Here is a 72,089-nt window from a genome sequence, read left to right on the forward strand (position 1 = left end):
TTGCAAGGAATAAGATGTGGTGGGTAAGACGCACTTGTGATAGGTATACATCCTGCAAGAGTGAGCAGTCTGAATAGTTGGCCTCTGAGCAGGGAGAATGATACTGTCTTCCAGACAAACTGGAAAGGAGAATAAACAGAGCATTCCTCTTCAGTAAAGTACGTCACTGTGCTGATTTTTCTTGTGTGTAAGAGTTTACCAAAGACAATCTGGAACCACTAAATGCTGCTTGCTCAACCAGTATCCTGTGACTATAACATCTAGCTCTTTGGAAGAAAGAAGGATGAAGAGTATTTTTAATTAACCGAAGTCCCTGTGAATAGCAGGCACACCAGTCAGTCTTGAAGGGAATCAATGAGGTTTAGCAAGTTTTAAGACTATAATTCAATTTTAAATTTTATGAGCATGCACATACTTTGTTTCCAGTTGTATCACAAAAGAGGTTTACTGAACTGTCACAATATTAGTGACTTCTCATTTTGTCAAAAGTCTCATAGGACATAAGTAACATCCTGGGAAAGTAGTAACTGCTTTTTCCTTTTTCTTTTTAAACACATTATTTGGCTCTTTGTCAAAATCAGTTCTGTGACTACTCGCTCTTTTTTTTTTTTTTTATGAGAGTAAACAAATGTTGGATACATAGACCTTGGAGGGAAAATCAAGGACAGATACTTCCAGGCCAATGGAACTGATTTTACAAAGATCTTAACACATGAGAAATTTCTGTAAATTTATTCCAGTGTCCCAGTGTGGGATTTCTCCTTCCTTAGCCATCAAACATCTTTTCTATTGTTAATACTCTTTAAAGATGCTTAATACATTGACCCTTGGCTAAATGAAAGAAGGCACTTTCTTATATATAACTGTAAAGGAGCCACCAACCAGGGCCTGGATTTCTCTAGGGTCAGGATAACAGGTGGAGCTATGAATACAGCTCTAGATTCTGGGCTCCCTATGGGTTGGCTAATTTGAATAATTTCAAGCTCCAGGGCATAGGATTTTTCCTAATTGTCTGGTACCTGGCCCTAGGGCAATTAGGGCTATTACATGAGGTGGGGGATGAGAATAAGAGAAGTGGTTGGGAAGTGGATTTAATATGGCCTGAAAACTAGGTCAATACAGATTAAAAAACAAATACCTATGTACAGCATTGTGCTTGGGCCTGGCAAGGTTTATGTTATAGAGATGTGTGGGAAGACATACTGCTATGAAAGAAGCTCCAGTATAAATCTGGTTCCTGGCAGGACCAAATTCCCATTTACACACAGATGTTTTGCAAATTGCACAATAAGAGTAACCTTGGACTCTGGTTCAAAAATTCTGCTTAAGTAATCTTTTTCTAATATAACATTTGCTTTTTCCCAGCTTTACTTACCTTAAAGCTTATTTGAGCCTGCTCTAGATTACTGGTGCCATTCCAAAGTTTCTAGAGGCTGTATGTCTCTCTGAAAACTTTATTAATTTCTTGTGAATGTTTATTTCTTTATTTCTTTAAAAAAAACAATTTTACTGTGATACAATGTAAATGTTATAAAATTTATATGATTTAAGTATATAACTTAACAATCTTTTAGTAAATTAAAAGAATTTTGTGTCTATTGCTGTAATCTATTTTTAGAGCATTCCCATCATCTCAGGAAGATACATGTATCCATTGCCATACATCCCTTTTCCAAGTCCCAACCCTAGGCAACTGCCAGTATACTTCTTTATTTTTTTTATTATTCTTTATTTTATTTATTTAGTTTTATGTGGTGCTGCAGATTGCACCCAGTGCCTCATGCATGGTAGGCAAGCGCTCAGCCACTGAGCTACAACCCCAGCCCTAGAGGCGTCTTATTCTTTTTTTTTTTTTAATTTATTTCTTACATACATGGCAATAGTGGAGTGCATTACATTCATAATTATCCATTCACAGCACAATTTTTCACAACTCTGTATAGAAAGTATGTTCACGCCAAATTATGCCATTATACATGAGCTCTCTTATTTTTTTTTTGCATTACAATTCTTAATATACCTTTATACCACAATTTATCATATCTCTGTTTGTATATAAGGTATGTTGACACCAAATTCACATCTTCATACATGTATTTTGTGTAATGATGACCCTCTCCTTCCACCATCCTTGCTATTCCCCTTGTCCCTTCCTTTCTCTCCCACCCCTATTCCCTATCTAGAGGTAATCTTCCTCCCATGCTCTCCCTTTCTACCCCACTTTGAGTCACCCCCGTTATATCAGAGAAAACATTTGGCATTTTTTGGGGAGCATTGGCTAACTTCACTTAGCATAATCTTCTCTAATGCCATCCATTTCCCTGCAAATACCATGATCTTATTATTTTTTAGTGCCTAAGTAATATTCCACTGTGTATAAATGCCACATTTTTTTTATCCATTCATCCACTGAAGGACATCTAGGTTGGCTCTACAGTTTAGCTATTGTGAATTCTTTTTTTTTCTACATATATTTGCCTTTTCTGGACATTTCATATAAATGGAATTTTACAATAAGTGGTCTTTGTATCTGTATTTTGTGTCAGGTTTGATTAAATCTAATGTTGAGATTCATCCATGTTGAAGCATTAATCAGTACTTTGTTCCTTTCCATTGATGAACATGTTTTCACTGCCTGGATATATCACATATTTTTTAATCTTTTGAGCAGTTGATAGACAGTTGGGTTGTTTCCAGTTTGGGGATTTTATGAGTGAAGCTGCTATGAATGTTTATGTACAAGTATGCTTCTGTGTGAACACTTGAGTAGGTACATAGAAGTAGAATTACTTAGACATATTTTACATGTATGTGCAACTTTTTAAGAAAGTACTGGACTATTTTTTCGGAGTAGCTGTGTTATTGACATCTTAGGCCAGAGGCTTGACTCTGGGAATCACCAGCTATTCAGGTCCAGTGACTTACCTCAAAAAAACATGCAGAAAAGGGCATGGTGAGGAGCAGGAAAGAAAATTATAATCAATATGGCTGTATTGGGATGGCAAAGTGAGATATATCATCTCAGCCCTGTCTCTGTAGAGGCAGTAGAGAGATCTAAAGTGTTACCTGTGGCACTAATGCTGGCCAGGAAGAAGGTAGGACACATAGCTCAATGCTCCAGAAATATTTGGAGTCAAATGGATAGGAAAATGGGTTTTATCCAAAGCCACCTCTGAAGGAAAATAGAAGAAACTTATTTTTTCAAAAATTCTATCTTTTCCCCAAAAATTCCACCAGAGAACTTCTAGAATAAATGAATTCAGCAAAATAGCAGGATATAAAAACAACAACCATAAATCAAAGACATTTCTGTGTATTAGTGACAAATCCTCAGAAAGGGAAATAAGGAAAAGTACCCCATTTACAACAGCCTCAAACAAACAAACAAACAAACAAACAAACAAAAAACCTTAGGAATCAACATAATGAAAGAGGTGAAAGACCTCTACAATGACAACTACAGAACGCTAAAGAAAGAAATCCCTTGTTCCTGGATAGGCAGAATTAACATTGTCAAAATACCATACTACCAAAAGCACTATACAGATTTAATGGAATCCCAGTCAAAACCCTAATGAAACAGAAAAAGCAGTCATAAAATTCATCTAGAAAAATAAGAGACTCAGAATAGCTAAAGCAATCTAGAAGAGTGAAGCAGGAAACATACAATACCATTCCTTAAACTGTACTACAGAACAATAGTAACAAAAAAGGCATGGTATTGGCACCAAAATGCACTGTAGACCAATGCTACTGAATAGAGGACACAGAGACAAACCCACATAATGACAGTTATTTTAGCCAAAGGCACCAAGAACATATATTGGAGAAAAGATAGCCTCTTTAACAAATGGTGCTGGGAAAACTGGAAATCCATATGCAATGAAATGAAAGTAAACCCCTATCTCCCACCATGCACAAAACTCAAAGTGGATCAAGTACCTAGGAATTAAACCAGAGACTCTGCACCTAATAGAAGAAAAAGTAGGTCCAAATCTCCATCATGTCAAATTAGGCCCCGACTTCTTTAATAAGACTATACGAGTGCAATAATTAAAATCAAAATCAATAAATGGGATGGATTCAAACTAAAAACCTTCTTCTCAGCAAAAGAAACAATCAGTGAGGTGAATAGAGAGCCTACTTCTTGAGAGCAAATTTCTACCACATGCACATAACAGCACTAATCTCTAGGATAGATAAAGAACTCAAAAACCTTAACACAGAAGAAAACAAACAAACAACAACAAAAAACAAATAGCCTAATCAATAAATGGGCCAAGGACCTGAATAGACACTTCTCAACAAATATATGAAAAAACGTTCAACATCTCTAGCAATTAGAGAAATGCAAATCAAAACTTCTCTAAGATATCATCTCACTCCAGTCAGAAAAACAGCTACTAAGAATACAGGCAACAATAAGTGTTGGTGAGGATGTGAGGAAAAAAGCACACTCATACATTGCTGGTGGGACTGCAAATTGGTGCAGCCAATATGGAAAGCAGTATGGAGATTCCTTGGAAAACTTGGAATGGAACCACCATTTAACCCAGCTATTCCACTCCTTGGTCTATACACAAAAGACTTAAACAGCATACTACAGGGACACAGCTACATCAATGTTTATATCAGCACAATTTACAATAGCTAAACCTGTGGAACCAACCTGTGTGCCTTTTAGTAGATGAATGAAAAATGAATGAAGAAAATGTGGTGCATATACACAAGAGAATATTATTCAGCATTAAAATAGAATAAAATCATGGCATTTGCAGGTAAATGGATGCAGTTGGAGAATATAATGCTAAGTGAAGTAAGCCAATCCTAAAAAACCAAATGCCAAATGTTTTCTCTGATATAAGGATGCTGATTCATAAGGATATTGGGTTGGGGAACATGGGAGGAATAGATGAACTTTATATAGGGCAAAGGGGAGAGAGGGCAAGTGTGGGGGCATGAAGGTAGGAAAGGAAGTGGAAAGAGAGGAACATCATTGAGTACATTTATGAAGACACAAATGGTGTGGCTCAATGTTATGTACAACCAGAGATATGAAAAATTGTGTTCTATATGTGTAATATGAATTGAAATGCATTTTGCTGTCATATATAACAAATTAGAATAAATTTAAAAAATAAAAAAAATTCCATCTTTTGAATCTCTTAGGGTGAGCAAAATTTTTAAAGGGGAAGAGACGGTAAAGTAAGACAAAAGATAGGAAATATACCTATGCAGATTTAGTTAGCCCTATGCTAGGCAGGACTGGGGAGGGGATAGTCTCCTCTCTCAGCTTCCATGATTCCTGTAAAGACAGGTGGGATGGGGTGGAGTTTGTACTCTGTCAGCCTTTGAAGTTACTCTCCATTTTAGGCGGGCGGGCACAAATTCAGTCTGTCTCTGGAACTTGAGGTTCAAATAGAGGAAGAATTGGGTGGTGCAGTCTGCATAATTAAGCCATCTTTGCCAAACTGTGGTTTAGTTGATTATTCTCTTCATTCTGGTTCTGTGAGGTGGCTCCAGAGGGGTCCTTATCACTTGAGGGGACAGTTTCCACTTGCTGCTAAGACTTGTCATTCAGACCTTTGATCCTGTAGGGGGCAATACCTGGAAACTTTTATGTACCACTCCAAGGATCCGAAACAGGATGCTACAAATCTTGCCTCAGAATTCAAGGGGGACAAGATAGGTTAGGTAAATTTAGGGATAATAAGCCTTGCATTACTAGATTTTTTAAAATTTAAATTTAATTTTTTTTTGGTAGTGAGGATTGAATCCAGGGGACTTAACCACAGAACCACATCCTCAGCCCTTTTTAATATTTTATTTAGAGATAGGGTCTCACTGAGTTACTTGGGGCCTGGCTAAATTGCTGAGACTTTGAACTCCATGGTCCTCAACCTCCCAAGCCGCTGGGATTATAGGAATGTACCCCTATGCTTTGCTCTTATACTAGATTTTAGATAAACACTCCTTGAATAATTAACATGCCTTAAATGATTAACATACCAAAGTGCAGAGCTGAGCAGTGTCACAAGGTTTAAGATAATGAAGACAGATATAAAGTAAAGGCAGAGTTACCAGCTTTATCCTGCCTTCAGTTACCTACAGGGCATCTGCAGGTCTAGGTAAAGAGCCAGTGCTGTCATCCAAGGCAGCCTAAGTTTCACTTATGATCCCTGCATCAATCTTATGAGGGTTCTCATGTTTTCATATCTTTACCAATACATATTGTCATCTGTCTTTTTAGCTTTTTTACGGGGATGTGTGAACAAATGTTGGTATTGCTAGTATGTTTGCAATGTATCTTTCCTGCAGATAACCTCAGAGTGAATCTTCTATATCTTGAGATGAAAATATTTCCCCCTATCTTGTTCCCCAGTTTTAAGCAAAGCCATTTGATTTCTTTTATTAGGACTAAGGAATCTGAGAAAGGGGATTGCTTCAGAACAGCTAAGTTCTACTTGTGGGACAACTGAGAAGGATTTCCCTATGAATTCCTTGGTCTAGCAAAAGGTAGACATAGACCATATTATTTGTGTTTCAAAATGTATTTTTTTTAAATGGGAAGGGAAATTGGTGTAATCAAATGAATTTTGGGTTGGAAGTTAGAATACTTGGGTTATTGTCTACATTCAGGTACTTTAAATACCTTAGGCATAGAATAAAACAGAAATGGTGAAATAATCAGAGAATTTTACCCCCCACACACACACAATTTTTTTTTTAAGTAGAACTCATTTACTTAGAGCCCCAACATATTGAGGATTTGCTATGGTGGAAATGGAATGCAAAGAGGACTCCTAAAATTTGGTTTTCTCTTGATGGCTATTTCCCTTTCTCATGATTTCACAATCAGATTCTTCAGGAATCTGCAGTGACGAAATCATTGACTATATCCTCCTTCCCCATTCAGTAACATGGAATGTATCAGTAAATCAGTTTTTGGTTCTAGGAAAAATTGCAGAGATTTCTGCCGGGTTTCTGTTCTCGTGACTAAAAGGCTCAGGGGTCGCTCTAGTTAAACTGGGCTGACTGGGCTGCATGAAATAACCCCACAAGAGACACAAATACCTTTTTCTTTGGGGTTGCAGTGATGGCTCCTCTGACCTTAAGGGTCCGCAGAAAGAGACAGAGCGAGAGCACACACTGACCCCTTTTATTGAGGAGAAGCTATTCAAATGAGGCAAGGGGTCAGGTTTCAGGGGGCTGAGTCTGTCTTCATGATGTCCACTGTCAGCAGGTTGACTGACACCTGGGTAGGCCACACCCAAGGGCACAGTAAGAGGAGGGGACACACACAAGGCACTTCCATGGAAGATTCTATCCTAAACAGGGCAAGGGGTTAGATTACGAAGGAACAGGTGAGCATAGCTTCACCCATGGGGCTGTAGCAAGACACACCCATTTCTGTGACTGAGCGCCTCAGCACCCAGCTGGGGAGTGTAACTCAGTCAGGTGTAAGGTTGGCCTCCCACAGATTTCACCACTGCTAGTAAACCGTGGGTATTCGGGAAGCTCTAGGCAGTTTATTAATAATATTTCACATAGAATTTATAAAGAATTTAAATGCTACTGGGAATCCAGAGTATTTTATAAGGCAGAAATCATACAATAAAGGGTGAAGAGATTTTAGCCCAACTTAGTTTGGGATAGAAATGTCTAGTTTTTGCAATAAAATCTCTCTGGAGGAGAGTATAGGAGAGACAGGAGAGAGATCTGAGCACTCATTCTGGATCCTGGACAACAGTATGTAATTGACCTGGAACCTAATAAGCACATAATAAGCAGTTGGTGAGTAAATGGGTTAACCCAGTCAATACTTATTGCATATCTTTATATTCTAGGCACTGTTTGTGGTTCTAGGTTTGGAGTCGTGAGTTGAAGATTCATAGTTTCTGCCCTTCATGCAATTGAGATTAAATCTAGTGGAAGATAACAACAACAACAAAGAAGCAGATCCATAGAGGTACAGTTCTGATAAACAGGAAAAAATGAAGCAGAGGAATGGAGACAGGAAATACCAGGCAAGGAGGGATTGCTCTTTTATATAGGGTGGTTTGGGGAAGTTGGTATTTGAATAGATTCCTCAGAGAAGCAGTGGAGAACAATCAAAGACAACAGGTATAAAGGCCTTGCTGGGAAAGAGTGTTGTGAGCATGTTCAAAGAACAGGAAAGAAGTCAATGTGGACTGAGTGAGGAGTGAGTGAGGAGGGAAATTGAAAACATGGAAATAGCAAGATGCCCGGTATTGCATCTTGAGCATTGGGTTTAACAATATAGTGGTCATGGGCAACGTTAATAAGAACAGTCTTAGTGAAGGTCAAGGGATGAAAATTGTATTTTGGCTTTTACTTTGAACTAGATGGAAAGCTTTTGAGGTCGGAAGCAAAGGTTTATGCAGAAAAAAGAAAAGAAACGATCTGATTTACTCTTGACAAGGGGTTCTAAAGGAATAATAATTTTTAAAAAAGCAGAGCATTTAGTGTAGAAATTAAGGGGAAGAATGATAGTATTCTAGACCACGGTAGTAGGAGTAAATTTAGAAAGGGGTGGTCATTGTATTATAGATATATTTTGAAGATAAATTCAATACTGATAGAGATTATGTTGGGTGAGAGAGAGAGAGAGGACACAAATATGATGGTTTTAAGACTTTTGTCTTAAAAAAAAGCAGCTAAAAGAATGGAGTTGGCATCACTGGAGATGAGGAAACTATGGAAAGGACAGGCTTTGAAGGAGAGCTGGATAGGCAATATCTGCAGTTTGATAAACATCCATGTGCCTTTGTCAGATAAGAAGTTGACTATGTGAATCGGAAATTCTTACAAGCCATTCAGGCAAGCACTAGAGCTTTTGGAGTTACCAGTACCTAGATGGGATTTAAAACCAGAGCAGGAGATTACTTAAGGAGTAGAGAGAAAATAATAGATTGGAGTATTGAGTTCTGGAGTACTCCAGTGTTGAGAATTTAGAAAGATGAAGAATATCCTTCGAAGGAAAATGAGAAAGGGAAGAGAGAACAGTATCTTTAAAAACTAAGGGAAGACAGTGTTTTGAGAAGGAGGGAGTGATTATTGGTGGCAAGTACTTCTTATACTAACCTATCTAAGAATAATACAGAAAACTGACCAGCCATAGATGACCTTGGTAAGAGACATCAGGGGGCAAAAAAAAATTTTCTAACTAACTACTTGACACTATACAAATAACATTATCTACAGAGATGTGATGTTTATATTCTTTTAGAGTGACTATAATGAATGTAATTCTGTACTTAAGAAATTGCTGTTTAATTGGGAGACATTACATAAGCATTCATATGATTGAATGCTACCATAGAAATAGTTACAAAGTACAACAAAAAAACATTTTTGTTTTGTGTTTGTTTATTATTTTGAATTTGTTGATTTAAAAAAAATTTATAGTTGTAGATGGACAGCATACTTTTATTTTATTTGCTTATTTTTTAATGCAGTGCTAAGGATCGAACTCAGTATTTCACTCATGCTAGGCAAGCACTCTGCCACTGAACTTGTTGATTTTTAACCTATTTAGTATATTTTGATTCATTGCAGTCGTTATTTCTGCATTGTTTAAATGTCATTGTTTTCTAGCCAGTAGGACCCCCTTCAAGTTTTTTTCCTATGTCTTCATATAACCTTAATCATTGTCGTTTCCTTGTTCTCAGGTATTAAAACAGGTTCCAGACCTATCTTGTACATTTCTTGTCCCAGAGCTGGAATCCTCCATTCTCCAAGGGGGCCTGATTCTTTCCAATGGCTAATGTTATTTAGAAACCAAACTTTGGGGAAGTTAAGGTATATCTTGCTACCATGTTGGCCATTTGTCTTAGGTCTTTTTAATGGACAAAAGTAGAAAATACATATTTTTCAGAGAAAACACTTTGTGGATTCATATTGATATTTTCAAATTCAATATAGGATGACAGAGTTTTTACTTTTTTTAAAAAAAATTTTAGTTGCAGATAGATACCATACCTTTATTTATTTTTAGGTGGTGCTGAGGATCGAACCCAGTGCCTCACACATACTAAGCAAGTGCTCTACCACTAACTGAGCCACAATTCCAGCCCTTACTTAACTTGTTTAATACCTATACTGATGAAAATTCTTGGTTTCTAGTGATATCCACAGTAGGAAATTAAGAATCCAAGTTGTAAAGTAGAGCTAAAAGGGCCTTCTTTCTACAAGTCACTGTGAAGTTTAGGCTTCTGGGGCACCCTAGGGAGCCCAGCCCTGTTTGGCATGCAAAAGGAGACAGTGCTCTGAGTGTGGCCAATAAGAACAAGAATTTTAAATGACTTAAGTCCAGATCAATATGAGCTTCTTCATGTGATTTAGATGCGAATGCATTCTTATGCAAGTATAATTGTAAAATCTCATGGATTACCTCAAAAGAAAGAGCCTTGATTTGAATTAATGGAAACTAGGGGACATTTACTACTTATCCTTTATTGGGGATTTTATAGGATTTTCAAGAGGTATTTTTATTTCAGAAAGCCAGATTGAAAAACATGCTGTAACCTGTTAGATAAAGGAGGCTGCTGCTGGGGGGAAGGAATGGGGGTTTTAGTTTCCAATCCAGTGTTGAGTTTTAAAAATGCTCTCTGGAGTTGGAGATGGGGAGTCTGTTTATATGTGAGTGTTTGTATGTGTTAGGCTAGAAATAGGGTGGAATAGATGGTTAGAAAAACTTCCCTCAATGCTCAACTTACAAGTAATGTGATGTAAGTACATGATTATATGTAGACCCTGGCGAGAGGTTGTATACAGTTAATAGTTGGGTGAGGTCAGTTTATTCATATTTGCACATGACCGAAGGGACTGATTTTTGCATACCCACCACTTATCAGCTCCATTTCTGCACTACATATTTATTAGCAATCTTTCAGTAGGAATGAAAGCATGCTATATTCTGATTCTGTTTTCTCCTTTTGATAATTCCCCTCACCCCAGCTTTTTCAAACCTTTCCTTTCATATTTTTTTAAAATATCTTTTTGGTTGTAGATGGATACAATACTTTTATTTTATTTATTTTTATGTGGTACCGAGGATCAAACCCAGTGCCTCATACTTGCTAGGCAATCACTCTACCACTGAGCTACAATTCTAGCCCTTTCCTTTCATATTTTTAAAGAACATTCTTTTACTGCTATTTCTTATTTTTTCTCTTAGATTTGAGTATTATACTTCTTGTATTTTCTTTACTTTTTAAACTATGAAGTATAGCTTATACAGAGAAGGGCAAAATATATATACTTAAACTATTTTAAAAGTTTAATCATATAAAATGTTATAATATATTAATATAATTATATTTTATACTAATGTACTTGTTAATATGCAAAATAGCTACATAAATCATTGTGTATGATTTTATTGCTTTTCCTTACTTTGGGCACAGTTTCTTAGGAAACATAATATTTGGAAAGATACACTAGAAATCCTTCTGATTTATAATTCTTTAAGTAATAGAGTTAAATATTGCATCTGGATTATTTCCTGGAAGCACTTTTTCAGAGATGCTATATTTTGGAGTGAACATTTAAGAAAAGAATTTCAGGCTATCCCCCTGTATTGTCCGTGTATGGTCATTTGTGTTAGAGGTAGTTTATTGTGACACAGTGGTGAGTTCTTTGGTTGAGACCATCAGGATCTGTTTGTTAGCAGTTGCTGTTGTGAGCTGAAAGCCTGTGACTTGTCTGGGTGTGTTGAGGATATCCTCTGCTCTGGGCTGTGCACATGCTATCTTCTGCCCTGGGAGGAACTTCTCTGCTCTTGTCCTCCTCTCTGGCTAACTTATTCACTCTGACTTTAGCTTAAACGTGACTCACCTTGGGAAACCTCTTCTAGGTGGCATAGATTCTAGGTACCACTGTGCTATTCCTGTCAGAGTTCTTACCACACTCCGTGTTGTATGATTAATTTTTGCTCTGCTCATGGGAATAAATGGACATTGTCACCTAATCGCAGAAGTTAATGGCTTTCTCCTCAACTTTTTTTTTTTGGGGGGGGAGGTCAGGGAGGGGTTGTGGTGGGAGTATTAGGCATTGAATCCAAGGGCACTTTAAAACTGAGTTATATCCCCAGGCCTTTTATTTTTTATTTTGAGACAAGGCCTTGCTAAGTTGCTGAGACTAGTATTGAACTTGAAATCCTCTTTGCCTCAGCCTCCTGAATTCCTGGGATTATAGGCATATGCCACCATGCCTAACTTAAAAAAATAATTTTTCAAGTATTAGCTGTAATATCACTAAACAAAACTCACTTTCCGGTACCCATAATTGTTTTTTCTTCTGATTTTGCCAAAAATTTTAAACTTTCAGGAATTAATTTAGTAAAGCATTTTTAATTGACTTGGTTATTGTATTGAACATATCATGGTTTTAAAATCTTCTTTAGGGTTTGCTTGGATAATAAATCTTTAATTAACATTTCTTAATGCCTCTATATTGCTTATTTGGTAAAATAATCTGCTTATACTTTTCTCAACTCAAAAGAATCAGACACTTAGCATCATTATAATTAATAAACACCATTGTGATTAAAAAGCAGGAAAAATAATCTAGCCTGGATGGAAATGTGACCACATGCCCCACTCCACCACTATTCTATTTTCAAAGTTACTTTTTTAATATTTATTAATCAGATATACAAACACACCCTTAGTTCAGTGCAATGAAGCTCATCATGAATAAATAGCATCCTCCTGGCTCACCAGCATTGGCTGTCATGAATTCCACACCTTGAAAATGATAACTTTCTTTTTTTTTCTTTGCTTTTTCATGCTTTCCTTTCCATATTTTAAAATGACATGCTTTTACTACTATTTCTTAATTCTTCAATTATAGGTTAGCTTTTGTACTTTCTATGTTTTGTTTATTTTTTAAATTGTGAAATGCAGATAAAGAAAAGGGCATGAGATACATATACTCAAATAAAATATATGCAGCACATACATATACATATATATACTTGAAATAATTATAAAAGTTCAAGTATGATATAAAATATGTTGTATGATATATTAGCATAATAATGCTTTATACTATTGTGAATATCTATATGTAAAATAATTATATAAATAAATAATGTAATAAGTAATCATTATTACTTATAAGAATACTTCTCCAAGGCCTAAAGATCTTCATGCATCTCTTCCAAGTCCCCACATTCCCTTGTTTCCCAAGAATGGCAATTAGCCTTGTTTGCAGGATAATTTCCTTGCTTTCCCTTATGGATTTTTATCAACTATAATTATTCCCATAAAATATAGGTCAATTTTGCCACATTTTGAACTTCATATTGGTGGAGTCATACTGAAATACAGCAGTTCTCAGTGGGAGTGCTTCCTCTCAGGAGGTGTCTGACAATGTCTGGAAACATTTTGATTTCCACAACGTGGGAGGATGCTTTTGGAATCCAGCAGTTAGGGGCCAAAGATGTGGCTAAATATCCTACAACGTACAGGACCATCCCTACAACAAACAATTTTCTGGCCCAAAATGTCAGTAGCTCTGAGGTCTACTAGTAACCCATTGAAGAACTTGCCACTGTATGAAATACTGTAGAGCATTCCACCAAATTTGTTATCTGTTTTTCTGGCTGAAACAAACAATGTTTCTGTGAACATTTTAGTATCTATGTGCTGGTTGCATCAGCAGTTTGTCTACAAATAGAATTGTTTGGTCTTAGGTGAAGCATATCTTCATCTTCCCTGGATTAGTTCCCAAATATTTTCCAAAATGGGTGTTAGAATATTTACTAGGGAAAAACAGATTTAGTTGTTTTGCCCCATTCCCATCAAGCACACTTTTCCTTCCAATTTATATGCATCATAGTTTTGGTTAAAATAATCTTATTTAGCATAGATATGAAACATATCCAAGTCATATAGCTATGAACATATCCATCTATTTATCTATTTATATATGTGTGTGTATGTATATATATTATACAGCTACATATTCCCACGAATATGATCCAATGTACCAGGCAATGTCTGTTCTGTTTTCCTCTTAGAGATAGACTTCCTCTGCTTTTCTGCTCCTAGCCAGACTGACAGTCTCATAGGCTAAAGAGAACTTTCCCCTGTCGTCTTGGGAACTGATTTTGATTCTTTCCTCCACTGGCCTCCCCTGTTTCCTGGATTCCTTAACTTCTTTCCTTGTGTGCTGAAGCACACTTTGGTAGAGTAATTTCACATTCTAATTTCCTCAATTTTGACCTTTGAAAAACTTTTTTTATTGTGTTTAAATTTGCTGCCCCAAGCACATTTTAAGGTTTTAAGCAGCTTCTTGATTCTGGAGTGCTTCTTTTTGTTCATTCAGCATCGGGTTTTGCTTTTTGTTTCTTATTGCTCTGAGAAAATTAATGATAGTTTTGTTGATTTTTTTTTCTTTTGCTCCGGCACTTTTTCTGTTTCCTCAATCTCCCCACTTTTTTCCCCCTGTTTGTTTCAGCTTCTGTCTTCCATTTCAAAGTTTCCTAAAATGTCTCTTGGCTTTTACCTACTTATTTATCTTTAAAAATATGGCATTAAGGGACAAATTGGAAATTCTATGTATGTGGATGGAATGGGACAGGGCATAACTCATTTTGGTGAAAATTCCCCTTATCCTTGGTGTTGACATCTGTAGGATTTTTTTTCCCCTTGGATTTTTCATGTCCTTGGAACAGAATCTTCATTTTCTTGCCTTGGACATACAAGGCTACTAATCATTGATAGTATGGATCAGAGCTGGAGATCTCACTGTCTAGGAGTCAGGTCTTTGCTGATTGCCTGGTTCCAGTAAGGGGCCACATTTCTACCTTCTGCTCTCCTTGCTGGGACCAAGTCCAATCATACATAATCTTATCTGGAAATAAAAAAACCACTTGTCTTTTTTTTTTTTTTTTTAGTATATGTTAAACTTTTAATTAAGTCCTTTTATTTTTGACCCCACTTCAGTCTGGTGTGTTCAAAGATGTCTGCTGCATCTGGTTCCTGAGTGCATTCTGGATCCTGGAACATGTTAGCCTACCTCACAGGTGGACACCTAGTAGAGGGAAGCGGAAGCCAGAATAGCTGTCCCTTATCTATCTGGTTGTCCTCGTACAGAATTTGGCTAGCATTTCTGCTTGGCTGGTGTCTTCTCTTTCATCCCTGTCCTTGTAAGTTTATACCTTTTACTTTTTTCCCTCATTTTAGTGGAGTTATAGCAGGTGAATAAAAAAATGTTTAATCCACTGTCTTTACAGAAGTTAATTCTTCTCTAGCACTAAGGTGACACACGCATTCATGCCACATGTGTACCGCACAATCTGCTCCAGGTAAGGTCCCCATTGTTTGTCTAGTCACCACCTTCCAACGACACGTTTCTGTTACCATTGTACTCAGATTCTCAGCCAACATCTTTGATTTGCTTCTCCTTCCCCCTTGGCTTTAATGACACTGTGCTTCTTTGTTCCTTCTAGTCTCTTCTGAACTCTTCTCTGTCCATTCCTTTTGCATTTGTGATCTACAATCTTTTATTCACTATCTGTTCTTTTTTTTCTATTCTTTCTAGCTTTTCTTTGAGCCTCTCTCTTGGATTTTGGAATACTTGCATATACATAATACAATATCTTGGATTTAGGGCCCAAGTTCAAGCAGGAGACCTGTTTATGTTTCATTTATACCTCATACACATAACTTGAAGATCATTTTATGGTAGCATAGATAGTAGTATACTTGATGGTCTGAGTTTTGACTGCAACCTGTTACATGAGATCAAGTATGGAGTTTTCCATTTGTGGAATGATGTCAGTGCCCCCAAAGTTTTGGATTTTGGAGCATTTTGGATTTCAAATTTTCTAATGAGAGATGCTTAATCTGTAATAATTTCATTCTGCTTTGCATTAGCAAACACTAAAATAAGCTTTGGAAATGAAATGGATAATCCTCAAATATAGTTTCAGTCTTTCCCATTTGTTTATGGTACAATAATGGTTAAAGAGTAAAATGCTCCCAAATTAGCAACCAGAGAAAGACAGACATTAAGAGGCCATGGCAACTACCATCCAGATAATCGACCTTGGGAACTTCAATGTCTATCTGTACATTTGGCTCTTCACACAATGAAACATACCAACAACGTAGTCTAAAGACTAGAAATGTAGCATTTTAATCACTTTCATATTTCTTTGATAATTGTATGTTTAACATAAATAATGTCCACTGTTACATCTCTATTTCCTTTAAATACTTATTCAATATCTAATGAATTAATGCCTGCACAGTGAAAGATAAGCTATTTTTTTAAACAAATTTTATTGGTTTTGTTTACATAATAAGGAAACAGCAACTACAATAGTTGCCACTTTAAGTGACCACAGTGGGGGAAAAACAAAATATATAATTATTTTACATGGTTATATTACAATTTTATAAAGTTAGCTACAACATACCCATGTTCTGCTATAAACTGCATTCCTTTGGCCATGTGTAAGCTGTTAATATTAAAAGGTGTCTGAAATTATACCCATGTTAGCAGTGAGTAATAAGGAAGAAAACAGGTTAAAATCACTTGCAAATCTCTTAGCTATAAGATCCATGTTAACACCATTTTTGTTGTTATATTAAATAGCTCTTTGTACTAGGAAATTTGCTTTAAAGTCAGAGTAGCACTTTTCTATTTTAGTTTTCATCATGCAAAGAAATCATGATTGTTTGTAACCACCCTTTATCAGTATGTCAAAATTTTGAACAAATTTTTTTGAAAAGCTACTGAATATCATTTTATTACAAATAGTGCATAAGTCTTCTTAGTTTCAGCTTTAAGACTAGGCAAGATGATACAAATCGGGATTCTGCATAGAGAAGGAACAGCATTGGAGTGTAAACGAGAAGGGTATTAGGATATAAAATCTCAGTAAATGGTAATAAAATGATCTAAAATTGAAACAGGAAAAAAAGATCTATTCATAAACTGTGAAGACAATTAAATGGCCCAACGTTGATTTAAAGTTGAAAATCTGAAATGTCTTTTATGATGACAGGCATTTGAAAAAGTGATTGAGAAGAAATTAATAAACAAATTTGCAAAGATAATCCATGTGGCATTGAACTAATTATTTAATTATTGCCCCCTCTTTTTTTTGCCACATTATTGAGTTTCAGCTTATTGTATTGTCACATTGGATTCTGGCAGAAAACAACATTCCTAGCTTATTTCCAACATGTGGCCTGACTTCCTAAAAGAAATAAATTGGAAATTCTGTTATATTTTAAGACAGAAAGCTCTTGGGCCCAATTTGTTCCTGAAGTCGCTCTGAGAACACTGAACTGTGTTCTGCTGGAACAGAATCAGGACCTTTCGCATTGATGTGACGGGGCCATGACGAACTCCAGGCTCAGAATGGGAGAATCGGTCCCCATGGGTTTCCTCCCGCCCCATCTCATTTCCTCTCTTTGCCATTTTCTCTTGTACATACTTTCAAACGCATCTCATTCCAAATTAATCTAAGGCACTTTGCTGCAGAGATTAAAAAATTAGATCAGAATGCACAAAGTGAAGGTTTTTTTACGCTCCTAAAAAGAAGTTTTGCCTTCTGGTGATAGAAAATCACCACGTCAAGAACACCTTTCTGTTGGTTATTAAAAAAAAAAAAAAAAAATTTAAAAGTTAGTAATAAGCCTCACAGGTAGCTGTTAAATTGGTTAATTTGTATGATTTTAGAAAATAGTATTCTAAGTATACTTAGAGCTAGAGATCATTTTGACTACAGCAAGGAGGGAGGGTGCGCCTTGCTCTATTGCTGTGTGGACACTGCGCCAGGCAATTCACATTTTGTCCGTTTTGGGGTCACTGGAATCTCCATCATAAAGCTATGAACACAGGGGCCTGCCCCTTGTTTAATCATCTACATGTAGTGTGTGTAGTTAAGTATTTACAGATGACAAAAGTAAACAAATAAACTACCATACCGAAGGAAGAATAGGCAGTAATCCTGAAAAAAACTGTAGGTGGCATTTTCTTTGTAGATCATGTGATAGGGAGATTTTAAAGTCTTCTGTGACAACAGTTCAAGCCTTCTCTTTCTTTCCTGACATTGATTTCATTTCAATGCAAAGAACTGACCCTTGATCTCTCTCTCTCTCTGATACTCTCTCCTGATCTCCTAAATGTTTCTATCATGCAAAAAATAAACTAGCTAAACTCTTTTCATTTTGCATTCACTTACAGTTTGACCACAGATGTGATGCCATTCATTGAAAAGTTGCTTATTAAAGGACTTTTAAAATATTCAAATTGAGCAATTGAAACTTTACTTAAAAATATGTCTTACATAATAAGTGGCACATTTTTCCTTTATTCAGACGAATCTGATTTAAAAATAAACCTCTTTACCAGGAATTATGAGTGAGCTCATTTTGAAATCTAAGGTGTGTATGTATACACTAGAAACGATTAGTAAGAACTACCTTGAAGTGCTAACTGTAAAAAAATAAGTGCTTTCACCATGAGGCTTTCCTTAATTCTCACTGGTTTTCTTCTCATATTGTAAACAGCTCATAAAATGTCAGGTGTAACGATGAGTGTTAAAATAACCCTGCTTACATTTTTACATAGTTTTGTACCAACATACAGATTTTTGTTTTGTTTTGGCAAATGATTCATTTTGTTATAATGACGTCTGTCCAAAATCAAGAAAATAAGATTAAGTGAATATTCGTTCTTTCAAGATGAGCTGTATTTATTACTGGAACGGAAGTTGTCATATCCATGATCATTGGCTTTGAACTTTAAGCACGACTGCTTTTCCTCCAAGGACTGTTTTTCTTCAAATGACTGGCACCAGCAGCACAAGCATGACTACAAAACAAAGCAGCTTGTCATATGTGCACATGACTCTCTGTCCCCATTCTTCCTGCTCTCTAGGGTTGGACTTTCTCTGCAGAACTGGGAGTTCTAGGGCCCTTTATTTCCATGCTCTTTTAATTCCCCCTTAATGAGATATAATTATATTAGTGGACTCTTATAAAATTTTTCACTAAAAAATATAAAGGAAAAAAACTATATAATCAAAATTCCTCATCAAAAGAAAACTACTCTTAATTCTTGATATATACTCTTGATGACTTGATAAACACAGTATTTGATAAATGTAGAATTTAAAACCTTTTTAACCCTTACAAACAGAAATATTATCATATACACGACTGGATGCCGGCAGGTGTTTATGAGTGTGTATTTGTTTTAATGAGATTGTACTATATGTGTACTCCCTAACCTGCTTTTTCTTACTTGACAGTATTATAAACATCTTTCTAAATCAATGAATTTACTATTACTTTGTTATTTTTCAACTGCATATCCTCAAACACCATTTCTTTGTTTTTTAATATTTATTTTTTAGTTGTAGTTGGACATAATACCTTTATTTTATTTATTTATTTTTATGTAGTGCTGAGGATTGAACCCAGGGCCTCATGTGAGCTAGGTGAGTGCTTTTCCGCTGAGTCACAACCCCAGCCCCCTCAAACACCTTTTCAATGTTGTTACACAATAAAGCTAAGAAGTTGCAAGCGTCTCAGTTGTATTAATTTAGTTTTGTTTTCCTTGGACTTTTTAAAAAATCCAAAACTTTGTTCATTCTGTTTGTTTTCTGAGAAACTATATGTATAAGAAATTGTGTCGACTGGGCATGGTGGTGCACGCCAGTAATCCCAGTGGCTCGGGAGGCTAAGGAGGAGGGATTGCAAGTTCAAAGCCAGGTTTAGCAATTTAGTGAGGCCTAAGCAATTTAGCAAGAACTTATCTCGAAATAAAAAATGAAAAATAAATAAAAAGGGATGAGGATGTGGCTCAGTAGTTACGCTGAGGAGAAAGAAAGAAAGGAATTGGGAGATTGGGAGGTTCACTCTTTTCTGTTCTGTATAATGAGGGAGTTGAGAAAAGTTCTTTTTCAGATCTAAAATCTGAGTGGCCAAAGAGTTTTATAGACTGCTTGATTGTTTACAAGAAAGCCAAATATTTGGCTTCCCAAAATGAAATACCAGGGACAATGGATCATGCCCATCCAAGAGGAGGGCATTTTTGATTATTGTTTAAGGAGTGAATGGATGAGTGGATGGATGTTATAGTGCCAGCAGCTACATGAGGAACAATGAGACACCCCAAAGGAGCAGCACATCTCTGTTGTATAAAACTAGGGAAAAGAAGAGTTGGAACTTGATTCCGATTTCTTTGTTTGACTTGCTATTCTCATAGCTCATATAAAAAAGTGACTAACATATCATAATATGAATTATGTCTAAATAGTCCAAAATCTACCAAGAATAGAAGAATGGTACATTTACTCATATTCAGCTTTTATGTATTATGTGACACCTGTCCCACATCAATGAGTGTGACTTTTATTAATTTTCTGAGCGATTCCATGAGAATAACTGGCTTTGACAACAGGGAGTGTAGCTGGCTAGGATTCAGAGGCAAGAAACTGACTCTGGTGACTTATAAGCCAAATTCATATTTTAAAAATCACCCTTGATGTAATGCAAGGGAAAACTAAAGAACAATTTGCTAGATGTCTCCAGATAGAAATATTGATGGTTTCAAAGGGTTATACTTAATGTCATATTACAAAGAGCTTTTTCTTTTGAAATAGTCTCTTACCTTAAAGCAGTTTTTGAATCTTTTGCTCACCAAGTACAGAGCGATGGGATTAATGCAGGAATTCAAGGAGGCCATGTTGATGCCAATGTAATCCAACACCAATAAAAAGCTGCAAACAGACAAAAACCCACAACATGTCTATGAAAGATGCTGCTCTGAGTATGTGTTCACTGTAGACTTTTGTGTTTTTGTGAGGGGAAAAAAAATATTGCCTAGATCCAGTGGTTCTGAATTTGTCACTAATTTGCTAGTAACAATCGCTGTCCCTTGCCTCTGTCACTCGTTGGGTCTCTCATCTCCACTGCCCTTCCCCATGGTCCCTTCCCATGCCCAACTTTCCTTTTTTAAAATACAACTTCATTGGGAAGTGCTGAGGATGGCCGAAAAGAGAGCATTTCCAAGTGTCAGGGAGAATCAGCTCTGACACTGTCAAGTCTTGCCACTCCCTCATGGCTCATCGCTCATCATGCTGTGTCTGTGTGTTCCCAGGGTTGTCCCAGGCCCCCTTAACTCCTCCCCCTCAAACAGGAGTGTAAAATTGGGAGTCTTAATTGCTCCCTATGGACTAAAAAAGTGGTATTTTGTGTGCCTATGAAAGGGATCGATGAAAACACTCCTGCGTGGCATTTGTTTACAAAATGATTTCCATTCCACCTTTCGTACCTCAAAAGTTCGCATCTGTTGGGATCATTCTGATCGTAAATAGTGAGCTTCAAGATCCTGCTGAGGTGAAGGGGAAGCCAACAGAGGGCAAAAACAAGGACCAGGCAAAACACTGTTTTGGCCACTTCTCGTCTCTGAAATAAAACCAGTCAGACCCTTAAACATGAGCCTTTTATATATACAGCATACACTCTTCCCAAACAGCATATTTGATATCCCTCAACTAAAAATTTAGAACATTGATACTTCTTTTGAATAGTTAATATCAATTAGAACTAAAATGATGAAGGATTCATCTTTCAAAAGTAATGGTTTCTCTTCTTTTAGATCATATAGACTACTTCTAAATAGATAAAATAACAATATTCCTTATAATAAAAAAATACCTGAAGGAAGAAAATGGTTACGCTCTCTGGCATGTAATTTTAGTTTATTCTCATCAAAATCAGTTTTCATCTCTCTAGTGGTAATGACAGCCACAAGCCATCCAACCTGGGCACCTTCTTACCTGCTTTAGGTGGTCATTCAATGCGATTTGCATGCCGCTCTTCTTTCTCAACATTTCACAGGTCATCAGGGTGTAAAACAGTGCAGTGATGGCCAGTGGCAAGCAGAAGTAGAAACTGAAGAGCCACCAATCTTTAGCTGTCTTGTAAAACTATGGGGAAGTGGGAATTTTCTATGGTTAATATTCTTCTTTAAAAATATATATATATACACCAAAAGTTAAACCTAAAAAGTAATTCATCAAGGGGTGATTATCTCCTAAAGTAGATCCATTTTATAAATGCTATATAGAATCTCTGAGTCCACAAATAATTAAGTAATATATTAAATGAAGCTTTTCTGAACAATATTTCGGTTCTTTGGAAACAGTTCTGTGTGATTATGCATAAAATTTAAACAGCTGGACCAAATTTGAAATAAATGGTGATTCAGTTTCATCTTTACATAGATTATTATAAGAGTATTATTTGTGTGAAATATTATACCTGAATGTGTAATGATATCCTAGAATTTAGGGGAAGTTTTCACTTTTTATTGTGTTTAATGGGAAAAACAGACATGAAAAGGTCTATATTAACCATTTCGGTAATAAAATGTATAAATCAAAGCTCTCAAAAACTCAAAGTGCTTATGAAATGTTTTTACTCTTGTTCTTTTTCTGCTCTGTTATCTTTTTTAAAAAATACTATTACTCCACATATATCTGTGTTGGAGAATATCTTATATAACTGATACAGCACTTTCCCCTCTTTTTACTAATAAATAAGCAATAATCTTATTCTCAATTTCACATTATGTCCTTTTAAAATTATTTTATTTACTATGATATACACAGTTGGATAAATTTTATATAGTATTATTGTATGTAAAATAGAAAATAATCTTTGGCTATGGTTAGATGAGCCCCTTTGCATATTCTCTTAATCCATTCTGTTGAATAGGGTCTTTATATTTAGGATCTGTCTTTTAGAGACTGGTGTCATCAATCTTTTCCTATTTCCCAATCAATCATTCTTTAAACTGGGTGTGGTGGTACATCCCTATAATCCCAGTACTCCGGAGGCAGAAGGATCACAATCCCAGGCCAAGCCTGGGCAACTTAGTGAGACCTTGTCTTAAAATAAAAAATAGAAATGGCAAAAGGGCTCTGAATCTTTAGCTCCATCGAAGAAAGCGTAGGCCCTGGGTTCAATCCCCAGGACTGAAAACTACAACTACAAAGCATTCTTCAAAAGTGGCCAAGATGAAAAATTCTTTGCAAAGGTAGCTTCCCTTTAGTATCAAAGACAGAGAGCAGGTTTGCTGTTCATAACACACCCATATCAGGCATCTTCTTTTGGAACATTTGCAGAATCATCCATTCCTCCAATGCTTATGCAGATATGTAAAGTGGTCAGTCCTTGTATGGTTTTAAGTAGAAACACCATAAACTCATATCAATTCTCATGTGGACTTGGTTTATTTGTATCTCTGAGATTTAGGGTGTTCTGGGAAAGTACTGATCTCAATTCTTGCACTTGGGTCATTAGTCAATGTTAACCCACAGTACTAGGATCTATACTCTTAATTAATGCCCAGGACAGTCATAAATCAATAACTGCTCAAGGAAGGGGAACTGGGGAAAAATATCCATACATTTTATAAGGCCAGAGCAGAAAGTGGGGGTGGAGTAAAATTTACCTGCATGAAGGTTGTTTTCTGAATGGGATGAAGCAAGCAGATTCGCAGACGACTCCCTTTGTAGTCCATTGTGATCAGATCAAAACCTATGGCTTCGGGGATAGCCAGAACCACAGAGATCACCCAAATTAAAACAATTTCTACTGCTGTCCATTTTGGAACTCCTATTCCTTTAATTCGGCTCCAAGAAGCAACAGCTCGATATCTGAAGATGAAAATGGAATTGTTTTTCAAGCTGGTTGGTTTTGTGGAATTACATAGTTTATTGTCTAAGTAACTAAGCCAACAGTATTATGGTGTTTAGGATAAACCTGACTTAAAAATGAATTCCTACCTGTCAATACTTAGAGCACAGAGACTCAGCACAGTGATTCCCACGGAGGCTTTCTGTATGAAAGGCACCAGCTTACACATCTCAGCTCCAAATGGCCAGTCCTCTGCCAGCAGCTGCATGGGGGAAACATGGAGCTCTGTTAGGGAGGCTTTCACAGGACTCCCTCTGAACTACATTACTTAGTGCAGAGTAATTAACATGCAAGAGGAAGATAAGACATCTCAGCGCTCATTCTTTTTCTCACGGACTATGCCTTTGAAAAGCACTCGTGTTTGATATATGGAAGGGGAGAATGTGTGGGGAATAATAAAATGCAGCCAGCTTATGAGAATTCATCATGCATACACAGTCGCTTGGTCTGAATCCCCTCTGCAAGGCCAACTGGGGGCCCTTACTTAAGTTTCCCTTAGAAAATTGAAACAGCATATTGTCATAGAGTGTCAAAGCTCAGGTTATGGCCAATTAAAATACAGGTTAATTAAGAATAATGATAAATTTTCTTAAGTTGAGGAGGCTAGAATACCCCCATGGAAACGTACTCTGGAGAATAGTGTGTTCATTCATGCACTTGTTCATTACCAGTGACTACTCACCGAGTATTCACACTGTTTCTTGACACATCGGGCACAATCCTACCTACTTCAGGGAGTTTGCTCTAAATCTTTCCTTATCCTGGAAGGCTTTTTCCCCATAGATCCACTTGGCTAAATCACATGCCACCCTTGCCCTGCTTTTAGGACCTGCCCTTTTCAATGTGACTGACCCTCACTACACTATTATAGTAACCAGCTGGGCCTCCCCACATCCCTTACCTACTCCACTTTTTTTTTCATCCGTAGCACTTCCCAGCTCTTACTACATATCACATTTGCCTATATGTTTCTTTAGTTTTTTTCTGATTCCCTAGAGTCTAAGACAGAACATCAGTTCCATAATTGCCTAGAATAGTACCCGACACACAGCAGACGCGCAGTAAATATCCTTGCCTCTAAAATCTGTAGGCACAGCAATACAATGAATGAAAAGACATAGTTTTTGCTTGTGTGTGTTTCTCTTTATTCTAACTGTAGACTATGTAACCTTCTATTATTAAATGTGGTTATTTTCTTTCTTAGGATATGGGTGTGTCCCTCGCTAACAATTGAATCACTTTAGGTAAACATCTGGACGGAATATTCACGAGGTTTTGAAAATAAAGGAAAATATTTCAAATCTATGAGGTTTCTTTTTTTTTTTTTTTTAAAAAAAAAGGTTTTCTAAAATAACCTTCTGAAAGTGAAAACTGTTTTGAAACACAATTGGTTGTTTCTGTCTTTTCAACAGTTAGGAAAACTCAACTGTGTTTGTCAATCAAGGTTGATTGCTCTTTAACTGGAATGGCCAAAGGCTAATATGCATGTCTAATTATGAATATGGCTTGAAGGTGGAATACAGGATTAGTTTCATTTCTAAATGAGACAGGAAAGATTACACAAATACATGGGACAGATGTTGGAGGACTTACCACATATGTGCTTACTGTAGGCCCGGACAACCTGCAGGGCCAGGCCGGTTAACACAAGGCAATAAAGAGAGCCAGGTGTAAGCATGCCATCAGTATCAGGAAGGCAACAGGGCAACAGGGAGTGGTGGAGTCTGGGGTAATCCAGGTCAGAAAGGAGCGACTCTAATAGACAAGCTCTAATAGGTCCCTCTTTTCTAAGGACCCACCAATACAAAAATCTATTGATTTTTCAAAAGAAGCCGGAAGTTGTTAATTTTTATATGAAATTTCACAATTAATAAAAGCTGTCAACTAATTCCTAATTTAAACTAATATGAAACACTGTTACACACTGTTGTATTAACAAAATAGAACCGTGGGCCAGACTATTTTCCATCTTATGACTTTTAGATTAAGCAGTTGACTCATAACTCTGCTTAATTCACTCAACTAATATTTATTGAGTACTCACTATGAGCCAAAGAGCATTTGGAATAGAGGATACATATCAGTGATTAAGGCAAACCCCCTGCTTAGTCTAGGGAGGGTGGCAGACAAAAAAACCAAATACTTGATATGGTGTTACACAGAAGCTGTCATATCAAGAGGGTGGTGGTGGGATTTGAGGTGCTTTATTGATAGGCTTCCTAGTAAGGTCTCTTGGAGGAGATACCATCTGAGTAGGGACTTGACCAAAATCAGAGAGCAACACATGCAAAGGGTGTGCTAGACAGCAGACAGAGCATGTGCAAAGGCCCTGGGGATAAAACAAGACTGATGGACTGAAGTGGAAGCAAGAAGGTTCTCAAGGCTGAAACAGAGTGACCCAGGCCAAGTATATAAGAAATAAAGTTAGAGAGAGAAAAGGAGTTGTATTTTTTTTTTAAACTGAGGATTGAGAACAGGAGTGCTTTACCCTAAGCTATAACCCTAGTCCTTTTTCATTTTGAGACAGGGTCTCTCTAAGTTGCTGAAGCTGGCCTCAATCTTTACAATCCTCCTGCCTTAGCCTCCTGAGTTGCTGGAGGCCTATACCACTACATCCAACCCTGAATGCTTTTTCGAGGAAATTCATGATAATGTTCAGAGTAGGGAAATAGCATTATACATTATTTCCCCTTTTTAAATGGTCACTGTGACTGCTTAGTATAGAAAAAAATGTAGAGTCAAAAAAGAAGCATCGGTGACAGGCTGGACCATGTGGTGCCTTTTTAACTGAGCCCCCCAAGTGAAATTAATAGAAGGTTTTCTTTCTTAAGAGGCTTGGTCCATTCTCCCTCCCTAGTTAATGAATCCCCAAATCATATTCATGTGCCACACCAGGCAGAGCATATTCCTCTTTTCCTCAGCTGATCAGACCTTGAACACATACTCTCTGTTCCCATTCTTATCAATTATCAATTATCATTGACAAGCTTGGTATCTTTACTGCAGAAGAATGAGCTAACAGGGTCACAGAGTGATTTTATAAACTTGATTTGCCAAACTATAGATTGCTTATCGGTTCACCAGACGTCCACTAGAGTGAAGAAAACTACACACCCTGGTTTTATTGAAACTTGTGAAAGTACCAGTTTCTGCCTTTTGTGCTCTTTTCCCTTGTAGAACCCACAATTATACTTGCTGGGGGAAGGTGGATCTGACTTTCCCTCCATCTTTTTGATTGATACCTTCTCAATTAAACTTTCTCTACCCCAAACTCTGGTGTTTGATGTTTGGTGCTTGCTCTACATTGTGCACATGAATATGATTTGAGGGTTCACTGACAAGTTTGTTGAACCAGCCAGGAGTGTTGTACCCATGGTGAACTGACCCTAATACTATGGATATCTGGAGAACCCCTGAAGAGCCAAGGTACTGTTTGTCCAGGGGATTTCTCCAGACTGTCTTCTGTAACAACCAGTCACTTTTGGTGCACAACCACTTGAAGCAGAGAAACTCATGAGTTTCATAACTTTTGTCCCTTTTTCTTTTCTTTAAAAAAAAATTTTTTTTGTGGTGCTGGGGATGGAATATGAGGCCTTCTGCATGCTACACCCCCAGCCCTTGGTTTCAATTTGGAACAGTTGAGTGAGTTGCCTTGGGACGTGTGGTGACAAAATTCTTTCTTTCCATTTTTATTCAATTTCTTGGATTTCATGTATAAGGATCCCCTGGGAAAATTTAATAGAGGAACCCTTGCTTAATAGGCTTTAGGCTTAGGAGAAAAATGGCCCATAAATAGGAGCCGAAGTCATTATACCGCCTGACAATTAGAAGTCTTTTGTAAGAGAGAAGGCAGATGGGAAGGCTTCCTGTTACTTTATCAAAGTGGACCTGCTTGGTGCAGATGTAAAATCATCATTCAGCAGGCAAAAAAAAACCAAAAAACTTAAGCTTGTTGTTGCTGATACAGAATGGGAGAAAGATAGAGAAAAATCTTTAAATGTTTTAAGTCCACAAATGGCTCTGCTACCACAAGCTCCTCAACTGGTGGTTGCAGACACTCCATCCCCTAATGGGAGCATAGAGTAGCAGAGAAATTATTCAGAAGGGAGGAAAAGTCTATAACGGTTTTCTCTCCTCTACCCATCAGGGCACATAATTTGGCCTAACCCACACCTAAGGCTGGGGATGTAACTCAGTGGTAGGGAACTTGCATGTGTGAGGTCCTGGGTTCCATCCCTAGCAACACACACACACACACACACACACACACACACACACACACGGATTAAGAAGCCCACGCTCTCCCTCCCTTAGATTTAACATGATTTTTCCTTATATCACTAGAGGAGCCTTAACTACAAATGACAGGGAGGATCAAATTAATCTTACCTATAAAAGAAGGAAACTTATTCTGAAATTAACACATGCCTATCTCCTGATTTAAAAAACCATACGATTGTAACTGGCTATAACAGGGGAAACCTTTTTCGTAGCCTTTGGAATGTCACTTTGGCAACATGAACTTAAAGCACAGCTTTCTATCAATGCCAGAATGCCTAGCAAAACTGAATGGACAGGTAACTTTTCTCAAAAGATGGGCTAGAAATAGCTGTTTCATCTAAACATGCCTGATATTGATAACTGGCTGGATAACCAATTTTTGCTACAGAATAACTGAAGACTCCTTGGAGGTACCAGAAGGTACCTTGAATTGGGTATGAAAGAGGAAGTATGGGTGAACAGGAAGTCAGAATGTTCCTGGATCACACACATATCTGGGTGTTCCTAAAGAAAGACCATGAAATAACTAATTTCAAATATATCCCTTACAAAAGAGGAAAATGTAATGAGGTTATTTCTGATGGCCTTTTTAAGTTAAGGTCTAATATGATCATGCCATTCCCCATATAATATGCCTAGCCTTCCAGTGAAATGGCCAAATTCTGAAGAATGCCTGTAGAGGCTCTCAGGGCCTAAAATCACATGGTGCAGAATCTATACTCAGTTGTTCCCAACCCTTGCACTCTCTTGGTTCACTGTACTAGGCTGAAAGGATACCTTTTTCTACATCCCACTAGAAGAAAACTCTCAAGAGATATTGGTCTTTGAATGGCAAATCCCAAACCCCATGCCAAACAAAAAATTTGTTAGGCTGTGCTTCCACAAGGGTTTAAGAACTCTCCCACAATCTTTAGGGAAATACTAGCCAGAGACCTAAGGAATCGTCAGCTAAAAGAAAGGATCCTCCCATAATATGTAGCTGACATTTGGTTGTAAGTAAGAACAAGGCAGCTTTAATGGAAAATGTTGTTCAGATCTTAAATTTCCTGGCTGAGAGGGAATATACAATTTCCAAGAAAAAGACCAAAGAGACTGTTAAAACTTAGAATTTGAGCTCCTAAAGAAATTAGCTCCACAATTAAAGCCCCACTACCTATTAACAACTGTGTGGTTTTCTGGGGATGGTCAGATTTTGTCCTATCTGGATTCCTGACTCAATGTTCATTGTCAAATTTCTTTCTGGGCTTTAAAGGGAGGACACCAAGAATCCTTACAATGGTCTGAGGGATGACAATCTGCTTTCTACCAGATAAAGTATAAACTGCTTGTTGGTTTAGCTCTGGGTTTCTCCAATTTAAGAAAGACTTTGAACCTTTTTGTACATGAAAAGCAGGGACCGAGACTTGGGGTACTAAATCGCAGTCTTGGTCCTTCTCACCACTCTTAGCTTACTTGTCAGAGCAATTGGATCAAAACTGCAAGAGGATGGCCTCCTTGCCTCTTGGCAGTAGCAGCAACTTGTGATGTTCTCCAGGAAGCTGAAATGTTCACTCTGGGCCATGCAGCACCATGAACCCCATCCATCTACCCACCCACAGCCCACATGGTGTCCTTCCACTGTGAGAATAAAAAGAGGTCATTGACTGACTTGAGGTTGATGGGGAGGATATCAAGTCATCCTGTTAGACAGCCCTAATAAAAAATTAAAAGTGGTTTCCACCCTAAATCCTGCCACTTTATTGCCCATTGGCTTTGATGATTATGTTCAGTAACTGAATAAATGTTTTCCATTGGACGAGACCTGACCAACAAACCACTGGGAACATCAGACATAGGCTTTTCACTGACAGTACCTTTCATGGATCAAGAATAGTGCCAGATCCAATGTGTCACTGTCACCTTTCAAGAGACCACTGAAGCAAAGGCCCTACCCTCTGGCACCTTAGCACAGAAGGTTGAATTCATTGCCCTCAGAAGAGCTCTACACTTGTGTATAAATAAGGTGGTCAATATTTATACCAACTCCAGTTGTGCATGCTCCGTGGTTCCTATTCAAGGGGTGTTCTGGAAGGAAGAAGACCTGCTCACCTTAAGTAATAAGGATATCAAACACACTTCAGAAATTTTGGCTCTATTATAAGATATTAATGAACCAAATAAAACAGTCATCATAATTCGTTGCCTGGGACACCAATGGCTGAAGAAAACCCACTAGCTGACCAGCTTGCTAAAAAGGCTGCACCAATCTTGAGTTGTGAGGATCTTTTGACCCTACCAGTGTCACAAACTGATTTCAACAATACCAGCTCCATTTTGCCCTTTGAGACTTAAAAAGACATAAGAGTGGGTGTCTGAGATGTCTTTCTCTTGTGCCAGAGGCTATACTAAAAGACCTCTTAAGATAATTCCACTGGAGTACCCATTCCAGTGGAATAACACCCTGCAGTGGGTCCAGAGATACCAGACAGGCCCCAACATACAGAGTCCTGTCCAACGAGATTGCTCAACAATGTTCAGTCTATGCCAAAAGTACCTCAAAGACTCAGCCTCAAACTTGTGAAAGGGAATTCAACACTAAGGGTGAAGTCTTGGTGAACACTGGCCAACAGAGTACCCGTGATGCAAGGGCTTCTAGAAATTTTAAATATCAGTTCATTTTCTCCCCTACATAAAAGGCTTCTGAAATAACTAAAGCCTTATCAAAAGAAATAATTTCTAGATATGTACCATTTATGTCTGTACAAAGTGATAATGGGGCTTCCTTTGTGGCTAAAATAACTCAAGTATTCAGTCTTGGGCCTCAACTTGGAAAATACACGCTTCATGGACATCACAATCTACCAGAAAGATGGAGAAGATGAATCTCACTTTAAAAAGAGCCACTGTAAAAATGTGCAAAGAGACCAACTTGACTAAGGTGTTGCCTATTGCTTTGCTTTGAGTAAAGGTGGCATCTAGAAGCAGACTTTGGTTCGTCCCATATGAATTAATATGTGGGAGACTAGTCCAGGCCCCCCACCAGAGGGAGACTTGACTCTAGAAGGGGAATCACAATCATTGGTTATTTAGAAACCTTAAATGAGGTCTTGACTTCTATTCATGAGTTTGTTTCCAACAGGTTGTTGTTCCCCACAATTGTACCTCTCTACCAGTTCAAGGCTAGAGACTGAGTCTTTCTCAAATCCTGGAAAGAAGAATGATCTGAGGACCAACTTTCTGTCAAGTGCTACAGACCCTACCTGGGATATATCACACCCAACTCAAGCTAGCCATACCCTAGTCTGACTCCAAAGAACCCAAAGACCAGGGGACAAAGAGCTTGATCACAGACTTAAACCTTCTCTTTAAAATAACTGCTTTTAAAACTAACTGGCCCAAATCTTTAAAAAACAAATGCCAAATGACTCCTTTGATTTAAGGGGAGTAACCAAGAACAGTGTAGGGACGAAGAGCTTGAGAAGAAGATTAACATTAAACAGGGATGAGAGGTGGGAGGGAAAGGGAGTGAGAAGGGAAATCGCATGGAAATGGAAGCCGATCCTTAGGGTTATACAAAATTACATATAAGAGGAAAGGAGGGGTAAGACAAGATAATACAAGTGGAAGAAATGATTTACAGTAGAGGGGGTAGAGAGAGAAAAGGGGAGGGGAGGGGAGGGGAGGGGGGGGAGGGGGGATAGTAGAGAATAGGATAGACAGCAGAATACATCAGACACTAGAAAGGCAATATGTCAATCAATGGAAGGGTAACTGATGTGATACAGCAATCTGTATACGGGGTAAAATTGGGAGTTCATAACCCACTTGAATCAAACTGTGAAATATGATATATTAAGAACTATGTAATGTTTTGAACGACCAATAATAAAAAAAATAAAAAAAATAAAGTATATGGAGTATATTGTAGATTTAAAAAAAAAACTAACTGGCCAAGACAAAATGTGATTTCACGTGTATTATTACTGGCATTATTTTCCTTAGCTACATTTTTGTCATTTCCTTGGGAACTAGCCAATATGATTTCTATTTATATTATTGTTTTCCTCACCCTTGTTCATATAGAAAAATAACTCTTATGATCAGGATCTCTCAAACTCTATAAGGCAGGACATTTAACTGATTATTGGATATATTTCTGAAATCCCTCTTGGTTTATGACCATAATAACAACCCCTTGGCTTTACTTAACTTTCCATGGTTACTAACTTTACTGTGAGATATCATAAAAGACCCTCCAAAGTGATATATAGAGCCTCGGTGACAATCCAAGATCACATGTACCACCTCTCCTGGAATTTTCTTAATCTCTCCATGCTAAAACTTGAGTTTTGTCAAATACCCTGAAGTTATGACCTATTCTGAGCTTTTCAGTACTACCAAAATTAACAGACCACTCAGACATCCTCTTAACCAGTAACAGTTTAGCTAAATTCTGTGTAAGAGAAAACCCTGATTACTAGGCTCCTGTCTCTTGTAACTACCTTGATCAAGTCTGCCAACAAAATAACCACACTCTTCCTCTTTGACCTATGGAGGGCTCAATATTCAGGATGCTCTGAGTCCATACTCCTCCTACAATATATTTTTAAGAGTCTATTCAAAAACTCCAGACTCTTATCTTGATTTTCAATAAATAAAACACCAATCAGAAGTTCAAAACCCAGTGGTTACAGATGCATGGTTTGATCTAGTCTAGGAAGCCTTGCCCTGAGACTCAGAGCTCAATTTTTAAAAATTATTGTGGATTTTACACTCTCTGACAGGATACCTATTTGTCTGTGGGGACTCTTTGAAGAAGTAAATACATGATTGGAATTGGGAGGAGGAGGGTTGTCTACTGGGATATCTGGTCACCTGTCTTTTTATCCACTGGTTCCAAGAAATTAAGCACTTGACCAACTCTCTAAAATCAACAAATGGGACTTACTCAAACTGAAAAGTTTTTTCTCAGCAAAAGAAACAATAAGAGAGATAAACAGGGAGCCTACATCCTGGGAACAAATCTTTACTCCACACACTTCAGATAGAGCCCTAATAACCAGAATATACAAAGAACTCAAAAAATTAGACAATAAGATAACAAATAACCCAATCAATAAATGGGCCAAGGACCTGAACAGACACTTCTCAGAGGAGGACATACAATCAATCAATAAGTACATGAAAAAATGCTCACCATCGCTAGCATTCAGAGAAATGCAAATCAAAACTACCCTAAGATACCATCTCACCCCAGTAAGACTGGCAGCCATTAGAAAGTCAAACAACAATAAGTGCTGGAGAGGATGCGGGGAAAAGGGCACTCTTGTTCATTGCTGGTGGGACTGCAAATTGGTGCAGCCAATTTGGAAAGCAGTATGGAGATTTCTTGGAAAGCTGGGAATGGAACCACCATTTGACCCAGCTATTCCCCTTCTCGGTCTATTCCCCAAAGACCTAATAAGAGCATGCTACAGGGACACTGCTACATCGATGTTCATAGCAGCACAATTCACGATAGCAAGATTGTGGAATCAGCCTAGATGCCCTTCAATAGATGAATGGATAAAAAAAATGTGGCATTTATACACAATGGAGTATTACTCTGCATTAAGAAATGACAAAATCATAGAATTTGGAGGGAAATGGATGGCATTAGAGCAGATTATGCTAAGTGAAGCTAGTCAATCTTTAAAAAATAAATACCAAATAACCCCTTTGATATAAGGGGAGTAAACAAGGACAGGGTAGGGACGAAAGTTTGAGAAGAAGATTTACATTAAACAGGGATGAGAGGTGGGAGGGAAAGGGAGTGAGAAGGGAAACCGCATGGAAATGGAAGGCGATCCTCAGGGTTATACAAAATGACATATAAGAGGAAAGGAGGGGTAAGACAAGATAATACAAATCGAAGAAATGATTTACAGTAGAAGGGGTAGTGAGAGAAAAGGGGAGGGGAGGGGGGATAGTAGAGAATAGGACAGACAGCAGAATGCATCAGACACTAGAAAGGCAATTTGTCAATCAATGGAAGGGTAACTGATGTGATACAGCAATCTGTATACGGGGTAAAATTGGGAGTTCATAACCCACTTGAATCAAACTGTGAAATATGATGTATTAAGAACTATGTAATGTTTTGAACTACCAACAATAAAAAAAAAAAAGATCTAAGAGAGAGTTTTATTACTATTTACTGGATAATAGGAAGATGGATTTTGGTACACATTTGGCAGAACCTTCTTGCCCTGATGGGAGTTAGAAGCCCATGAATACATAATTAGAAAGCTGTCTATCACCCTGAAGATTATAGCTAATGAAACTGCTTAGGTCATTTCCCTTCAGCAAAAAGGAATAGATTCCTTAGCTAGAGTAGTGCTTGATGACCACATTGCTCTAGAATATACCCTAACCAAGTAAGGTGGGGTTTGTGCTATGGAGAATACTTCTTATTGTGTTGCATTAATGCCTTTGGTGAAGTTGAAACTCATGTTGAGAAGTTCATAAACAGGCATCCTGGCTTCAAAAAATATCCCCAGAAGCACCAGAAATGAAAAGGCAGGTACCCAGGATTGTTTCCCTGGACCCCCTACGGCTATGAATCTGTATTTTCTCAGATGCTTAAATTCTCAGTGTCCATTTTACTGATCTTATTTGTGATTTATGCTATAATTAAATGTGCTTCAAAATGTCACAATAAAACATTTGTAAAAAGAGCACAGTCTTTGGTTTTTACACAGTCTTGAATTTACCCTTGGAACTTGTAAATATTTTGAATTTTAGGTGCAACAATTTCATTCCTGCATCCCCTATCCTCCACTCCTTCTCAGCAATAAGTACCAGATGGGTCATCATCCGTAGTCCTTCAAGATTGAGGAATAATAAAATGGACAGAAGGGATTTGTGACAGTTTCTATAAGGGAATTAATAAAATACTTTCTCTTATAAAAGGCTTGGATCATTTTTCCTCCCTAAAGTTAAAAAACAACAACAACAAAAAAAAACCCAGATCATATTCTTTCTTCCCACTAATTAAGCTGACCAGACTTGCACACATACTTCCTGTTCCCATTCCTAAAAGTATCAATTATCATTGATAACCTTGTTATCTTTATTGTAGGAAAATGAGCTAACAGCAACACATGGTGATTTACAAGCTTGATTTGCAGAACCATAGCTTGCTTGGTGGTCCACCAGATGTCCACTATTATCAAGAAGTCTGGGAACCTTGATTTTATTGAAACTTGTGAAACTACCAATTTCACCCCTGCATTCCCTGTTCTGCAACCTTTTCCCTTATATAACCCATACTAATGCTTGCTGGGAGAAGGTGGATTTGAGGCCTTGTCCCCTGCCATCTTGGGAGATACCTTCTCAATTAAACTTCTATACTCCGAGCATCAGTGTTCAGTGTTTGCTGTGTATCAGGCATAAAAGATATGACTAAGGTTCAACAGTGTGCTGGCCTGGGGGGAACAGGTGATGAACCATGTATATTTTGAAGGTAGAGCTAGCTAGCAGAACTTGCTGATGGGTTCAGCATAGAGATGCCAATCATCAGTACACTCACAGAGCTATATCATGTAAATAGGAAAGCCATTTACAGAAATGGAGTAAACTCTGGGACCTACAAGTCTGAATAATCTTGGAACTTGCTTTAAAAGAACAGCCACTTGCCCTTCGAACATAAAAATAAAAAGATTCCAACTGGTTGCAGGGATACTGGGAGACCTGGTTTGGTATAAATTATTCAAACAATATTCTGTCCAGTTATTCTTATTGTCTTTAGATGAATAAAAAAAAAAACTATACTTACATGCCACCAATGTTGGTCTAGGCACCATACAAAGCTCTTTATATATACTGTATTATCAAATTCTTAAGGCAATTCTGTGAAGCAGTGCTATTGTAATCCCCATCTTATAGAAAGGAAAGCTGAGGTACTTAGAAGCTTATTCGTTTGCTGTGTTGGTTTTAAATATGTCCACTTTTATATATTTATATATTTCTTCCTTCTAATGACAAAGCCTAATTTCTCTTTCTTGACTATGGATTGGACTTCAGTGATTTGCTTTTAACCAGTAAGATGTGGCAGAAGTGATGATGTGCAATGTCTGTGAGTAATTCGTGAAAAGCATGGCATACTCCTTGCTCTCTCTGGATCACTCAGTGTGGGCGAGGCCAGCTGCTATGTCATGAGGATACTCAAGCACGACTTGGGAGAGGCCAACATGCAAAGAGCTAAGGCCTCCTGAAAATGAGCAACAATTTGCCCTTTGTGTGAATGAGAGGATCCTCCAGTCCCAGTCAAGCCTTCCGATGACTCTAGCCTCAGCCAGTAGCTTGAGTGCACCGTCAGAAAGACCCAAAGTCAGGACATCCAACTAGGCCACTCCTGAATTCCTGACCTACAGGCACAGTGGGAGATAGTGAAGGTTTATACTGTTTTAAGCCACAAAACTGTAGGGTGATTGTTCCTCACTGGGTAACAATATATCTGTCTTGGGTCACTCACTTAAGTATTAGATCCACATGTGTACCCAGCTGGTTCGACTTCAGAATCTATGCTTATAACCACTATGACACCTGCAAGATAGTGTTTTTAAGAACTGATCTTACAAAAATAATACTTTGAATTAAATAAAATATTTTAAAACCCCTAGCTATGTGTTAAAAACAGTGGAACAATGTCTAAACTCAGAGTAATTTTTTCTTCTAATAACCTAGTATGATGGTCAACTGTATGTGTTTATTTGACCAGCCTCTGGGGGCCCAGATTATATATTTTGGGGTATGTCTGTGAGATTAGCATTTGATCTGGGGACTCAGTAATGGGACTCCCCAGTGTGGGTGGGCTTCATCCAATCTGTTGAAGAATAGAACAAAGAAGGGGGCAGGGGGAATTGACACCTTTGGCTTTCCACCTCATCTCATCTTCTCTGCTCCTCAGAACTGGGATTTAGACCATCAGCTCCCCTGGTTCTCAGATGTTTGGAGGTGGACTCAACTATACTGGCTTTTCCTGGATTCCCAGGTTGTAGATGGCAGACAGTGGGACTCCTTGAAATCCATAATCTCTTGAATCAAATCCTCATTATCTCTATCCACTCTTGCATTTATCTATTTATTGTACTGGTTCTGTTATTTCTCTGGAGAAATATCTAGCTACTTTACTGATATAATATCCAAACATTTGGTTATTTTTAAAAATTATATTCCTTCTCAAATTATTTCCAAATATGTTAATGTTGATATCATGTAGGTACAGCCATCAGAAGAATCAAAACGCATGAGTGCCCAGGCCTTTGTAGGGGAAGCAGGCCAGCCAATGAAAATGAGTGCTGCACTGAATCCCAGCTCTGTTTTGAGGTTGCTATTGTTTTTGGCTCAGCCTAGAAATTGGATTACAGCTCTTCATACCACTGGGAGGCCTGCAGCCCAACCTCTGACCCAAGCTATCACAGAAGATAGGGAAACATAAACTGAAAATTGTAACAATGCTCTTCAAATTCAACACAGAGATAGTAAGAAACCTACTCATAACGGAGAGATTACAATTTTCCACTCTTAAATATTGAAAGGAAAAGGTCTATCCAGAAGGCACCATTATCCTTCATCAATTTTCAGTATTTCATGTTTTTGATTCAAAGCTGGATGCTACTGGTTCTGAGAAACCAGGAAGACAGGGTAAGAGTTGGCACTGCTGCTTCCAATATTTTGTAGTGAGAAGGACATTTTGTAGTGACAGGACTTTAAGTGCTCCTCCTACTAAAAGCTCAGCCTTTGCCTCTCTCTGATCAGAAGGCTCTGTGGAGACACAGCACAGCCTGATACCCTATGACAGAAAACATGCCCACCATGATGATGCTCATCTTTGTCACTGAAATGCCACTAGCAAGGCAGTCTCTGGGCATGGCTTTGGAATTTATTTAAATGCAAAGACATCAACTTCTTATTTAATGCAAAACAAAGTCCTGGGTATGGGGAAGCTGTGAAGTTTGGTAAGAAAATCATTCTCACCCAAGATGCCATCTTTTAATATTTGGTGAGGGAATGTTCTTACAGATTTTTTATGATTCCTGGACATTCACTCTTTCACCATTCACTAGAAAAAAAAAATAACAGTAGTCAACATCTATAATTTCAAATCGAATAAGACAACTTCCCCCTCTGCAGAGGAAACTGATTTGCTTTATTGCAAGAGGAAGCAACTTCAAACCCAGTGTTAACACATTTCTTAGTCCCTATTTTTAGTATTTTCTTTGGACTTTATCCCATTAACTAGATAACTTAAGGGCAAGTTCTGAATGCCAAACACAAATTAAACATGTAAACAAAAAAGTCCCAAGCTAGGGGACAGCTCTGTGGTGAGTGCATGCTTAGCATGCATTAGGCCCTGGGTTCAATCCCCGGCACCAAAAAAAGAAAAAAGTCAGTCTTACCACTAAAAGGAAATTGGAGTTCAGTATCCTTTCCCATGAGTTAAATTTTTAGGTTCTGATTAAAGTTAAGTTTGAAAAATCTGTCGCCTAATATTTACCAAATGTGAACTAGTTAGCAGATTCTCCCGCAACTGACACTGATTTTCACATCATGCTGTCTGATCTAACTGAATAGATTTGTTAGGGTTAGGTCCTCCTTGGCAGTGCTGTGTTCCCATGAGAAAGTGGTAGCTTACGTTAGTCCTGCTCCCTTTTCCCCTCAGGCTTATATTGTTCCCTAGCACATTTCTTTTGGATGATAAAAACAAACAAATAAATAAACATAGTGGTTCTAAGGTTCCTATTTGAGGCTGGCCACCATTTCATAACTTTATGTTGGGATGACCAAGAAAGAAAAAAAGGAGAATTTAAATAAATTACTTTTATATTACATCATAAAATTATTTTTATGTGACATCGTTTTAAATTTTTTTCTAAAAGGATAAGAAGCATGAATAGGAAATATCCTTCCTTTAAAGATACTATAAAAATACGAGATCTCTCCAACTGAAAGATTTACATTTTCATTTCTCCTTTAATTAAAAATTACATTCCTAAGAAATTAAAAAAAAATCTGTTAATACATACCCTGTTCGTGCCAAAAGGAATTAAGCCGCCACAGGAAACTCTAATCATCTTGCACTAGTAAATGTTCACTTGCCTCATTAACCAAACATACCACTTGCTTTTTCTAACCTTTAAATTTGAGAGTATATACTGAGCTTTAACTGTTTCAGAATATTCTACAGATTTATAATGCGTAGCACAGTGCCTGGCACACAGAGGCACACTGAGTGCTTTTTTAGTAAAAATGAATGAATGAGTGAATGATTGAATGCATTTGAGCACAAGGCAAAACCAATGTTAAACATTTGTCAGAAGCCTTTTAATCTCATTTTCTAAATATATTCTTTGGAGAAATGCGGTGACTGTGCATTAGCTTTTTGTATTTTCTGGTCCAGGTGGATGATCAGGTCTTCCTGACATGCAGAGGCAGGAATCTGGGATCAGGGCTTGAGGGCAGGCTGTACCCTTGTTGGACTTCTGTCCTTCCCAGCAGGCAGGAAAAGGTGAAAGACAAAAATTCATCCCCCACTCTCTTTCCTACTCAAACTTGTCAAGGAAATGACTGATACTAAACAGATCCGACTGTTTCTCACCATCCAATGTGACTTGGTGAGGAACTTCTGTCCCTGGGGAAACTGTAAGTGTGATGAAGGTGGCTGCTATAAACATGGACATTGTAAGAGATGACAATTTAGAGGGTGGGTGAGCGGCTCATCAAGGAGGACACTGGTCTGTTCCATCTTGTGATGAATTATTAGCAGCATTTGTTTCAACAGACCGGTTACAGAAGTGTTTTTACAAAGAGTCGGAAGAGGAAAATAATGGAGTGCTTGCACATCACAGCCCGGGAAAGGGTGTATTCTCTTTTTATCTAGGTTTCCTATAGCAGATAAGTTTTTCAGTGTTTGAATAAGATAGGACATTCCCATTCAAGGATTTCCATGTCAGAACTCCTTTTTTTTTTTTTTTTTTTTTTTTTTAATTCACACATAGAATTCAAAGTAAGCTACGGTCAAGTGTATAGAAAATTTTTTTGACATTCATTGTATTCATGCCCTCGGGGAAAAATATAAATTACAAGTTCTACTCTGCGAACATCAAAATGCACTTAATCACTCAAAGATTGTGATATGTGGGTTAGAAATATGTGAGTCAGAAATAATGTCAACCTGTTCCCCAGGGGCTCCATTTAAATAGGTCATGATGCATTCAGTACCCCCTGGAGTTGTGCCAGGCAGAGTTCCTGGGGAGTTTCTTTCATACACACCCATAAAACATAGGGTGCTCCATTGCTCTGGAAAGATTCCTATGACTTACTGAAATAGAACAATGGTTTTATGTTGGTGAATTAAAGTTCTTCTAACAAAACCTCGCAGAGAAGCAGAGACAGAAAAGATATTTTGAATATATTTCTTAGGAGAAATTGAAGTTTACCTCAAATATATTTCTCTATAAGTATCACAGTAAAATTTATTTCTAAGTCTGTAATAGACCAGTAAGAAACTGGATTGCTACTCCCCTATTATCTGAACTTAAAAGTATACCCACAGTTTATGCTTAAAAACTGTCATTGAGCCAGGTGTGGTAGCTCACAACTGTATTCCCAGAGGCTCAGGAGGATGAGGCAGGAGGATCATGAGTTCAAAGCCAGCCTCAGCAATTTAGTAAGGCCCTTAGCAACCTAGTGAGACCTGATGTCAAAACCAAATGTAAAAAGGGGGTGGGGATGTGGCTCAAAGGGTTCAGTTTTCAGTACCCAAAATAGACAAACAAACAAAAAACCCAACAACTTTCATGGACACATTGTATATCTTGAAAAGATCCAACAAAACCATTAGATTCATTTATCTGAGGTAGATCTTCCAAGATCAGGGGACACCTGAAGAAACTAGAGAATGAGAAACCTATGGCCTTGGAATAAGATTCTCCGACTGAATGAATTGAAAAATACTCATTAAGTCATCTCATGCCGTACTTAGACCTATTTCTGTCTGTGGGATATATTAATGAACATTGATCAGTTTACTGTCAGAAGATGTCTATTTACTATGGAATTTTAAAACTCTTAAAATAGTTTGTAAACACCAAGTGATGTGTACAATGTAAACAACCCAAGAATAGTTTTCCTCCTTTCATGAAACTGAGAGAAAAGTAGAGACGGGAAACAGATCCAAAAGCATGAGTACGGTTTGGAGCCTCCAAGAGGAGAATTGCTAGGAAAATGCTTCAGTCAGCTTTGATAATGAATTTCTGAAAGAATGACCTTTATATTCTCTTCTTCTGTTCTCTCTCTCTCCCTCTCCCCACTCCTCTACCCGCTTCCTGCCTTTTACCACCACATCTGGTCCATTTTCTTATTCTTTCATATTTCCATTAGAGGGTCTATAGATAAAGAGAAATAACTCTAATACAAAATCCTTGGGAACAAAATTAGACAAGTTGTTGGCCAAGGTATACCCATGCCCACACTGAACTTTCTCCCAAACATAACCAACCTCTTCTTTGAAAACTTCGAAAAGAAACTGTTTCACATCATAAATTACATCTCATATCTTATTTCAGCTCAGGCTTTATCTGTCAACACCCTTGAAAGCACTTAATCACTTATTAACATTTGACATGTTTCTCTAAAAATAATCAACTATAGCATATGAGCCACACAGAGAACCTTATACGGTTTTCTTTGTGAGACGAAGAACATGGCTGCCTGGTCTTGAGACAACAGAGTCTTGGCCATGTTGTCTGTTTGTACAACTATGGAAATATCTACAATCTTGAACAACTCACTTTAAGTGAGCAAAGAAAAAAATGTCAATGCTTTGATAGGTAAGTCTTGCACTATTGAAAGAAAACATTACCTTGACATTTTTAGAGACTTGGATTTATGGAGTGACCAAGTGTCAGATCAAAGGCAAATACAACAAATTCCATAGAGTCAACCTAGGGAAACTTTCATTGCCCAGGATCCGATGTTTGCTAACCCTTTGTCACAGGAATGTATGGCTAACATACAAAACAGTGCTTTGGAAGCATGAAGTCTGGAGTTTTCGTGTTATTTGAATTCTGCTATTGATCTGTTATTTGGTCTGACTAACATAACCTCATACAGACGGGACCAAGCTTTCCCCCTGTTTTCTTTTGAATGTTTGTGAAAGTCTGAGTAGAAAAAGTCCATAGAGTTATATGTTGTATATAACATAATTTTTTTTTCACTAGCATTAATCTGTTATTGACTATTCTAGGTACTATATTGGATGGGTGTTGGGAGTATTTATTTGTTATTCCAGGTCATCCAGAGCTAATAGTCTTATTCTTAACACATTTTAACAAACAGATAATACTTTGTGTTTACTTGGTGCCTCTTAATTTTTTTTTTTTTTTGCTATCAATAAGTAAATCTCAAAGATATATAGTTTCCATTTTTGGCATAAAATGCTTCTGCCATTAAGATATCTTTAAATGTCACTAAAATATCTTAGTTATTTGACTAATTATAATATTATTAAATTAGAAGAAATTAGACTCCCTCCCTAATGATACCTGTGTGTCTTTTATTTCTGCCTATGCATATACTGCAGTTGATTGATGAGAAAATTATAACTTCAACCGTTAAATTTGATGACGTTTCATCAACTTCTCCTCCTAACTATGAAACTGTTTAATTATGAACAAACTTGTTAAGTACTAGAAGTAGTCTAAGACAGGATGAGAAAGATGAATTTGATGAGAAATTCTGGCACAAAATATCTGATTACCTGCCAGGTTCACTTCATTGAAAACTCATTTGTGGGCTCAGTGAAGCAATTCCACTTTTGACATGCCAGCATTTTAATGTTATGTATATTCCATCGTAACTGGTTAAACGTTAAAGATCAGCAACTTGGCCTTTCGGAACTAAGAAGGCGACCTCCTTACCTCTTCAGGCAGCCTGCAAAGTCTTAACAGCAAAACCATCTAAGAGTACTCCAATGAGTCACAAGGCTGTTTTAGCTTTTCACTGGCATCGCATACCTGATTACATTTGGATTCTTATCAAGCTAGTTAATGCACTACTGATAGCTGCCTTATTAGTTTACAGGTTATTTTTCAAATTCAATTTGCTTACACATAAAAGAAACTACATTTGAGAATTTTATTGACTCAATTATCCATATAAATATAGTATAAGGAGAGTTATATTGTTAAATAAAATCCAAAAATAATTTAAGAACTCATTATTTGCTCAAGAATCTTAAATTTCTTTCCAACCTGCAACCAAGTCATTTTAAATATCGCTGCTAAAGCAAACTAAGCAACAACATAAAAATTGTCCCAAATACACTCAGTAAACAAGTATACTCAGCTCTTTTGCTTTCTTCATAGCTTCTTGACCTCTGAGTGACCACGGTTTAGTAGTCAGATAACAGGTTTTAAGTGGAACAAACATCTAGATGACCCTACTCATTTTAGCACATGTAAGAAGAACACAGTGAGAAGCTTGTGAACAAGGAGAGAGTCACCCCTGCATTAGATAGTTAAACACTAGCCACTGGTTCAGGTGTATAAAGACCTCGTAAATACTGGAAATCAATGAAGATTCATAGACATTTTAGAAACAGATATTAATATACATACATTTATGTGGAGAGGTTATATAAAATAGTGACTAGTACTAAGAGTATAATAACTTTGAAATGCAACGTGTCAGTATCCATCAAAATCACAATGGTAACTCCACTTTTAGAAATTTACCCTCTAGAAGTAGTCATCTATGTGTGCAAAGCTATATGTACAAACATGTTATTTGTAGTCATATTTGTAATAACAACAGCTAAAAATAATTTAAAAATCAGTTTCCATTCTTATTCAGACACACACACACACACATTCTAATAACATTTATCATTTGATATCTATATGCCAGGCCCCATGCCAAGTGATATTCATCTATCTACTTATGTATCTGTACATTCATATAACATTGAATATTTCATGTATGTATGGGTGCATATACACATATCTATATTTATTTTGAAATATCCACTTTGGATGTGTGAATTTTCCATTTTCATCTGGATTGTGTTGTGCAATGTAGGCACAGCCTTATGTGTACTCATGTGATGGGTAAATGAGGCTTATGATTTTCAGCATGTTCACTAGTGTATTTGAAGTGCTTCAATAGCCACAATTTGTTCAGTGTTCTTAGACTCTCCCCGATCTTCAATACAGGATTACCTGGCACCGGAGGCCGGAGAGTGGGCTGACTCTACCTGAGCATTTCTAGGGACCCAGCTCCTGTAGGGAGGCCAGGCAGGGCAGGGCAGTCATGTCTCCCCAGGTTGTCAGCTCCTCATAGCAGCACCCCTGTGAGAAGTCCTGCTCCATTTTATAGCTGCATCAAGGATTGTGGCCTCCAGCAAAAGGTGACATTCTCTGGCTTGTAAGTTTATTGACCACAATAATTACTGAACTTCAGATTAGTGTTAAATAATCATGCAATCCAATAAATTAAATTAATGAACACTAAATAAATTAAATCAGCAGACATTTTTGCATCCACAGAATGTATCAACAAAAGCTATGGGGGACTCTATGAACTTCCAGAAACTGTGTAAGTTGGATTCTCAAAGAGAACTATAGCACTGCACTACCCCCTCCCACTAAATTAGAAATTACTTGCTCAGAGATTCAAGTTGCCCACTTTGAGATACATTTAAATGACATTCATAATTCACTTAAATTAGAAATGATTCTCTTTAGAAATCATTATACCTGACTACTCTGAAATTCTAAATGCGTTTTAAAAGAACTTTACTATAGTGCCACAATTATTTACAGGAATAGATGACTTTTAACCAGTCCTGGGTTAAGCATTTCGTGGAATAAAGTCTTTAGAGTAACATCCACTGATATTATTGTCATTATACACTACAGACTATCTGAAAGGGATTTCAAGAGATAGAAATCCTCAAACAAACTAAATTAATCCTGGTACTTGTTTACCAAGTATTCTACTTGCCACGTGTCACATAATTCCACTAATATACTCAGATGAAGTCCTAACAATGCTCATTGGAAGCCATGCTCTGCCTGATTACACTTGGTGCAGTGGGATGGGGAGGACCACAGGTTCTAGGGCCAGATGGCCTGGATTCATGCCCAGTTTAATCACTTTTTAGTGCTGTGACATCAGGCAAGTTACTTCACCTCTCTGATATGTAGTCTCCATTGTTCTGAAACAGGGATGATAATAATAATACCTTTTCCATAAAGTTGTTGCAGTGATTTAATGAAAAAACACACACTCATCTAGTACATAATGAGTGTTGGATTAAGACTTAAGTTAAACCAAAGGCAACAATGTAGGTTGGTTCCATGTTATTCAAACTTAGCAATGGGACCTAATTTATATAATGGATTTGTTTCTGCCCAATGTAGAGAGCTAGATGGTTAGATATGTAATGACTCATTAGTTTATTTAAAAAGTGAAATTTTGACAGACTGGATGGCTTCAGGGAAAAGGATGTAACTGCCTAGGGAAGGAGTAAAGGAATTTGAAATGAAAGGAAACCTAGGTGCTTAGTCAGATAATAATTTCCCCACTTATGGAAAACACTCATTTGATCAGACAGAAAGTAAGATGGTCCTGGAAGAGCTGATTTACATCTGATCTGGAGGTAACACAACAGACAAAAATATTCTCAATCCCACCTTTCACACTGTACTTCAGCTGCTGGCTTTTTTAGGGAGGTTTCTAATGGGACTAGATGTGTGACTTTTTAAACTAAGATCTTCCTACACAGAACTTCCATAAAATTCTGAGCAAACCTAACAAAACTAGATTATAATCTCCCCTTTGTGAGGGATCTTGTTTCACTTTTAATTTCTCACAATACCTTGTAATGAAAGTTTCTCTGTTCCAGCTTGATGAATTGAATTGAAATGCCTCTGCCAAATGGTGTGGTATGACTTAGACTGTGGGACTCCTTAAAGAACAAATGGGTCACTTCTTGTCCTACTAGAGTTGTGACTACATATTAACAACTATTTTCATTGCACACTTCTCCAAAAAAACCTGTAGAGTTCATCAGAACCAGTTGCCATCCAGGATTTTGGGATTTCTTCAATTTATACCCTATTTCCTAAAGCATTTCCCTCCAGATCCTGAATCATAACCTGAGTCTCATCTCTAAATCTCAGAAATATGTGGAATTCCTTTAAAATATGGCTATTAGGGTTAGGATTTCCATTCATGAAGGGAAATGTATAAGTCTACCTATGGTAACCATTTCTGCCACAGAGGTCAGAGTATCCCTTACAGCAAGTCCCAGCCCTATAGTCCATTTTTCTGTCTTGTACTGAGGCTAGGGGTGACCTTTGGCAATTTCAGAAAGTGCATTCTCATTTCCTTACACTTTGGTTGTGCTTTTATATAGAACTTCTATTGCTGCTGGTGATGAGAAGGTTGAGTTTTAGATATCTGCATAGCTCTTTTAAAATTTCCATCTTTTTTCACTTAGACTGGTTCTCTTATCACCACAAATCCATAGAAGGGGGCACTAGCAGCCTTATCATAGAGTTGTGGAAACTGAGACCAGAGGTGTTGGGATGCATCCAGAGTTCCAAAACACCCTGGAGTCAAACAGTATGGGTGCATATGTTCTGCCTGGTTCTTTAAGCCTGTTTCCTTTGATATGTGTGTGGTAATCACACAACAATATTAACTACTGAAACCACTGTAGACTTTAAGTGCTTCTTGGTCCCTGAAATAATCAATGGGGTACAGTCATATGTCATGTACTTTGGAACCTCACAAATTTTTGTGATCTTCTGGCTTATTGTGAGACTTTCAACATCCTATCATTCATCTGTAAAAGGTGGAAATATCTACTTGAGGGTTGCAGGAAGGAGTCTGGGAAGTAATATATCTAACCCAGATATGTTGTGACCATTCAACTAAGAGCCACTTGCAACAGATGAAGTTTTTCCAACTCACCTGCCTGGGCTTCTTTCTTCTTGGCCATCTGTTTCCTAAAAACCTACTTCAGCTCCCCCACTTTCAGGGTCCTTAGAAACAATGGTTCCCAAAGTTAATATGCATATGAATCACCAGAGCACACTATGATGCAGAATCTGATGAAGTCTGGGGTAGATTTGCATTTCTAACAAATTGTCAGGTAATGTCAACTGCCAGTTTGTGTACTACACTTTTGAGCAGAGAGGATATACCCAGATAACTGGAGTTCAGAACTAGTGGTTTTCAAACTTTACAGTTTAACATAATCACATAGACAGCTTTTAAAAATACAGATCATTCTGCTCCACCCCAGAGTTTCTGATTTGGTAGGTTTGGGGTGAGTAGAAAAAAAAAAATCTTCTTTTCTAATAAGTTTCCAATGATAGTAATGCGGATGGTCATGGGACTACACTTGTCTTAATAAGTTTAGCAGAAGTTTACTAGACCAGAGAGAATTTTAGACCAGAAGATAATTTGGGTCCAAAGCTACTGTTAGGTGGGGAAGAATATTCTTGAGGAATCTTTTTCTAAAGACTGTTTCATGTCCCTCTTTCCAGATGGGACCCTCCCAGAAGCCCGCCAGGATATTAACAAGGAGCCCGTTCTTTACCTTGTAGACATTGATAGGAATGTCAATGACGATGTGCAGCAGGTCTCCCAGGGCCAGGCTGGCAATCAAGATATTGGGACCGTTTCGCATGCACTTGTTCTTGTAGATGATTCTCAACAGTGTGGAGTTCCCGATGATGCCTAGCACGAACACTAGGCAGGATACAACCGTGTTGATGTATTTGAATGTCTCCTTGATTTCAATGTTTCCTTGGCATGGGGGAAGGGAAGGAGTGCGTGGCGGGGGTCCTGCCACTCTCCCTCTTTTAGGCTTCTGTGCAGGTGCTAAGGACTGTGGCAGGCTGGAGTTGGAACTTCCCGACCAGGAGGTCTTAGTAGGCGGCGTCATTATCTCTCGGGTCCCCAGAAGCCACGAAGTGGCGCGGGCTGGCGGGAATCCTCTCTCCTCTCCCCTGACCCCCGCTACGCCGCAGGCAAGAACCAGCGCCATCAGGGCGCATCCGCACAGGCTTGGCGGCGTCAGCATGCCGCTTGCTTCAGTGGGCGTCCGGTGACCGCTGTGCTGCTTTTAGTCTGGATTCCGAGAGGAGAATTCAGACAGGACACTAGGATCAGCTACCGCAAGCCCAACTCTGCGAACGCTAGCGCAGAGCCCAGAAGCGTCTCCACGACCCGCGCGCAAAAGTAACTTAAGTTTGCGCGCCAGTGGGGAACTTTGGCTAGCGTCACCCGCCCGCGCGAGTTGAATCTCCTTCCCGACTCCTCTTCCAGTGTTATTTCCTAAGTCCGGCCAAGGGGTAAATCACTGGCAGTGGGGCGGGGCATTCTGGAAGGGGTGTGACGGGGAGGGAAGGATGTGTGTCCCAAGCAAAGCTTGCAGCTCTTCGATGTGCGGGGAGAAAGACAAGTATGTTTTAGTTAAACGTGGGGAATAAGGCATCAAAGCGGCACGAGGACAAGGGCATATGCTATTTGCCACATTTTGCTTTGTAAGGGACCTTCAACCACCCAGCATCTGAATTTAAAGACACCTCCGGGGGTGCGAAAAGCCGCTACTCCCTGGTGGACTGCAAAAAGGTTACCCCTGGCATCGCCCTGGAATGCTCCTGTGGACTAAAAAAAAATCAGATTTCTCAGCTCAGTCCAATTTAGGGGAATATCCGCTTTGAATTGGAAGGTTCTGCCTCTTCCAAGTGGCTTCCAGCACCTCACTTACTCGCCTTTACCCTAACCTCATTTTAATTGGCTGTATCTATAAATTATGTGGATCTAGTTACTTAACCACCCCCCCCCCAAACCAGTAAACCAAGCTGAAGCCCCAGAACAAGATACAGTCACTGATATTAATTAGATGCTAAGCCTGAACGTTTACCTTGAAGAACCGACACACCAGGTTCATCCCAGACCTAGCTGCCCAGACGCAGAAGGGCCGCGCTCAGCTCGCAGCTAGGTTCCAGCCGGTTCCCGGAGGAGACCACGCCTCCCTGTACTGCAGGCGGGCCTGGTTCTGACGAAACAGGGAGAGAATGCCAGACTCTGTCGCTTCCACAGCTCGCTAAGGGTCTCTATTGTCCCCAGACAAGTACTTGAATTCATTCGTCTCTTCCCCATCCATCACCGCAGACTCCTCCCGCGCCTTCCGACCGCGCGGCAACCTTTCCCCTTGGGCGATGCCTGGACAGCATCAGCGGGGAGCTGCTGGCTGGAGAGGGCAGTCCTCGGCCAGAGACGCATCCTAAAAGGCTGTTTACTTGTCATAGTACTAAGTTCTTCCAAAGAAGAACTAAATCACGAGCAAGTAATCACGTACGCGTGATTCTCTGCTACTCCAGACTAGAAGGAGCTTCTGCATTAAACGTGTTAACCTGGACTTTAAATGCCGAGTTGAGTTTTCTTTCAGATAAATGTCCCGCGGTCATATTGAGTTGGTTTAGGAGTACTACTTTTCGCGGTGTCTTTGTTTGATCCTTAAGTTTCAAGTCCACAGACGCCACAGCACGGAAGAGGGCGATCCTTTCTTCCCAGGCCCTCATTACACCAGAAAAGCCTCTCTCTTTTTGTTTAGCACAATTCTTTCTATCTGAAGTCCTGAAGTGTCACTGCCAGGCCGTTTCAGGGATTTTGATATTGCACCTGTGAGGGATCTGATGCATACAGGAGATATGAAAATAATTAAAAAGCTACCATGTAAATTCAACATAGTATTTATTTACCAGGCAGAGCAATAAAGTGGATTCTGCCTGCCATCCTTATGCTCCATTTTTATGGCACAGAGGGAAATAATAGTGACTTGACAGATCTGCCCAATCCTGTCTAAAATTCAGGCTTTGAGGTGCAGTGGATGATACTCCTTTGTTCTCAACAAAGTCCTTGCAGAATCTGTGAAATTTCAGGCCCCAAAGGAACCCTTCCATGTAGCAGTTTGGCCCAGAGAATAGGTGGCTTGTTCTTGGCTTCCTAGCTAAGTAATGGAATGAGTGGAAGGAGAATCTTGGATTTGGGGCTCTTGTGAAATGCTTTATGTGAAACTAGAAGTAGAAAATCAATTTCTACTTTAAAAGGTGAACGTTCAGTGTGAAATATGGTTAAGAACATGATTAGAGTAAGGTGGAAGGAATGAGAAATATGGTCTGGGGTTGTGAGTAGTAATTCCAAATCTGGCTGCTTTGAGCACAGCTCTTATCCTCCCTGTCTCAGTTAAAACAAGGTCAACATTCAGTTGTTTCATACCAGAGCCCAGCAGCAATATACAGCCTTGTGTGGATAAGGGATTGTATGGGTGCATTTGGTGTATGAATATTTTGCTCAGTTGGCTCCACCAAGGGCAGTTTTGCACCTGTCCTTTTTAGGCAGCCTTGTCTGCATACATCACACCCTTGTAGGGTGGCTTTCTCTTCCCCATTCCCCCCTCATCTTTATCACCACCTCTATTCACATGTCCTCTACTGTTTCCAGGATGGTCTTTCCATTCCTCACTGAGGTTTATCTCTTCCCTTTTCTCATTGCGCTTTTTGACTGTTAACCACTGCTTAGCACTCAATCATAGGGACTTCTGTGAATTATTATTCATTTAATGTGAATTAATTTCTTTTTTGTTGACCTCAAGAAATGTGTTCTACAAAAAAAAAGAAAGAAATGTGTTCACAGATTGACAATCCCATTTACACTATTTAATTGTACTTTTAGCAGTTCTAGTTGTCATACTCAAGAACAAAGCCAAATAATTTTAAGGTAAACATATATTTCTAATGTGGAATTGAAAACACAGTATGGGAACTACCACCTATATTAGGCACCTCATCCATAGAAGCTCATTTACTTCCTTAGAGTAGTCGTTGAACTGGATATTATTTTTCATGATTTGATAAATGGTGAAATTGGGGTCTCAAAAATTCACTTAAGATCACAAGACTAGTTGTGAGACCAGGACTTGGAGCTAGGATTTGAATCTACATTATCTGATTATGGAAAATGTACTTTGGATTAACTTAATTACAGAGACTAAATCTTTTTTTCTTATTTTTGAGAAAGCAGTGTTTTATAAATTAATAATAGTTCATTGCAGTTTAACCTTAAAAATTTTACTTTAAAGTGTAAAGTTGATCATATAAAATTAACACTTTGATCCTCATTATCAAGTCACAAGAAATTGGGTATCACTTTTCCCTTTTATAAAAAAAAGGGAAAGGATTAACTTGTTTCCTGCTCTAATTAATCAGTCAGATTGGCAAACTGACCTTGAAAGACTGACCTTGAAAGAGTACAGAACAGTGGGAACAGAAGTGTCTTTGGCCAACTTCCTTTTTCTTTTTACATTCTATTCTCATGCCTTGGACAATACTGGTATCACACAGGTGTTTTTCACCCTATGATTAAAAGTTTCTTACTAATCAACTTTATTTATAAACTCAATAGAAGTTAAATACTTTGCAAATTTCATCTGTATATATAAGCCAAATATTGTATCAAAGTTTAAGAAGTCTTTCCTGAAAACTTGTGGATTGTAGACTAATTTTGCATTTCTGAAAATTTTACTTTGGGGGTGCTACATAAACGTAGAGTCCTTTACAAAGTTGCTTTTCTGAAGACCCTTTTTCAAAATGTTCTAGGAAATCTGTCAAAATTCCAAATTGACTCAGACTACCTTCCAAAGTCAGAAAAGTGGTGATGGACAACATCTCAGTATCTCCCTCAAATGCTTTCACCAGGAAGTCCTAAGACAGGCTTGAATGCACTTCAGAATTCATTCCTCACAGAGGCTTGCCGTGGGGAGCTCACCAAAGCAAGCCTTTTCCCCTGGTAAGAGAAAAAAGAAAAGCCCTTTTAGCCACAAAAAGGCTAATACTTTCATGTAATCCTCTTGATATGAATGTGCTTTTCTAAACCTACCTTGAACTTGCTAATTCATGAATGCTGAGGGACAAGGTGTGTGAAAAATGCAGAGAGAGTTGATTCAATTGCTTTTCTACACATTCCCTGAGGATCAGATCCAATGATCAAACAGTGGTTGAAGTGAGAGCATAAAAAAGATTTAAAGTGACTGCACAAATCAATAGCAAACAGCAGGAACATTTCTATTTCTTGGATTTTTCTCTTATATTAGGTGAGTTTAGTTATGTGGGCCTTATGTCTAAGGAATTTTTTAAAAATTAAAGTATAATTTATGTACAGCTATATGAACAAGACTTAAGTACACAGTTTGAAGAGCTTTGGCAATTGTATACAACCCCATGACCTATATCTAAAGGGCTTTTTGAAAATGCATTTATTTTTGCCAAGTAACAAAATCTGAATGTTTTGGATTTGGCTACTATTTCTACTAAACCTTTCACTAAGACATTATTTCTGCTTTACCAATTTATTTTATGTACATTATCAATTTCTGTAATTAAAATCTGGCTCATAAATTAGAAGTATCTTAAAATGAGAAAAATATAAGATTTGAATTTTATCCGTGATTAATTGATAGTACCTATAATCCACATCCCTAATGTAATGATAGACCTAAAAGTAATTAGAAATGATGCATAATTGCTTTCTTTTTTTTTCTGTTTGTAGAGAATATGAGGATCAGGAAGGCCACACTTCCTTTTTTGTCTGTGGAAAAGAAAAACAACATAGTTCAGCTCTTGAACAACATAGTTCAGCTTCTTTATGGTCTACTTTAATTAAAGGGTAATGATTTTCTCCCCTTTTATGTAAGTAATTTTTAATTTATTTTCTGACGTATTTTTCTATACAAATATCAGCAAAAGAAAATAAGTATAACTGGGTCTACAAACTTAAAACTTTTCACAGAAGTGTTTGGCACAATTAAAAATATATTAGAAATTCCAATATAAGCAGGAAGTCTGACCTATACTTTCACAGATGGTCAATGCATATGATATTTGCACAGTTTATTTTTAGACCATTCAGTCATGGAGTAAACACTGTCGTAACTTTGTTAGCACAATCCTATCTGTGTAAGGCATTCTTCATATAGGGTATAATTTATGATGAGTGTATACCTTTCTTCTGCAATTGTTTTCTTTAATTTTCCCCTTTCCCTGTTTTCATTCTCTTGATATGCAAATGGAGTGTCCAAAGAGATGTGAAAAATTAAAGGAAGTTAGAAAGAAGAAAAGAGAAACTTAGGACCTTAACTGTCCAGTGGGGAGTAAAGGAGAATTGCTGTCTTTTAACCAAAGAAGAATCCTTTGCAGTATTCCACAGAGTATCCAAAAAGACACCAAAAAGGAGAATTCCCACTGTAGTCTTTTTCTTTTTAACAATTACATTTTATCAATGAGATAGTTCTATGTCATTTTTGCTAATTATTAAATTTTAGTAATGAAAATCTTTTCACATAAAAGTTTCCAATCATGCCAGGTATGGTGGCGCATGCCTGTAATCCCAGCAGCTCAGGAGGCTAGGCAGGAAGAAAGCCAGCCTCGGCAATTTATCGAGGCACTAAGAACTCAGTGACTCAGTGAGACCCTGTCCGTAATAAAATACAAATTAGGGCTGGAGATGTGGCTCAGTGGTCAAGTGCCCTTGAGTTCAATCCCCAGTACCGCCCCCCCCCCAACCAAAAAAAACAAAAAACAAAAAAAACTTTCCAATCATGTTTTGAGATTTTGTTGTAGGGGAAAAGAACTATTTAAACCAAAATTTAAAGGAAACAGGATTTTTATGAGAGTATATTTGCTGTACAATGGATGATCCCTGTGTTCTCCAGACCAATCTAAAATGATTAGTCCAGAGTGACAACACACCTTTGTCAAGAGGAGGAATTATGGGACTTTCAAATCATGCCCAAAGTCATAAGGTGGTTTTTGATCTCCCTCTTAGTGATGTATGCACAGGAAATTGCCTCTTCTCTTTAGTTTAGCCTTGCTAGGAAAAAACAGCTATCACTACCTGCAGAGAAAGCGATTCTGAAACGGTTTTATCAGCAGCTGGGTATCCAAATGAAAGTACTCCAATAATCTTACAGGAAATTCACAGTAGACTTAATTGCTCTGAGAGCAGCCAAGCAATGCAAGGCAGGCTTTTGAGAGAGAAACTGCCCAAGTAGCAGGTACCAAGAAGCCTGCAGAGAAGGAGGCAGGATACAGCAATAGAGAATTCAAAAGGTGGTTAATCCTTTGAACAATGGCGTAGTGGAGATACTGTTTTTTATTGTGGTTAAAGAAAAAAAAAATGGAGAATTTACCATGTTAAGCATTTTTAAGTATGCCATCCAGTAGTGTTAAGTACACCAATGCTGTTGTGCACCAGACCATAAATATTTCATCTTGCAAATATGAAACTGCCTCCTGAGGGACAATTCCCTATTTCTCCCTGCACCTAGTCCCTTGCATTCATGGTTTTAAATTTTGTTTCTGAGAATCTTATTATTTTAGATACCTCATATAAGTGGAATATATATAGTCTACATTCTGTACAGAAGGCATTCTGTACATTCTCTAGAAGGCATTCAGGCAAGGTGAAAATGGTGTTGGAGCGGAATTGTCCAGAGATGGTCAGGCAGGAAAGAGATAGTTGAGAGGTGTATGGTGATGGTCAGTACGGGGCAGAAAGAATTTAGCAATTTTAAGCAACAAACTATGGCAATGTCATAATTTCCATGAATCAGGAATCCAGGTGTTCCTTAGCTGAATGGTATGCAAGACTATATAAGATCTTGGTCTTTTGGTGATTGTCTTATTTCTCTTAGTATAGTGCTGTTAAGGTTCCTCCATACATGGTACCATTTCATGGGATTTCCTCCTCTTTATGACCAAATAATCTTCCATTGTTTGTATATACTACATTCATTTAGTTTATCCATTCATCCATCAATAGAAAGTTTGGGTTTCTTCTGCCTCTTAGCTGTTATGAATACTGCTGCTTTAAACATGGGTATGTAAATATCTCTTTGAGACCATGCATTTGATTCTTCTGCATATATACACAGAAATGGAAGTGCTGGATTATATGAGAATCTACCATACTATTTTCCATAGCAGTTACACCATTTTTCAATTCCACATTTTTTAAAAAAATGACAATTTTTAAATTAAATTGTTTATACTTAAAACCAACCATCTTTCAGAATTTAAGTAGCTTTTAATATCAAGAATAGAAAAATATAAATAATTAAATTATAATATGTCATGACACACCTCTTTCTCTATATATTTGGATTTAAATAACTATTTTAGTGCCCTTCCCTTGTTCTTAAGTCTGATATAGTGGAGAGTACTGACAGCAAGTGAACAAGCAGAGAAACAAATAATTTCTAATGTAAATTGCAATATTACAAATCCTAAATTGCAATACTATAGTTCCTCTGGAGTTTATAAAAAGAAAAGAAAATTTTCTGTTCGTTGCAGAGGGAAGGGATTCCTGTGGGGTGGGGTGGAATATGCTCAGCTATATGATACAGTAAGGCATGGGGACTTCTGAGAAGCCTTCTTATAATCACTACCCAAATGCATACCTTCCCTTTGGCTACCTTGTATCTGAAATTCTACAACCATTAACAAGTGTGCTCATGCTCCTTCCTTAAGAGCAGTCTTTTCCTATTTGGAAAGCAGAGAAAATCATCAGGGTGAAACAGGCCCAGAAAATATGTATTCCACTGTGGCCACAGTCTCCAGAAGGCTGTCAAGCGAGGTGAAAATGGTGTTGGAGAGGAAATTTCCAGACATGGTTGGACAGGAAAGAGATAGTAGAGTGGAAAATGGTAATGATCAGTACTAGACAGAAAGAATTTAGCAATTTTGAGCAACAAACTTTGGCTATGTCACAATTTCCATGGGTCAGGAATCCAGGTGTTCCTTAGCTGAATGGTGCTAGCTATATAAATGCCGAGGCTGCAATCAGGGTTCAACTGGAACTACAGTCTTCTTGAGGCTTGAATAAGGGAGCCTCTGCTCAGATTTCTCAGGTGGCTTCAGAAGATCCATTTCTCAGCCTGCTCATATGGATGGTGGCAGGCTCTTGAAACTTACTGGCCAGACATTATTTTCTTTCTTATTGGGTTTCTCTGTAGTATAGCTCACAACCAACAACTAGATTCCCCCTGAGCAAGCTGGAGAATGAGAGGGCAGCAACCTATCACTTTTCCCATATTCTATTAATTAAAATTAAGTCATGGTGCTCGCCACTTGCAAAGAGGGGATTACAAAAAAGGTATGATATCCAGGAGGTGGGGATGACTTGAGGCCACCTTAGAATCTACCTACCAACAATCCTGAAAGAAGATTAAAAAAAAGAAAGGAACTCTAAAGGCTATTACTGTAGAACTGAAGGACAGTACCCAAGGAAGGTGAGTGACCTTGCCCCAGTCAGCAGACCATGGCTGATGAGCAGAAACCTCCTGTTGGGGCGATGGGCTGAGGCTGGTATGTAGAAACCACAGGTTGGGTCTGGAAAGCAGAGAGCCTTGGTCCAAAACTGGTATAGAGGTACCTTTTGTTGAAGTGGGAGCCATTGGTATCCTTCATACATGCTGCTTCTGGCAGATATCTTAAAGCAGGGTTGCAGCAGATATGAGAACTCATTGCCTCTTGGTTAATATGGTAAATTTCATGTTATGTCTTAAGAGACAACACTTTTCAGTCTCAACCCCAAATGGGGGAAATTTACATGGGTTCTCACCTGTGTGTCTGGCTTTTGTCCTCCTAGGTATTCAAGACTGGATAAATCAGTTGCCTATGCCTAGAACTAGATTGTGAATGGCTGAGAGCAGTAAAGGGGGTTTCAAGATGACAGTGTCATTTCTCTGGACTTTTATTCTTCTGGCAGCTTGGCAATAACTTTTTTTTTTTTTAATCAACAGATAAATCTGTATTTTTTTTTAACCATAGAAGTGTTCTGAAGTATACATATGCTGTGGAATGACTAAATTCAACTGATTAACATATGTATTACTTCATATGGCTTCATACAGATTAAAATACATATGTATTCATGTAGGTGTATGTGTATATGGATATAAGATAAATGTGTATTTGTTTATCTATCTATCTACCTATTTTTCTATCAGTAGAGTAGTTATTCATAATGACCAGGTTCTTCACTACTGGTAGTGGAAATCTGAGGTTCAAGGATCACTCTGGGAGCATGGAACCATTAGGTACTAGATCTGGGAGCTGGAGTAAGTTCAGAAATCTTCAAGTTGAGGCAGGTTGAGGGCTGGCTTGAACTTTATCCTGCCTTGTTCTAGATTGATGAAGGTCTTGGGCAGTCCATCGATTGCACAAGAAGGATGTGAGCAGACCCACTGGGAATGTGAAGACTGAGGAAGTCTGTGTCTAAGAACTAGGGCAGGGGCAAACAAGGGGAGCACTCAAGACAAATCTAAGACATTTCCTCTTTTGACAATTTGTCAAGAAAGTACACCTGGCATTTAGGTGAATTGGACAATCAGGAACTTTGTACATATGTTTTCCTGATATTTTTCCCATTTTTTTAAATTAAAAAAGTATGTGAATAACTATCATCACTGGGATGCTTGGAACAAAAATTATCTTCAGCATGACATGTAACATATTTAGATTGTCACAATCTTCTAGCACTTTGAGCCACCCTCTTGTGTAGACCTTAAGTAAACTTAATAACTATACAAATAAATGCATAATTGGGGATGGGAGGATGGTTTGGGTATTATTAAATTAAGCATTAGAAATATTTTAGGAAATGCTAAAAAGTTATGATTAACCTAAATAATTTGGTGAAAATGTTACTAAGATATTCATAAGGAATAATCCTTATCTTGTTGTTGAATATTTGTTGGAAAAGCATTTACTGTTATTCAGGTATATTTAGTCATTTATATGCAAACAGATAAGCAATTAAATCAATCTTTCATAAAAAATTAAACAGGATAAATACTTAATGTTACATTTTACTCTATATTTTTGAAGCTCTAATGTCAATCATTGTCTTGTTTCAAAAGCTATCTGACTTTTAGTTGTCTTGATTTATACAAAGAAATATTCTGAGGAAACATTTCATCCCTTTTGTTTACCACAAGGTGGTTTCAGTGTTGTTACGAAATGTTTTATGTGTTTTTTTTTTTTTCACAATAGGGTTTTTGGTATAAAATTAGCTAGAGCACATGGTGTTTTTAAGGAGCTGTGTTTTTGAGAGGAATGCCTTTCCTGAAAATGTTTACCACTGGAGGCATCGACAGTGTGTTTGGTTTAAAATTAGCTCTAAAAACAACATATTTAAGTTATTTATTCTGAAATATATAAATGCAAAAGGATTTGCCTGGAAAACAAAAGTGGCCTTTTCCTTTGGAATTTCAGACACAACACAGCTTCTGGAAGTAAAGACAAGGTTGAGTCTGAGCACAATGCTATTCTTACCTCAGCCCTAGGGAAACATTGAATTTGTTCTGGGGCAAAGAAGCAAAGGCAAAATGTCATTGTCTTCGTAACATTTTACCAAATTATCTAAGAACTTCCTAAGTATTTCCTAAAATATTTTTAATGCTTAACTTCACAATAAGGAAAACACATCTTTGGACCCCCAATTTTTATATTAATTTTTAAAGTTACAAAAATTAACTTACTGCCTAGGTCATGAGTGAAAGATGAAGTAGGGCTGGGCATTTGACTCACTCCTATAATCCCAGTGGCTTGGGAGGCTGAGGCAAGAGGATGGTGAGTTCAAACCAGTCTCAGCAACTTAGCAAGGCCCTAAGCAACTTAGCATGACCGGTCTCTAAATAAAATACAGAAAGGGCTGTGGATATAGCTCAGTGGTTAACACTCCTGGATTCAATCCCAGGTATTAAAAAAAAGGAATTAAAACCAAGAATCAATAAATGGGATGGAATCAAACTAAAAAAACTTTCTTCTCAGCAAAAGAAACAATCTGTGAGGTGAACAGAGAGCCTACATCCTGAGAGCAAACTTTTACCCCTCACACATCAGATAGAGCACTAATCTCTGGTGTATATAAAGAACTCAAAGAGCTAAACAACAAAAAAACAAATAACCCAATCAACAAATGGGCCCTGAACAGACACTTCTCAGAAGAGGATATACAATTAATCAACAAATATATGAAAAAATGTTCATCATCTCTAGCAATTAGAGAAATGCAAATCAAAACTACTGCTAAGATTTCATCTCACTCCAGGCAGAATGGCAGCTATTATGAAGACAAACAACAATTAGTGTTGGCGAGGATGTGGGAAAAGATATACTCATACACTGCTAGTGGGACTGCAAATTGGTGCAGCCAATATGGAAAGCAGTATGGAGATTCCTTGGTGCCGCAGTCTGGCTGGGCACAAATAACCGGGAGGTTGAGCCACTTGTAGATTCAAGCAGGGACAAACTTTATTTTCAAACTCACGCGAATGCCACCCACACGACCCTCTAGGAACTCAACCAATCCGTGCCTGCAAACTCTCTAGGAACTCTGAGGGAGCTCGAAAATAGCGAGCACCCAAGGCAGCAGGAACCGCCCCTTCTGGCAAAATGCCAGGCACCATCTTGACCTGGCCGTGGCTCTCAACACTTAGAAATCTGGAAATGGAACCACCATTTGTCCCAGCGATCCCTTTATACTCAAAAGACTTAAAAAGAGCATACTACAGGGACACAGCCACATCAGTGTTTACAGCAGCACAATTCACAATAGCTAAACTGTGGACCCAACCTAGGTGCCCTTCAGTACATGAATGGATAAAGAAAATGTGACATATATATACAATGGAATTTTACTCAGCAATAAAAGGGAATCAAATCATGGCATTTGCAGGTAAATGGATGGCATTGGAGAAGATAATGCTAAGTGAAGTTAGCCAATCCCAAAAAACAAATGCCCAATGTTTTCTCTGATGTAAGGAAGCTGACTCGTAGTGGGGTAGGGAGGGGGAGCATGGAAGGAATAGGTGAACTCTAGATAGAGAAGAGGGGTGGGAGGGGAAGGGAGGAGGCAGGGGATTAGCATGGATGGTGGAATGTGATGATCATTATTATCCAAAGTACATGTATGAAGACACAAATTGGTGTGAATATACTTTGTATACAACCAAAGATATGAAAAATTGTGCTGTATACGTGCAATAAGAATTGTAATGCATTCCACTGTCATTTATTTTTTGAAAAAATTAATAAAAAAGAAGACAAAGTAGGGTCCAAAGCAATACTGGTGGTTCAGGTGTAGGCATTTTCAGTTGAAAAACTTTCTTTTTAAAACATGTGTGAGCTTTACGTCTTAGGTGCAGACATTGATGAAAATCAAAAGGTTAGTGATTCACTTCCTGTCCTTGCTACTGCTGCTTGTTACAACAGATTTCTGGAAGTGACTGACAATAGGAATAATCATGTGAAGGTCTAACTTGTGGAGTATGAACTAATGTATTTCAGACTGAAAATCAAGAGTTGCTTTGATTCTCAGAAATCCTCATAGCATGTGAGTAAGAGGACCAAAATGTACAGGACTTATTTATTTAGTTATTTTAGCTATGTACAACACCAGGATACATCCTGACATTATCACAAAGGTATGGAACTCAACCAACTCCAATTCAATCCCAGCACTGTCCCCGCTCCAACTCCCCAGACACCCCCTCCACTCTACTGATGTCTCTTCAGCAGGGACCCAGTCTTACCAGTCACAGATTTTATGTGGAAGGAAGAGGGCAAGGTAAATATATAAAATCTGGTGATGGTAGATGCACACTTTTGGTCCATATATACAAGAATATTCTTTGATATTTAGCAATGTTATACGGGATTCAGCTTACTCTAATAATGAATTTCTGTCCTCTTTAGGTGGCCTCTTTTCCCTCTATGATTTTAATAGATATTCTCTTCTATGGCTAATAGTTGCAATTAATTTTTTAGACTAAGGTCTTAGAGGAATGAAATTGCAGCTTTTTTAGTTCTCATGAGGTCATTGGTCAAGGCCCTGAACACTGATGGGTACAAGGCAGGCATATATTCCCACACTTTTCTGATAACAACCTACCATTTTAAACCTCTGGATTAGAAATAAGAGAGAATATAACCCTTTTGCCAGGGGTCTGGAAATGAGAGGAGCATGGACTTAAGCAATTCTGAATCTTGGCATCTTACGTAAGAGTCCTTATGTAAATAATATGACCTCAATATATCTCCTAAGTAAATGGAAGACTTAGAATTGTGTCTGCATTGTGAGATTTAAACTCTGCATTTGGAAAATATTAAGTGTAGTGCTTGGAATGTAATGATTATCTAGGAAATATCACTTTTATTAATATACTTTCTGGTTCCTGAAAGGTAAATATTAAGGTGAGGACACTGTGAAATTGTATGATGGAGTCTCTTTAGCAAGAGCATTAAGAGAGGCTCACTGTATTCATGAGTTAACCCATAGCTAAGTCTATTCGATCACTGGCATTGCCAATCGTGCTGCATTGCCTTCTTTTGATGATCAACTATATTGATGACCAGGAAATGGGTGGGACTGACTGCCTCAGTGATTGGCATACTTCTCATCAAAAAGACACAGTCAAGGTCTTCATGACAATTCCACAATAACCATTTGAAAATGCACCAAGAAAACTGAAACCAGTAAAAAAAAAAATAATAGGTTAGTAAACAGCAGGCTTTACATCAGGTACAGAACCATAATGATTCAGATGATTTGTTTATTTCATGCATAAAGTGTGTTCCCAATAAGGTACTCTCAGGAGGGATCTATTAATAACTGACTCATGATGGTATCAGTATCCATTTTTACTTTAGAATACCCCTTTTTAAATTTGTACTTCATATTATTCAACATCTGTAATTGGTAACACAAATTAGCATGATTGATTTCTTCTTTTCATATTTGCTTTCAGGAAGGCACTAGTGTTGGGATTGAGAAGTGGTTTCAGATAGAAATTGCCACAAGATGGACATAAACCAATCACATAGTGCAGATCCAAGACCAACATCATGTCAGAAATTTTGATAGTTTGTAACATACTAATTTTTCAAAAGTACATTCAAAAAGCTATTTTTAGAAACTCAGCATTTATTGACACATCTGTTATGTGCTAAAATAGAACTGTTAACAACTCTGAGATGCTCTCAGAAATAGGGAGACTTGGCTAAATACTTGCATGCCCTAAAATTTGTCTTTTTTTTTTTTTTTGGAAGTATAACAGGCACAGCTGGGTCTTGTTATTGGTGCCAGTGGAATTTGTAGCACTATCTATTTTATGACAGTTCCACACCTACTTTTTTTTTAACCTTATAAGGTAAAGACACAAACTCTAAATGTGCATTATACATAGAACTATATTTAGCAGCTAAATATGATTTTTGCAAGCCAAAGAGAAACAGGAATTCAGTCTCCAGATGCTGTTTTTGACAAGCAGCATCTAAATAGTTGCTGCCCAATGTCATGATAATGTTGTTGGCTAAGACAATTTCAGCCTGTTTTTCTAAAGTCATCACATAAAGCCAGATCTTTTTTTTTCATATGACATATAAAATACTTAAATGCATAATTGTGACAAAAATAAAATGGAACTTCAAATATTATAAGAAATTGATGAAGTGGCTCAGTTTTACTTTATTAGAGTTCATATTTAAAGTTATGCCCTCAAATCTGCCTTTCCTTGCATTGTAGAGGAGTTTCTCAAGTTTTATATAGCAAGTCTTTTAAAGGGGTGGGTAAGAGACTTCTAATCAACCTGCTTATTATTGATTATTGACACTCTTGGGAAAGCTGCTCCATCCTTGGGTATTTTCTCTTTTGCTGGGAATTGTCTTGACCACACAAGGTTGGATCCTCTACCCTACCAGGTGGAAGGCAAAGCGTGCTGGACTGAGAGGCAGAATACCTGGGCTCCTATATTTGCTTTAACCATTAATCTTTTCTCGACACTGGAGCAGATGACTCACTGCCACCTGCATAATGAATGGTTTTGGGCTGCGCCATCAAGCTTGGCACTCTCCATGATTAGCACTACCCTTTGGTGAGGTGCTTTTAAGAGAACTTAATCTGTGATACACACTGCCATGTGAAAAATGAACTTTCCTATGAGGCACTACGAAAATGGAGCCTTCCTAGACATGCCCTAGTTCAAAGCCAACAGGAGGGTGCTGAAGTCCAGGGCATCTCACCCAACTAGTTCCTGCCACCTCAGGGGAGTCACTTTGTGCCTCTGAATCTCAGAGGGCCTTCCTCATGTAAGTCTCAGAGACAAGGATACCTTGATCACCCCATTTTCTAGAAAACTCTGCTCTCCTAACACTTCACAAAAAACCTAAATCTTGTTTCACTTAGATATCCCTGGGCTGCCATGCTTCAGGTACGGAGACCCCATTTTTGTTAGTATGACCCAGTATTACTGGCTTTAGTTGATGTGGGGGTACCTGCCGCAAGTCATTCTGTCAAAGCCTTTCTTTCAGGTTATCATTTTTGTTGTTGTTGTCTTTGATGATTTGTTTTAATGTAGACCAGGAAAGCAAATTTTCATGAGAGATATGGGTGGTTTGCATCAAATGGTAGGGGTCAGCGCACAATCAGAATAATGTAGCCATCTAGTAAAGAGGGCTAAGAAGAGCTCTGTTGACTTTGAATTTCCTTATCTCTTTTTTTGAGGGTTGAAATAGTGGAATATTTGAAGAAACCCTCTCTTATTTTCAGTGAGAATCTTTCAATAGGCATTGCAATCAAAGTAGTTATGACTGACCGCAAAACCGTGAATAAGATCTACACTAATTATCTACCTACCAAAAATAAACCCTATTCCATCCCTCTCCCTCTCTCTGTTACAGTCCCTCTAGTCACTATTCTGTTTGTCTTTCTCACTTCACTAGAACATAAGTCTACGAAGAATATGGCAGAATTCATGGTATGTGATCCCAAGGTTACCTCATGAAAGATTATAAGATTAGATCATCATCTTTCTTCTTTCTTCCCTTGCCTTTCCTTTCCCCCTGCCCTGTACTATCTAAGGAATGTCCGTTGCCACTTCATGAGCTTACCTGTAGAGAGTATTCACATGAAGTAGCTGAGGCCTCTGGCCAATAGTCAATAATGAACTGAAGCTTATTAAATCCATTTTGTCCCAGAGTCCCGGATGTTACACTTGCCCCATGTCCTTAAATAGGACATGTAAAGGATATACTACATTGTCCTCGTGTCCTATTTATAGGACAATCTTTTTAATTAATAAAGGATAAATAAGTTCTATTTTAATTCACCTGTGTCAGTTTCATTGAAATATTTGCAGAATTGAAAACTTGGGACTTAATGAGCTGACGTTCATGAGCATGAACTGGGGAATAGTGGATCTTCAAGACTGAAGCAAACTTCACATAACTAAATCCACATTCAATAGCTTGACTACAGCCTGTTGAGAAACTCTGAGTCAGAACTACTCAGGTACATCACTCCAGTCTTGACCTCAGATATAAAAGTTGTGATAAAAATTGAATGTTTTAGGCTGCTAAATTTTGTGTAATTTTTTTGCACAGATAAATAATACTTAGTAAATATTTATTAAATATCTGAATTAAATTATATACTTACAAAGAATGAGAAAGCCATTTTAAAAGTTACTGAATTCATGGGAGCTTTATGTCATTATGTGTGGTCCCAACTTATGAATATGAAAAGAAAACTACTGTCACATAAAAGGTTTAAGAAACATATTATCTATGAACATCATAGGTATTAATAGCATACTTGAAAGAATTAGAAAATTGGCATAGAATATAGTTTATAAAATTGAAGTGACTCTGACTTAGGTTAAAAGAGAAACCATTCCTTTTTGTAAAGTGGTTTATTTTTTACATAGCCATGTGTAAATATTTATAACTTATATACTCACACATATGTGTATGTATATATTCATAGATTCCCAAATATTTGACTTACTAGTAGAAATCACATTGTTGAAGATAAAATGTAAACTAAAGTCTGAATGACATTAGATGAAAAAATATTACATATTAATGTTTGTTTTCTCATTAGGAAGCTATGTGGTTTCATTAAATCCACCTATTTACAGCTAAGTGCTTTTTCTTTTTTCTTTTTTTTTCTTTTTTTATTGGTTGTTCAAAACATTACAAAGCTCTTGACATATCATATTTCATACATTAGATTCAAGTGGGTTATGAACTCCCATTTTTACCCCAAATACAGATTGCAGAATCACATCGGTTACACATCCACATTTTTACATAATGCCATATTAGTAACTGTTGTATTCTGCTACCTTTCCTATCCCCTATTATCCCCCCTCTCCTCCCCTCCCATCTTCTCTCTCTACCCCATCTACTGTAATTCATTTCTCTCCTTGTTTATTTTCTCATTCCCCTCACAACCTCTTATATGTAATTTTGTATAACAATGAGGGTCTCCCTCCATTTCCATGCAATTTCCCTTTTCTCTCCCTTTCCCTCCCACCTCATGTCTAAGTGCTTTTTAAATACATGAAAAAAAATCAAGGCGCTTTAGACAAACTTCTCCAACTCGATCACATGATTAATTAATGAGTCAATGATCCTGATGAGGGTGAGGGGGAGAGAGATTTAGTAAATGGCAATACATCAATCACCAGAGAAAATTAGCAGAAAAATTATTGCTTTTCAGTAATTTAGGGAAGCTTTCATCATGACACCTGGGTTTGCTCTGCAGGGATGAATGCTCAGATTAGTTTGTGGTTTTGTGAGGGTATCTTTAGTTTTGGCTCAGGTGCTGGGCTGCCCACCTTGGGGGGGGGGCGGTGTCAGGAGATGCAGCAGTGATGGCATATGGATGCTTGGTTACTCATTTTAACATACATGGAGAAATGGCCTGCCACACTTTTGTTTGTGATGTTTCCTCTGTGTAATAAATAATTCTTCTTGATACTTAGATTCCTAATAAAATTGTTGTTGAATCCCATATGATTCTACATTCATTTTACTCATTCACTCATTCATCAAAAAAATTTGAGTTTTAGCCAGACTGTACTTGTGAAGCTGTCCTTAATGAGATAATGCTTCTCTATGGTTTCCTTTCACATTGTTCTTTCTATGTGCTCTAGGTTAGAGTACACACAGTGTCATTTGGAGAAGTCATTTTTTTTTAATCTGGGAAAACTCAGCTTGCAAGAAGATTCTACCTGGTTCTAACTAAGTATTTTACACGACAGCATGATAAGGAAAAACCTTACAAACAAAACTAAATGCCAGATGATTCCACGATGTAGAACTGGTAATTATTTAAAATTATTTAAAAATCACTCTTGTTTTCTGAACTTTGGCAATGTTCATAGCCAGTGACTGGATGCAGTCATCTCAGACTACTTTTCCCCCACCTTTTTTTTTAATGGGTTCAGTAAATACATATTAACTAACCATGAGCACAGTAGTGACCACAAGCAATGCTGCAGGCCAGTCCAGGCTCTCTAGGAGTACATAGTGCAGTTCTATTCATCATTCTTGGGCTGTGTCCTCATAGCTCTTTGGCATTGTGTGTTGGACCACTTCCTTCTTGGTTATGAGTATGGAGACTTCCAGGGCACATAGCTCTTGTTCCTTTCATAGGCATCACTGGATTTTGAAGTCTTTTACTGCTGGTTATAGGATTTCGGTACATGTTAGGATAGAGGATAGGTTCTTCTGGGTCTGAATTCTGTGTGTTCTTGACAGCTTCCTACAGCATGCTGATGAAAAAAGTTTTTCCATGGGCAAGAGAATCAGTTTACATGATTCCAATTATTCTCATTTGGGATCATCATTGTTTTCCCCTATAGTTAAAATTTTTCCTTGATATTTTCAGATTTTGAAGGTTTTATCTGTATTTTTCTGCTCTGCTTGTGATGGAAAACCATGTCCATTCCTAATTTAGTGCCTTTCATCAGAGTCCACCCAGAGGAGTGGGTGGCTATGTGCAGGGTGAAATGAGGGGACAGAGACTTGACCTGCTACATTTTTAGGATCTAAAGTACCTGTAGATGATCTGGCCTGCAAGAACTCTATAGAAAATTTTACTGTCAGGAACTCATGGCAATGGCTTGCATTATATAATTTTTAGATGGAATTTTTTTCTTATTTTAAAATTCAATTTTGAACTCTCAACATGTACTTCACAGGTTCTATGACACACAACATGGGGAACTTGACTCTTTTCAGATATAAAATGCAACAATAACCTTTCTTCTGCTTATAAAAACTGAAAAATCATTTAAACATCCAAATGAAGAAACACAAAATAGCATAGAAAATCATCTTAGTAAACAAATAGTTTTAAGAAATAAATATCTAAGCCATGTGTGGAACCTGGTCACTAATTCCTAGCTTTTAAACAATGGCTTAGTCATGACTTTATCCTTGATTTTCAATCAGTATGTTTATTAATTCACTGTGAAATATGTTTGAATCCTATCTTTGCCATAATTAAGAATAGGTTCCATGCCTTTAGAACAATTTAGCATCAAACACTCTTCAAACTGTTTCCCTCAGCTAATATAATGTGTTTGTTATCCTTCTTGGACGGTCTATTATTTGAATGGATGATTTTCTTTTTGCACTTATAAATATCTACTTTTAGGAAAACTGCACTGGAAACTCAATATCTTTGGTATCTTTTCTCTTCTGGGAACTAAGAGAAAAAATGAGAAAAAGGGACCATGTAGGATTTCTTTATCCTAAAAATATAGGATGATTATCTGTGGTTGCTTAATGTGAAATTAATTTCCATGCTCTTATTAAATATACTGCTCCTATTACCAGTTATCTCCAGCTAAATGTGATGATTCCTGTAGCTCGGATCATACAGTAACACTTCTCTTCAATGAGAAATATTCATCAACAAATTAATTTTTGGGAGGCAGTACCAGGGATTGAACTCAGGAGCACTCAGCCACTGAGACACATCCCCAGCCCTAATTTTTTATTTTATTTATAGACAGGGTCTCACTGAGTTGCTTAGAACATTGCCATTGCTGAGGCTGGCTTTGAACTCGGGATCCTCCTGCCTCAGCCTCCTGAGCCACTGGGATGACATGCATGTGCCACTGTGCCCAGTGACAAATTAATTTTTATACAATCGTTTGCCTTAGGATTCAATTCTCTTTCTTATATATAAACATAAGACAAAATAGTATCAAAATAATATCAAAATCTGATTTTAATAAAGATCTGGGTGAATTACATTTTAAGAACAAAGCAGAGAAAGTTAGTTTGTAGGAATAAATCCGAGAGTGGAGAAGAGAGAAGTCCTGTGCTTTGCAAACTCTCTCTGAAGAGGAAGGCTGAAAAGCATACAAACATAAGGGATGAAACCAAGACTGGGGACCAAAGTTGCTCCGAAGACACTCTCACCTCATTTTCAATTGTAAAGGTTAAATTTAAGTTTTTCTCTCCTGTTAAGTTTAAGTTTTGCTTTTCTGTAAGTTTAAGTTCTGTTTTCCTGGAACCCGAAACTTATGTTAAAAACAGTTACTTATGTTAAAATGTACCCTGATCCAACACTCCCTGACAAAACGCATGATTATTCTGTAATGGTTATTTTGTAACAATCGCACTCTCGCACCCTAACTGCCATATGAACTTCCCTGTTTAAACACTGTATAAAAACTCTGCTTAAGCTGTACTCGGGGCTCCAGTTTCTCTCAGGAGAACTCTGAGCCCCAGCATGCTGGTTCCCCGCCCCCCCCCAATAAACCCCTTTGCTTTTGCATGAGACAAGTCTCTTGGTGGTCTCTTCCTCCAACGTTTGCCAGACCCTAACACAATCTTTCTAGTGTCTCTCCATGGAATGACTTGATCAGAACCTCTACATAGTGACATGTGGAAAAGATTACAAAAAAACAAAAAACAAACAAACAAACAAACAAAAAAACAACAACATTGGTTTCTATTTATTTAGTAGGGTTGAATATTAAAAATTATAATAATGGAAATAGTTTTCATCTATTCAGTGAAATCACAATGATGTATCACTTACTTACTTCATTAAGTGACTACGGAGGCTCAGAGAGGTAAGTCTATGTCTGTGACCAGAGCACAAATACATGACTGACAGATCTGAGACCTGAGACCAAGTCCATCTGATTGCAATCCCAAGCTTTTACTCATATATTTTGGTCAGTCTCACATTGAAACTATGTGTCCAGATCCACTCACATATCCTTTCTTTGCCTGCCTTTCATTGACAGACTTGCTGAAATACAACCTGAAACAAAACATTAAGTGAATCTTTCCAATAATTGGCATTTGCAAAAGCAGTTTTTCTTTTAATCCCCTTTTAGACAGAGCTCAACTTTAATGTTTTAATTATACAACTTTCAAGTTCAATTCCACTAACTCTAAGAGTAAAACCAATGAATAAATCAGGAAGCAACATGACATTTGGAGAAAATCCAGTAGTAATAAATCTGTCATGACCAAGCAAAGGATACATCACATTAAAGAAGTAAACTCTTGATGTTTGGCCAAGTATCAAAACATGCAAATTTTCCTCGTGCTTCATTATGTATGTTTAAGAAATGGTGATGACATGGGCTATTTTGAATTGAAGGCTCTGCAAATATCCTTTTTTGGAATTGCTTCTTAGCAATCCTAAGATACTAGCAATTCATATGTTCATTTTAAAACACCTATGAATATAACAGATAGGTTGTACTTAAAATTTAACTTGTGGAAAATTTCTTTTGCTGAGAGGAGAACTAGGCTAGAACTCTGAATTTGTCACTTTTAGCTTGCTTGATATTCAGCAAATTATCAAATTTCTCTGAGCTTTGGTGTTGTCACTAATACATTGGTTAAAATAATATCTCCTCCATAAATTTCTTGAGAAGATTCAGTGAAATCATGAAAAAAACTGCTTTGCAAATTGTAGGCATTCCATTGTATCTATTTTAAAGAATTGCTGTGTAAATTAAGTGATATAATGCACATTGTGAGCACTCAACAAAGGCATACAACTCTCCTCCCTAGACATTCTTTTACATGTGGTAGCACATTGGACTTAAAATTCTTATGTACAGGCCATGTTCTTATGGAATCCACACCGTGTTGAAATTTACCACTCCTGCAGCTATTCATTCATCAATTTGTTTGCACATTCACACAAATACCTGTTAATTAGCCACTGGGTTCCAGGCACAATGCTAGATTTTTGGTAGTTGGATGTACAGAGGGGAATCAGATATAATCTTCACCATAAAAGGGCTTCATTTTAAGTATTTAATAGAAATTTTCATAGGAAAGGTATGTTATGGTTTGAACATGAAGTGTTCCCCAAAAGTTCCAGTGTTAATGCAAGAGGTGAGATGAATAGATTGTGAGAGTGGTAACCTAAGCAGTCCATTCTAGTTGGAATATATTAACTGGTGGTGACTATAGGCAGGTGGAGCATAGTTAGAAAAGGTGGGCCATTGGGAGGGTGTCCTAGAAGGATTCATCTTTCCTGCAGTCCCTTCCCCTTCCACTCTCTGCTTCCTGGCCACCATGAGGTGAGAAGCTTTTCTCTGCCATCAACCTTCTGCCATGATGTTCTGCCTCACCTTGGGCTCAAAATGATGGAGTCGGTCGACCACAGATTAAACCTCTGAAACCATGAGCCCCAAATAACCTTTTCCTTCTCCAAGTTGTGCTTGTCAAGTGTTTTGGTCACAGCAACAAGAAGCTGACTAACACAAGATCAGAATGGAGCTGAGCTATAAAAGATGAACAAATGCTCTCCAGGCCAAAAAAAAAAAAAAAAAAAAAAAAAAAAAAAGCAGGGACTTTCAGAAAAATAGCCTAGCTTGATAAAAATATCACCTGTAAAACCCCTGAATGTATCTAAGGGATTTCAATCTCAGTATGGCTAGAATGAAGGGTAGAAGAAGGACATTCAGTGCAATAAGCCCGGGAAAATAGCCCAGACTTACTATATTGAGGGATCATAGAGCAGATCTTGAAGGTTTCAATGTATCTTTGGCATGTGACTCACAGCAAAGGTATGAACAGATTAGATGATCAGAAAATCTTACTCAAAGCCAAGGAGAGGGTGCATTGGGTGTGTGTGTGTGTGTGTGTGTGTGTGTGTGTGAGTTGTGATGCAAAAAGAGCAATTGGACTAAAATGATCATAGTCCATGAATAAGAAGTTACTTTGGCTCCAGATATTTGAAAGGGGGGGGGTGGATGGAGGTTGAATATGTTATTTATGACTCAATTCAAGATGTGATCTCTGCAATAGTCAAGTTACGGAACCAGCCCAGGTGCCCATCAACGATGAATGGATAAAGAAAATGTGGTCTATATACACAATAGAGTTTTACTCCACCATAAAGAAGAATGAAAATATGGCATTTGTAGGTAAATGGGTAGAATGAGAGAACATCATGCTAAGTGCAATAAGCCAGACTCAGAAAGTCAAAGGTCAAATGATTTCTCTTATTAGGTAATAATTAGAGAAAAATAAGGGGGGGAGATGGGAGGAGGATCCCATGAAAAAAGAAAGGAAATCAGTGAAGAGAAGAAGGGGATTGATTGATGGGGAGGGAGAAAGGATGGGAAAAGGAAAGAACTGCAGAATGAATTTGATCAAGTAATGCTAGGTAAATAATGAATGTACCACAGTGAATTCCATCTTTATGTATACCTATAAAGTACCAATTTAAAAAATAAATAAAAAGAATGGTAGAGGAAGAGGAGCAAAGGGAGGGAGGAAGAGAGGAAAAAAGGAAGTACTGGGGAATAAAATGGAGCAAATTATATTCCCTGCATGTACAATTATGTCAAAATGAACACCCTATCAAGTATAACTGTAATGCACTAAGAAAATACTTTTTTAAAAAATGATGTGATTTCTGTGTGTGAACTGAGGGAAATGAAAAGAGAGATCTCTATGGTGTTATCTGATACTATTCATTAAGGGAGGAAGCCTGGGAATTTGGGGAAAACCGATAACTTTGGGTTTGGATTAGTTTAATTTATGATGCCTGGAAGATATCCAGGTGTGATGTCTGGTTGAGAACTGGAGGTGTGAGTCCCGAGCT

General features: G+C 37.8%; 1 protein-coding gene across 1 annotated transcript; it reads right to left on the reverse strand.

The window, feature by feature from the left end:
* Window positions 1-16,227: 16,227 nt before the first annotated feature.
* Ednrb (endothelin receptor type B) lies at window positions 16,228-49,077 on the reverse strand. The gene is made up of 8 exons (XM_026415271.2): window positions 49,006-49,077; window positions 47,674-48,206; window positions 23,849-23,961; window positions 23,515-23,719; window positions 21,836-21,985; window positions 21,328-21,461; window positions 20,665-20,773; window positions 16,228-18,861 (listed from the first exon to the last, which is right to left on the reverse strand). Exons 2-8 carry the CDS (start codon window positions 48,157-48,159, stop codon window positions 18,727-18,729), a joined length of 1,332 nt encoding a protein of 443 aa, XP_026271056.1. The 5' UTR covers window positions 48,160-48,206; window positions 49,006-49,077; the 3' UTR covers window positions 16,228-18,726.
* Window positions 49,078-72,089: the final 23,012 nt, after the last annotated feature.

The sequence above is a fragment of the Urocitellus parryii genome, chromosome 2 (genome assembly GCF_045843805.1).
Source record: "Urocitellus parryii isolate mUroPar1 chromosome 2, mUroPar1.hap1, whole genome shotgun sequence".
NCBI classification, from domain to species: Eukaryota; Metazoa; Chordata; class Mammalia; order Rodentia; family Sciuridae; genus Urocitellus; species Urocitellus parryii.

Excerpts from the sequence above, each read along its gene's own strand:
- Ednrb (XM_026415271.2), bottom strand. The coding sequence starts at position 48,159 with ATGCTGACGCCGCCAAGCCTGTGCGGATGCGCCCTGATGGCGCTGGTT. Across the intron at positions 23,962-47,673 it reads TTCCTATCAATGTCTACAAG|CTGCTGGCAGAGGACTGGCC; the intron begins GTAAAGAACGGG and ends TCCCCCATGCAG. Across the intron at positions 21,986-23,514 it reads AGAAAACAACCTTCATGCAG|TTTTACAAGACAGCTAAAGA; the intron begins GTAAATTTTACT and ends ACTTCCCCATAG.